Source organism: Mauremys reevesii, linkage group 16, assembly GCF_016161935.1.
Source record: "Mauremys reevesii isolate NIE-2019 linkage group 16, ASM1616193v1, whole genome shotgun sequence".
Taxonomy (NCBI): domain Eukaryota; kingdom Metazoa; phylum Chordata; order Testudines; family Geoemydidae; genus Mauremys; species Mauremys reevesii.
The window spans coordinates 37,291,655-37,363,743 of NC_052638.1; the positions used below are offsets into that span (position 1 = coordinate 37,291,655).

General features: G+C 43.7%; 1 protein-coding gene and 1 long non-coding RNA gene across 2 annotated transcripts in view; both read right to left on the bottom strand.

Annotated features, from left to right (window-relative positions):
• FOXF1 (forkhead box F1) overlaps positions 1-1,469 on the bottom strand; it is a 5,837-nt gene extending 4,368 nt beyond the window's left edge. The window contains exon 1 of the mRNA XM_039502489.1: positions 419-1,469. Coding sequence (XP_039358423.1) covers positions 419-1,469 — 1,051 coding nt within the window. The remainder of the gene's footprint in view (positions 1-418) is intronic.
• Positions 1,470-32,020: 30,551 nt separating this feature from the next.
• Positions 32,021-40,161, bottom strand: LOC120384158. The gene is made up of 3 exons (XR_005588647.1): positions 39,945-40,161; positions 32,815-32,924; positions 32,021-32,155 (listed from the first exon to the last, which is right to left on the bottom strand). It is a non-coding gene; the product is annotated as an uncharacterized LOC120384158 (long non-coding RNA).
• Positions 40,162-72,089: the final 31,928 nt, after the last annotated feature.

The window sequence follows — 72,089 nt, forward strand, 5'->3', positions numbered from 1 at the left end:
CACACACGTATTTAGCTGCCTAATTTCACATTTAGACATGACAGATTTAAAAGCTTTTCCTAAAGGCCGCGAAAATGGTGTCCCAAAACTTACACAACAGCCGTGGGAGAAAAGAGGTAGCAGCCGGGGCCCCACGCCTCTATAGGCGTGTGTATATGTTTACGTGTGCGCGCGGGCATGTCCATGCGTGTGAGTGTGTGTGTGTGTCATGCCTGAGCATACAAACACTTGCAGGAAGTGTCCGTAGGGTCACTTGCGTGGCTCGATGGCCTGGCTCGCGTGAGATCACTGGCATGGCTGTTGCAGCTACGTTGCATGCATGCTCCAGGGCCTGCTCCCCGGCAGTGCACCTGGGAAGGCCCCCGCTTTCCCCAGGCCGCCGGGCAGCGCCCCCCCCCCCCAGCACCGCCCCTGTTACCTTGCAGCTCTGCGGCGTTGTGGCTGTTCTGGTGCAGGTAGGACTGGTCCAGGGAGTGCGTGGAGAGGCCGGAGGAGAGCGGGTTGGCCGCGGGGTTGCAGGGGGACAGGGACTGCTGCTTGATGTAGGGCGCCCCGCTGTTCAAGGCGGCCGAGGCCGGCGGGGCCCAGGGCGAGGCCGAGCTGGAGTAGGCCGAGTGCGGCTCCATCACCCCGCCGCTGGCCAGCAGCGGGGAGGCCGGCACGGAGCTCTCGTGGTGCGCGTAGTCGCCCCCGGAGGAGCCGGTGCAGCTGCCCATGTAGGAGTGCCCGCCGTTGGCAGGCAGGTGGGGCACGGCGTGTCCCCCCAGCCCCATGCTGTCCACGTTGCCGGGCAAGTGCCCGTTCATCATGCCCAGGCCCCCGTCCAGGCCCAGGCTGCTGGGGCCGCAGGAGAGGCCCCCGGCCGAGCCCTGGAAGCTGTAGCTCTCCGGGGAGAGGTGGTTGAAGGCCAGGCTGTTCATCATGCTGTACATGGGCTTGAGGGCTTGGCATTTCCGCCTGAACCCGCGGGGCCGCCGGCGGAACGAGCCTTCCTCGAACATGAACTCGCTGGCCGGGTCGATGGTCCAGTAGTGGCCCTTGCCCGGGCGGCCCAGCCCCTTGGGCAGCTTGATGAAGCACTCGTTGAGCGAGAGGTTGTGGCGCACCGAGTTCTTCCAGCCCTGGTAGGAGCCGCGGAAGAAGGGGAAGCGGCTCTGCAGGAACTGGTAGATCTCGCTCAGCGTCAGGCGCTTGGACGGCGAGCTCTGGATGGCCATGACGATCAGGGCGATGTAGGAGTAAGGCGGCTTCTCCGGCCGCCGGATCCCGGCGTTGCTCTTCTTGGCTTTGCCGCCGCCGCCGCCCGCGGGGGTGCTGCTGGCGGCGGAGGAGGCGGACTCCATGGCCGAGCCCGGCTGCTGCTGCTGCTGCTGCTGCTTCTCCAGCGCGGAGGACATGAGGCTGCAGCCGCCGTGCGCCGCGGGAGGAGGGGGCTGAGAGGAAGGAGCCTGCTGCACCTCTGCAGTCATCGACAGCGGCGTCCCCAAACCAGCTCCGGCCCCCCTCTGCTCAGCCCACCTCCCCCCTGCCCCGGCCGCGCTGCTGGGGGTTATTTCCCCCCCCCTAGGTGCAGGGGGGCTTTCCACCAGGAGCCTGCACCCCCTGGGAATAAACAAACGCCAGTGACCCCTCCACCCTGCCCCTAAATCCGAGCCCCGCGGCCAGGCTGAGCCAGAGGCGAAGGGACGGGCCCGCTGTCCGGGCTCGGGTGCGGAGCAGAGAAGCCCCCTGGAATTGTTTTGGGTTTTTTTTCCTTTTCCCCTACGTTGTTTTGCAAGAGACTGCTCTCCCCCAACGCCGCCTCCTGGCTCTCAGCTCGGCTGCTGCTGCTGCTGCTGCTGGGACTTGCTTTTCATCTCAGTCGGGCTGGTTCTGCCCCCAGCCGAGCCGATCGCCTTTAACTTTATCTCGTGTCAGCGGCGTCTGTCGGGTCTTGACAGTCAGACGTAAGAAGCAAGAGGAGTTCCCCGCCCCAACCAACTCCCCCACCTCCCCTTCGCTCAAGCTCAGTTCTGGTGGGCACTTAAAGGGACCTTTACACTCTGGCCAACTGCTTTGCAACTGACTCACAGGCGGCTCCTTCTCGTATTGGGCGTTAATCCCGTCTCAATACGCCCCCCCACCCAGGCGGTCTGTGGGGGTGATTTGGGGGAGGGGGGCCGGGAGAGAGGGAGTTTTATTGTCTTTATTTTGCCTCGCAGGTAGCAATATTTTTAAGTCACTAACATTTTCCTCTGGACTCCTCTGATTGTCAGCCCCATCTTCCAAAAGCCCAGTTGAGGACGGTGAAGCCAAAGTTGCCCTGTACAAGGCAGTTTTCTGAGATCTTTGCTCTTACCCTCTCTAGTCTTAAATCATACCAGAGATCGAACCGGAGCGGGGCAGGGGACCTGGAGGGGGGGAGATTCAACGCGCCTGCAGGATTTAAAAGAGACAAAAATCTAAGTAGCAGCAGGTTTAAGTTCCCGGGCTACTCGCGTATAGCCCGAGAAAAACAGCTGTTTGCTGGCTCCGAAAGCCAGGGGGGCTGTTTGTACACAACTATGAGAACGGGGAAAAGCGGCTCGCCCTGGAGTGCGAATCTAATTTGAAATGTAGCAGGAGTGAAGCTCGCCCACTTAAAAACCCAGTTTCTTATTTCTTTTGAAGATAGACAGGAACATGGGCAGGATGTTTATACGGCGAAATGTAAACATCGTCTCAGGGGTTCTTTAATAAAAAGAAATCAGAAAGAAAAGTCCCTGGTAGTTCGCACAGGGCCCCGTGCTGCGCCATATAAAATAGCGCCCGTCGCCTGATTTGCTGCCGGGTTAGACTTTTGTTGTTGTTTGTTGTTGTTGTGATATAAATATGTGTTGATTTTTTCAGCTATGCCCAGACTTTGATCCTCAGAAGTAATGGATCTCTCTCTCTCTCTCTCTCTCTCTCTCTCTCTCTCACACACACACACACACACACACACACACCACATGGGGGGGCGGGGAGGAAAAGGAGGGCAAAGCCTTCCTCAGACCCCCACCCCCCAAAAAGTCTGACCATCTTTTCATCAGTAAAGCTGTCACTCACTAATCAAGGTAAGTCACTTTAAACTTTTGTCACCTTCTTACCAGGCGCGCGTGGTAACTTTTGCACAATTAAGCTGTGAGAGGGGCTTGTGCGAGGGGGCGGGGGTGGGGGGCCTTCACAGTTCACCGCTAGAAACTGAGCAGATGTGCTGGCTGTTGCCGTTTTCTTTCTTGTCAAGATGGAGGGGGGGAAGCAAAGGCCAGATAGTACGAAAAAAATCCAACTGAGTTTGTGCTGCTGCTGCCTGTTCTCGGCTCTGCAAAGTATCTTAACCGAGTGAAAGGCTGAAAACCCCTCCGCCTTCTCTCCTTCCTCCTTTAATTCCCCCTTCTGCTCAGATTCGCTTTTAAGGGTTTTATGATAATTTAATACCTTTTAAAAGGAAGATAGATACTGATCGGGTTTCCAAAATCCCTGTTAACGTTATTTGCAGCCAGTCGTTACTAGCCTCTAGGGCGCCTGACACATCTGTGATACCACCAACAGGGATTTCACATCAGGATTTTTTTTTCTTCTTCTTCTTTTCCCCTTGCAACACTCAGAAGCAATCGCCAGCCTTTGCAAGGGGTAGCAGGACGTGTGTTTCCACGGGAAACAAGCGCATTTCGGGACTTTTGCAGCTCAGTTCAGATCTGTCAGTGTGCCTCGGTATATAGTTGTGTGTAACTGACCCTTAAACCGTGCTAATACAGAAAAGTGAAGCATCGATGACACGGTATGCACTGCTTTGCTTTGCTGGTTGGGATTTCACAGCCGGTAAAATGCCCTAAGCTGCAAGCGAGAAAGAAAGCTATCTAGTAAATAGCCTGGATTCAGGGCCTGGGTTGCAGGATAATCCATATATAACTGCAATGTGTCAAGGGGCTCTCTGTTTCTATATGGCCTTCTCCCCTGGCTATAGAAATACGGTGAAATGTTCCCATAAATTGATATAATACGGAGAAGGGACCATCCCCCAGTGCAGAAAATCTCGTCCCACATCTCCATCTCAAAGCAGGAAGACACATGGTTTAAAACACCATTCTGTGCCAGAAAAAACTTAGAGCAAAGGGGGATAACAAATAGTGTGTCGTGTGTTGTTGCTCAGTTTTTTAACTCAGCTCTTCTTCAGTAAGTGAGCATATGCTTTCTCTGTTTACAGATCCCAAATTTATAATGCAGCATAACCTTCTTAAATCAGCCTTTAATTTTCTTATGAGCATGTCTAACCTATTTTTCTCCTTTGCCGTCATTGTGTTATAGCTCAAATTATTATTTGTCTCGATTTCTTTAAAGTATGAAATCGCATTGTAGGTACCTCTCTTCCTCCCTCCCTCCCCCCACTTTGCTTGAAAGAAATATAAAGAATGAACTTGGAAATTAAACAATTCAGAACCCAGATTATATATGTCAATTCCAGAATTCTAAACAAGGGATGCAACGTATTAAGATCTTGTGCAATTGTTTCTGGGGTGCTGCTAAGGACACATTACAAATAAAATTCTGGCTTTACTGCTTGCACTGCAGTTCAAGTCAAAATGTTGGTGGTAATTTACATGAGGAAGTATCTCCACTATTGTATCAGAAAAAAACAATCAGCTGGAGCAAACATGACGCTTGTTTCAGTGATCTTAACGAAACCATTTTCTTTAAAATAAAACAATCTTTTGCTTAATTGTTTTCTTTGTTTTCCCCAGTGACTTTTGGGAGTGTGAAGATTTTTTTCCGCCGTATTTATCTGGTAAACTTAAATATATATATATAATCTACTCCGTATTTCATAGGCCTAGCTGTGGGAAAGGAAGAAATATTACATCGTTTTATGTAGTAAACTAACCCGTGTATTTAGTAAATAGCACAGGGATTTTATTTTACAATAAATTAACCCTCAGCGTCACTCTTATTATAGACTGAGAGGACTATGTTGTTCGGTAACTTGTTATCTTCAGTGGTTTGTTGGTTATAAAACGTCAAAATTATTCAAAATATGGTCAAGACCGGATTCTTGAAGGGCAAATAGGATATGTCTTAAATTCCTGCTCTAGAAAAATGTCATGCTGGTGATTCATGTAGATAGATATTTTCCTGTATAAAACAAATAAAATAAAATATGACCCCCCCCATCTGTGACTAAACTAGATGGGGGAAATATAATTTGGAGCATTTATTGTCTTTTAAAAATATGTTGCCACTCTGATGCAGATTTCACATCAGACGGTTGGACTAAAAATCAGCCCAGTGGGCCTGTAATGTTTCTTTAAAAAAAAACAAAAACCTTTGTTTTCAAATTAATTTCCAAAGACATTTCTTTTTCCTTTTTTTAAAATCTGCAGTGCTTTGTGTAAAAATAGACAAATCTGAGCTTTCTTCCTTTTCCTGCACTGAAGGTATTTTTACTAGCTAATTGCTTAAGTGAACTAGACTCTGCAACAAGCCAGCCTGTAATCCGAGTATGGAAATGTATATAGGTAGTATTGTTGTAAGAAGACTGTGCAGTTGGGTGCTGCTTTGCTAAGAGGCCCATGTGTTTATCCGAGCGCAGACCACCCATGGAGAGGGCAGAGACACGCGTGCGTCCTCCTCCTCACTGCCCCTGCTTTTCATTAACACCAGGGACTTCAGTTGGAGAAGCCCGCCCCCCTACTTCGCTTTCTGGAGGCGATCGCTCGCCCAAACTCCTTGCTTTAGCCCAGTGCAAACGGATGCCTAAACGTTTACATAAGGTAGGAGGGGAGGGAGCGATGGGGCTGATTCAACCAGCGGGTTACAGACGGAGGGAGGAGGGCTGGCATTTTGTTAACTTGTAAATATTCCAGCCTAGAAGGTGTTGACAGGAGGGGGCACTATTTGGGGGGCGCTTCGGGCAGCTCCTTGGCATCTCCTCTCTATAATAAACTGTCCAGAAGAGGCTCCTCCAGGGGGAAAAGCCCGGGAGACGCTTGCTCCCCATCCCACCTTTAAGAGCCCAGGGGCACGTGTGCAAAGCAGATTAACCAGCGAGGGTCTGGGCAAGGCTAGGGGGGAATGCAGCGCCCTCAGGGCAGGTCTAGCAGCCGCGATCTGGTGCTATTATTAACGGTCGGACCCGGAGCGGGTTTCGGTCTCACGCACCATCCGCGTTGTAGCGTCTCCGGGTAGGGGAAAAAAAAAACCTCTCTAAAAGCACCGTAAGTGAGTTCATGCAGGAAATATGTGGCGGAAAAGACAAGCTTTCCCGGAGCGCCGCTGATTTCCCTGGAGACCAGCAAGGCAAGAAAGCCAGCTTTAGCAACCCAGGGTTGGCCACAAGAGGTTAACGGCAGAGGGTAGCAGGCCATTGGGCGGAACAGGATTCAGATGCAGGTCCATGCCGTGAGAGCGCAGCCAGGATAGAACTAGCCACACAATGCAGCATCCCCACACCCAGGCATACATAAGCCATTCCCTGGTCCCTTTCTGCTTGGGGAAAGTCACCCAAAAAACAGGGCCTACTTTCATCCCCCCCATAACTCTTTTTGGTTTCAAATCAGCCCTGATCGGAACCTCTGACTCCATAATTGATCCTTTTATTCATTTATCTAGAATGTGTGGTTCCTATCACGCAGCATATACAGGTCTCCGCACACGGGGGTATACATCTGCGCCCTGACATATGTTATGAATGTATAAATATGGTTTTCATGAACAAAAGTAGACGGCCTCAGTAGAATATTATCCTATATCTACACACACACATCGATGGGATCTTGCAAGCGTAGGTTCGAGTTGGGGCTGAGTGAAACCCATAAGGGTTTAGGGGAGAGTGAAGATTGACCCCGAGTTTTGGGGCGACTTTGCACAAATTACCGCCGCTCAATTGTCGAATCCAGCTGCTGTTGGTTCTACTGGAGCATAAATGCAGCACTTAAGGCCTCCTGGCAGCTGTATGTTAGGGAGAAGTTCAAGCCTTGGTCAGAAAAAAGGATTGTGCTTTTCAGCTGCCTGGGCCCGAGGTTGCCCCAAAGCACAGTTTCCATGACGTTCTTCAATGAAATATTTGACAACATCACAGCGCAGGAATTTACAGCCCTCTGTAGCGCAAGATTTTGGGGGAGTTTGCTGGCAGGACCAGCCCCTCAAACAGAAACCAGTTCGCGAGATATTAACCTTCAAACGTTACTATTTAGCTCCAAGACACAATCGCTTCCCACAGAGGAGACCTTTAAAATGTCTCCGTGTATTTATAACTTCGCTTACGGGTGGGTAGCTAGAATGCTTTCCTTTGAGCCTTTTCTCGCTGGCTGGAACTCAGCTCTGCGTAGCCTACCACGGCATAAATAGAGAGGGGAGGGAGGGAGAGAGATTCAGAGGGCGAACTCCGCAGCCTGCCAAGATGTTACTGAATTGCTAAGCTGCGAAGTGGCTAAGGTTGCTTCGCTATATATGGGCCAAAAGAAAAAAAAAAGCCTCAGCTTGTTGCAAAGCCCAGAGCCAATCTCCGCACCCAGCGGGAAATCTTAGCAGGATTTCACCTTTAGGTGACATTCTCTCGGGCAATTCTGCCCTCACTGAAATTCAGTGCGGTCGGGATCGGGCCCTGCCTTGTGGCAGAAGCTGGTGCTTTCTGATAAAACGTGTTCGTCTCCCCTAGCCTCCACATACTGTACTTTCGGTAGATCTGGCCTAACCACCGTTAGATTCAAAAGAAGCTTTGTCCCGCACTCCCAGCCTGGGGCAGACTTCCGGAGTGAAAGGAGCTTTCTAGCTTCGATGTGAGTGTATCAGGTAGTTGGGTGCAAGAGAAAACACAGAAGAGCTGTAAATACTCTAATCTAGAGAAAGGGAGATTAGACTGAACCCCAACGTCTGATTCCTGCTACAGCCGCGGACAGGGCGCTCTTATGGGCAGGTATTTGGAGGGAAGCTATTTGAGGGCGGATCTTGCAATCCTTTCTCAGGCAAAGTTCCCAGTGAGCCTGCAGGATCGGGTCTGTCTCGACTCTAGTCTGTTATCTCACTGGTCCCCAGCTTGTTTTGTTTTAGAACCTCCCCTCCCGCGATCATTTTTTGTTCGGGCTGGGCTTTCCCTTGGTTAACTCAGGGGGCAGGATCTTGCCTCTTTCACCTCTTGCAAGGTGACGCTGCTCTGGGTCATGCGTTGCGTTCCTCAGCAAATCCGCTCTTGAACCAACCCAAGAATCCCTTCAAGACAATCCTTATTTCCCATGATTTTTGACGCTATTTTTCAGAATAAGCTGCTGCATGGAAAGTGCAGTGTTATTTAAAGAGAGGGGAATACGCTGACAAAAATAGGGTTAAAGGATCCTTTGGGGAAAATAAATATTTATATAGATCAACGTAGCACACCAAAAGATGCCTTTCTAACCCCAACGAGCGTTATTAACCACACAATAGTCTTGCTGTAACTTGTTGTCCAGAGAAACGTTTAGGTCCCCACGAATGGTTCAGATAAGTAATCTCTTTTACTTTCCTATGTGCACCGAAGGAAAATAATTCGGAAGGAGCTAAATTGGTTTGCTGAATGAAGATAAAACAGCAACAGAGTCATTAGAAGGACAGTTATTCTTGTAGCATGAACAACTTTAATCCTTTGAGAGCAAGGTTTTATAAACTGCATCTTCCCGCCCCCGAATTATGCTTGAATTTATTTTCCATTTTTGCCTTTATAATGAACATGCATTTGAAATGCCCTAATCCAAATTTCAGGTGGTTGGAATGGCGCAAAAGTAAATGACAAAATGCATCAAAGACAGAGGATTTTGATTTTATGTGACTTGTGGAAATAGCTGTATTTGTTGTTTGTGGACAAGGGAAATTGTGTTAATTGTTGTGGTGTTGCAAGAAACTTTTGTTTCCCCCTTTGCAAAGCTTACACCATGTTGTGGGTTTTAAAAGTCCTGCTCTATAGTTAGAGTTTGGGACCGAAAAGGAAATACTGTTTTGTATTTATTCACAGTTAAGCGAAGGGAGGAAAAGCTTTCCTAATATGCAGAGTGAAAAGAATTAATACAGTATATTTCCATTCTATATCAGGGACAAGTGAGCGTGTTGATTTTTCTACTAAAGAAATAGCACAATGGGATGCAAAAAATATAAAATAACCAAATAGGTTACAGAAGTTCCCAGGAGTTAATTTACATGTGCTCTAATTGCTCTCTTTGACAATAAGAGTCTTCCTAAAGTGTTAATACCTAGCTGATTAATATCCAAATTAGTTCTCTCAATAAGTGACGTCTTGTTGTCCAGAAGCACAATGTGTCGGTGCAATCATACGGAAATATCAACATGACTGAAAAGTTAAAGAAGATAAGGAGTTACATGAGCCGAAAACTAGATCCGAGTTTCTGATAGCTGAGGCGTTGGTCCCAAGGAGAAATATAAATCACCAGATCAGCTTATGAGATCAACCGTGTGCTGATTGTCCATACCTAGAGAACATACCCGAATGCCCATGTTTAGAACAGGGCGGCACCATTACATACAAGACCATAGGGACTTCATTAACCGTTTCTCCGGCAGAGGTGGGGTGCGTATGGACTATTTGGCAGGCACAATCCGTGCATTACTGTGAAACCTTATCCCGCCTGCAATCCTTTCGTTAGAGCCCTCTAGCAGGCTTTTGAGCCAAGCGCCCTCCTCTTATGTGGAGTCAGAGAGGTCAGTGGTAGAGACCAGAGCTACGTTAGAAGCAGGATGTTGGGTTCATATGTCCCATGAATGTCGATGAATCTCCCCCGAAGCCTGGCATCCTGGGGGAGAGATGTTCCAGGCGAACGAATTGGGGTCCCTGGACTTTTAGAAGGAAGCTGTGGGGACTCTTCCGGGGACTACATTACAGCAAACTTTGAAGTCTCTCAGTGGATGGGGAAGTCCAGTCTGGTCCCTCCAACAACAGCCAAAAACCTTTCCACGCATTGTGTCCAATCAAAACTCTCCAGTTACCTGGAGCACTGCAGAAAGCCCCTTTCATAGATTCATAGACTCTAGGACTGGAAGGGACCTCGAGAGGTCATCGAGTCCAGTCCCTTTCACCCCAGACTCACAGGCTGGCAGAAACTATTTCTAGCCAAGAGGTTTGTTAATACCAAAGTGTCAGTGGTGTCCCTTGGCTGACAACATTTCCGTGCGGAATGGAATGAGACAAACTCCCCTGAAATCTTATTTTAAACCCTTTCCATACTAGAATTCAAAGCCTTCAGACAAATATTCCATCCTCCCCTTCCCCTTCCGGCGGTTACTAACTAGAGTGTAATGTAGAAAGAGTTTAGTATCCTTAACCCAAGGATGTGCGTGGAATGATCGTTCTTCAGTACGATACAATCACCTCTCTTGACTAGCTAAGGATAGTAGCGTGTATTGAACTGCAATAAATTAATCACGCGCAAATACAAACATTTTTAGACTAATCCCAAGAGATAACCGAAGAGTCCTGACATATTTCATCCACCACGAAACCAAAGAATACCTTTAGATAGGAAGCCTTTGTATGAACTATAGGTAGCAGTCATCGATAGATGATTATGGCATTTCAAAAAAAAGCCACTCCCAAAACGCACATGTAAATAAATGCATGCTGTAGATCTGCTGTGTATGGTGAGCTTTTGTGCTCACGTATCAATGGAGTAAAAGCAGGAGATTTTCGATAAAACGATCAGTCAAAATACATTTCAGTGCAAACTCTACCCTCAATGTCCTTTTCTATAAGCCAGGCTAATACAGATGCACATTGTTTATAACTGCCTTAAGGACAGATCTCCATCTGAAATCCCCACTATACACAATTATCATCAAGCAAGGCATCCGGGTGAGTTAGCCACCTGCTAAGAGAAGGCTCCTATAAATTAATCCATGATTTAACTTTCAGAGAACTAACGGACTCTCTACACCCTCCCCCCGCACACACACACGCCTTGTGGGTGCTAAATACAGCTCCAGGCAGCTCTCTAGCAAACTGTCCACAGTTCTCCAGCTCTCTAGGCAAAAAGATAACCGGTTAGATAGCGACATTCATGCATCTTTATTGTCTGGTGGCAATAAGGAGGTTCTGCAATTCTTTTGCAGTCTGATTCGTAAAGGCTTAAGACTCAGTTTTCCAACTGACCCAGCCTCGGTAGCGTCACACTAACTGCGGGGAAAGCGTGTGTAAATACTCATCATATAAGGAACGTTTATCATCAAGTGCTGTGCTTAAAACAATGCCTCTTTGACGTGGTGTCATTGCCAGTGATCAGAATGTGAAGAAATAAATAGAACAATAGAAAATGAAGATTCTAGACAAGGATGGCAGGCCCTGTGTTGCAAATCCCCGCACAGCGGGAATAGCCTGTACTCCCTCTGCTATTCCTTTCGGTGAGGAGTTGCAGGGCTGGGCGCTGAGACGGGTATCCACATACGTATGAGTGGCAATCCAAAGGCCAGATTCTGCTCCCTTTGGTGCCAACCGGATTAGGAGGCGGGGTAAAGGTTAGCCCCCTGAGTAAGAGAGTCAATGACATCAGTGGTGTGGGCTGGATCCCCTCACACTTCGTTTCTCCTTCAAAGCATGTTCTTTCCCCTGGCCTTACTGTGTCCCTTGGCGAAAGGACACCAGAACAACACCTTGTTTTTAAAGAGTCCTTTCAACAGGCCAGAGGGTCAGGGGTAAAGCACATTAAATAAACCTCTCCCTGGATCCCATCCTGAACACCGCTATGATGCTCACACTTTCTCCATTTGCAAAATGGGAATAGCAAACCCGCTAGTTAGTTAGCTGTGCAGAGCTGGGGTAATTTAAAGAACTAGGGATTATTCACTATTCTTTTGCTACAATAAAGTTGGGTATGTTTGGAAGGATCAGTAAATGGTCACGTTGTCAAGACTCCATTTAACCCCGCCCCTTTTCATAATTGTAATCAGAAATGCAGGCAGAAATACTTTTCCATATTAGAATTAGCTTCCACCTGATGTTGATCCTGCAAAGCTCAGCTAGGCAGAATTTCTGTTGAGTTTAGTGAAAGTTCTGCTTCCCCTTGGGATGCAGGATTGGGCCCCTCTCTAAAGCCCCCATTCAAATCCATGGCAAAACTCCCATTGATTTCAGTCGAGCCAGGATGTCACCCAGTGCATGTATTTTGGGCGTAGGTCCATACACAGAGCTGGATAATATTACTCCGCACCCACCGATAGTTAGTTTCACCGATTATAGATTATGCCGCCAATTAACATTTGGTGATTTTTACCTTCTTGTTTCCATAATAAATCTCAAATTTAAACTATATACAGAAATGAAGGCAAAGGAGGAAAGCTCTGGACGCCTGTCTGCGGTGTAAACGATGCAAAACGAATATTGGCATATCCTGCCTACGCAGGAAAATACAATTTTCTCTTCTCACCCTCCTTTGAGGCTAAGCGATTGTTCTTGGTGGAATCTATCCCAGCGCCTTAACGCAGAAATTATCTTCAGACTGGCTTTTTTTTTTTAAGGTCAAGAATTGATTCCCATTTGTCGTTCATCTTTGAATCTGAATAGGCGAAAGCCTGCTGCTTTAAACGATATGGTGGCGGTTTTCATCACAGTTTCAGCGTTTAATTATAATAGTTTTAGCTTTTAATTATAATTATAATTAATGTTATGGAGTCCCCACTTTGCGAACAGACACAAGTATATTATAAGCACATACCCCCCAGTCTGTATCGAACTAGAGGGGCAGTGCTTGCTAGAAATACAACAGTTTGGACAATCATATCGCCCATTTCCTATACAAATAATCATTGAAACGGTTAATCTCCTTTTAAGAATCTGTTTCAGGCTAAGTATATATGCATTGTTTTTAATTAACACAAAAGCACACTCTAAGAAATTACTCCGGAAAAAAAATCCTCAAAGGATTTGATTAGGGTTAATTCAAATGGAAACATGCAATATAGAAAAGCAGATACAGGAGTCTCTGCAAAAGACTGGTATTTGTTTCTGGAGTGACTTGTGCTCTGCAATAAAGCAGTTGTTTTCTCCATGAGTCCATGTAATTATAGGGTCTGATAGATTAAGTTTTCCCATTCTACGTTTATATTTCGTGTGTCCCTCCGTCCGCGTCAGGGAAACTTTGTAGAAATTTATTGAAAATGCAAAATACCAACCCTTAAATTCTATTGCTTTCTCCTTAGTCGCACGTTAATTTTTAAAATATCTCACTGGTTGGTGGGGAAAACACTCAGGTCCTGACAGCTAATCCCCCCATCAACTGCATCTCCAGTCCTTAAAATATGCCTCCAAAATATCAGTTTGCAGCTAATCCAATTAAAATCGATAAATCAAAGAGAGATCGAGGCAGAAGTTTAGTCTTATTGTTTTGTCTGTCTCAGAAAGCACTGCCTTAAACAACGGAATTCGGATTTATATCTTAAAGGAATAAGAACACTGAATGAATGATACATTAACCGTGTTTTACACTGAGGTTATTTTTCTGACATTCTGGGTATTCTACGGTTATAAACAAAAATCGCTGAACATTTCCCCCCTGGAGAGTGATACTATTTGACTGTTACAAATAATTAATTCAAAGCATCGTCGACGATCAGGAAATGTATCCTTTGAGCGGAGAGGTCCTGGATGAAATTGTTGTCCTAAAATATCTGCTGGGAGTTGGTTTAAAATGATGTTAGGAATCTCCGCACAGAGGTTTAGGAATGTAGCTCTCAATTGTCGCATTCGTTTCCAGACACAGTTGTTAAAGCGACTACATTTCGGGGTGCAGGGAGGTGATATCACCTCGATTCACCGGGTTTAAAATCACCCAGAGCAGCGAGAGAGCTTTTTCTCCGCCGAGTCTCAAACGACTTCTTTTCTATCCCATAGCCTGCAGCTTGTATTTCGAGCCAGCCTGGAGGGCGAGATCCCTCCTCTTTACCTAGCTACTCCCAACCGCCTCAATCCTTCTGAAACTCCCAACGCCAGGCTGGGAGATAAGGCAGAAAGCGATTGCAAGGCGGCCTGGGTTCCTCGGCTCTGCAGAACAGAGCTCCCCCGCCCCTCAAGCCACCAGAAATGGATGTAAATCAGAATCAGCACCGGGGGTTGCTATTTGCCTCTTCGCTTGGGAATCTTGTTTAAGGCCACAACGTTATGTTACGCGGTGGAGGAACCAGCGCACTGGATTGAGACGCGCGAGTCAGAGCAGAACTGAGCCCTGTTCCGCGCGGCTGAAAGGGCTGATTCCGAGCAGCCCTGAGCGAGAAATATTTGCTCAGAACTGCCCCACAGTGAGAGCAGAAATGACAAGGAGGCAAATTGCAGCAGACACTTCTGTCTGTATTTATTGCAAAACGCTAAGCACTTAAACCGCACACAAGCCCTTGTCTATATAGCTATGGCATCTGGGGAGAGGCTGTGTCATATTCACAGAGGCATTAAACTCCCCTGGTGGATATTAAAGCAGTATCAAGCGCTTTGATTAAAACAAATATACGCGTGTTGTGAAATTAGCGCAGGGATGTCAGAAAGGAGGGTTATAACACAGCCGGGGAAGCGTTTCGGACTGCAGAGCTGTAAGAGAAGCCATGTGTCTGATCTGCACAGATTTCACTTAATTGAAAGAAGCCATTTCTCTGGAATGTTCTCCAAGGTCACCCTGCAACTGTAAAGTGTTTGATTCAACTGTTTGAAGAAAACAACAGTATTGCCAAGTTCAGATGAATAATAGCGCGTGCAGGTAGATAGATTAGACACGCACGGGCACAGGTAAATTTCCCTCCGAAACTGTCCAGGGGGAAGGAGAAAGGAGACAGAGAGCGAGCAAAAAAAAGCCCCCACATGTAAAGCAACCAAATAAATACCGATCACCTCACTTCAGAAGGAGCAGTTTCAGTTGTTCCTTCTCTGTTTCTCTCCCCAGAGCCAGTAGTCACAGCAACGTACCTAACCCAAAGGAACTGTCACCCAGAGCTTGAATTCTGCATACAGTGTTGAATCCAGAACCTTAGATACTCTCTGAAGTTGAGGGACAAGAATGGAGAGAGACTGAGAACAAGGACTTTTTTTTAGTTAACCTACCAAAGTTTTGTTGTCTAGGGATAGTTTGGCTGTGTGAGAACGTCAATTGAAGTAAAAAACACCAAAATAGACTTTTGGAGGTGGGGGATCAGTTGTGGGGGTATATCTAGCTATATCGTGTATGTATTTTAGTATATATAGACATAAAATTAATGTCTATATATATTTTTAAATACTTACTTGTAAACCTATATAAGTAAGAAGTATTGAGAAAGAGAGACGTGTACACATATTCATTCACACACTGAAGGCAAGCTAATATGCTCGCTGAAAGCAATGGGATGGCCTCTACATTCACTTTACTGGCTTAGTAGGTGGCCGTGTATATTTTTGTTGAGTAGTGTTTATGTTAATAAAAAAGGATGAGATTACAAACAGACCACTGAATGCCCTGAATTTTGCTGCTGGATTGGTAAATTGTATAAGTAAATCAGTTTCTGTGAGCAAATATGATTGTTGTCGTTTTCGCAGAAACACATTTGCATTATTTGGGGAGATTTGCTGTGTGTGGTTATTGCTGCTTTTGTCTTGCTCCAAGCTGTACAATATGTTTCCCATCAGCTCCTAAGAAAAAGCCAGTCGAGACAAGGACAGACTAGCTTTGCTGCTGGGACTGGATTTGGAGAATAACTGAAAGTGCACACAAAAGATGTATGAAGAGCACTCAGGTTTGCAGCGTGTTTGGTACAGTATCAAAAGGCCCGATGCTGCTTCGTCCCGTGGAGTAGGCAAGGCAGGATCGGGCATTTAAACACTCAAGAGGCTCCCCCTACAGAGGTCAGAGTTCCCAGGTTCCCATGATCACGGCTAACACATATTGGCACGTGGTCTTTCATGATCACGCCTGAAATAGTAATAACCGTAGAAGCCATGGGGTTGGTAAATACAAGAGCTTTCCAGGACTATTTCAAGCAGACCCCCCCAAAGATCATCATCTGCTCCAAAATCAGGGGCCTCGCATGCCCGTGATTTCCCCAACATCGATGGCCAAATCGTTTGCCCACTCCCTTTAAATCACAATGCTAGGCAAAGGGCCCGATTCTGAGGTCCTTAGCCAGACACAGCTCCCACTGACCTCAGCAGGGGTTTTTACCCTAACTGCAGGATCAGGCTCTTGAGTCTAGTGGACCTTTCAATCAATCACCATCCCTAAACATTTGGGACCGCACCGAATTCGAATGTTTCTTTGGGATATTGGCACATGCGCCCGTACCAATGCATTTGATGGAATCTCTTGCGCGCAGATTACTTTTAATAAATAGGATTTTTACAAACTTCCCCTGTCCTCATCTTCAGGTAGAAAATTAATTCAATGCCCACAAATTACGTCAGCCTTTTCCATATAGGTACGTGTCTCCTTCGCTGGTTTCCTACTTTCAGTTTTGTGCGTAAAAAAGTTCTCGACAAGAGGACGTTGTTAAAGCAGGGCTGGGTCAGGGCAGTTTTAGATTCATGTGCTTTATTACTGTTGTGCTTCCTCATGGACTAAACTACAAAAGAAAAACGAAGTGTAAACAAGTCCCGTTGGAAGAGGATATTACCCAAAGTTCAGGAATGAGCGTGAAACGTTCGCAGGCCAGAATGTAACAGAACAAGAAAAAACAAAAGCCTCTAAACAATAACCTCCGCATGCAAGAAACAAGATGGCTTTGCCGAGTGAAAGCTGCCTGTGGAACTCCTGCACTGGGTTTGGTGGCAAAGATGAACGCAATGCCCCGCCGCCCCCCGGTAGTGAACTTGTTCAAAGCCCAGGGAGTTAGATCCCATCATGACAACTGCGTTTTGAGCGGTTATCTTGTCTTCCTTAAGATTTTACCCTAGAAGGGGTTTCGAACTTCACTTGGTGCTAACAGTGCTCCTCGCTGGATGCTTCATCTGTGTGATCTCTACCTGGTCCAGCCCGTTCTTTCAGGCGTATCGAGCTAAGATTTAGTGCCTGAACAATACGTTATAAATATAGAGACTATGCCTGACGTGTTAAGATTTTTTTCTTTTTAAGGATAGAGAAGCCAATACAAGATCGCCTGTTTTGAAAGATGCAGAAATCAGCCAAAAAGACACATGGGCCTAATTTCCGCCAAACCCGAATCACCTCGCCCACATTTTCAAAAGTGACTTTATCTGACTTCCTTTTAGTTTTGTTTTTTAAAAAAAACGGAGAAGTCTTTTCTCGTGAAACCTGCAATTTCTCCACTTACATAGGAGTAATAATTCCTCCAAGTGAATCAAGAATGTATCAGTTAAACCCAAACCCACCATTCCGTCGGCATGTAGAAAGAAAGGGTCGGAGAACGAATTCTCCTTTGAACTTGCAGTGTTTCAATCCTCTTCTGGTTTTCCTGGACGGTTTTATTTCAAAGTGTGTTTAACCGTGGGCACAGTACAATTGGGCTGGGAGGTTTCCTGTTAATAATAAAAGCGCTAAGCAGGCATATTGGGATCTAATAAGTGAACCTCCCCCCCAACACCTCCTTCCTAGCACCAGTATCTAACCATACTGCATTCTAGTTCCAGCTTCCAGCAGCACTAGGGATGCTGTATACCCGCCGTGCAATGTGAGGCAAAAGCAGATGAAAGTGATGTCACATTAATGTCAGCCAACAACTCTAGCCCACACAGCCTTGATTGCTCTGATTAATCTTGCCAATTTGTCTGTCAGCACTTGGCTAATCCGTAAATAGCCTTCAACAGGTGCTTTATGCTTCTGCCACATCCTTGTTTCTCCCCTCCCCAGTCAGCTCGCTTAGATGGGGACAGTGACTTTCTCCTCTTGAACTGTGTAGGTTTTTGTTTTTTTTTTAAAGAAAACTTCCAAGCTATTGTTTAGTCTGTGCAGGGGATGCTTTGGTTCTCCTGAAAGGAAGTCATGGCTCAGGGAGGAAATGTGTGAGAAACAATGGGGGGGATTACCTGGCTGCAATTTACAGGCTGCTTTCACAAATTTGGCAATACACAGCTACATCACAGCCTCCTCTTTTGCAAGGATCCCTCTCTCTTTTTGTGTAAGGGATCGATGCCTATATACTGTCTAGCTGAGCTACAGCCCGTAGTAAACAAGGCTTTAACTGGTGACTCCTACCTGGTCAATGTCCTAAGAGTGCTCTGGGTTCCGTCTTACATGGATTTCCAGTTTGCTGATGCTCAAATTCCAAACACCAGGGGCTGATTCCACAGGCTGTTGTCATTTGTTTTGACAGCGCTTGGCCAATACTCACAACTGAAGCAGTTTCTGCCCCGAAGATCATACAGCCTCAAGTTATGTCCCCTTTGCCCTCCGTGGCCCTTTGTGGATTTCACAGACAAGATCAAGTAAAAGATCCCAACCAAAGCTTGAGCTAGAGAGAACACATTGTACCCGACGCAATTTTATCCTACAATTAAACTGGAGGTCAAATATTTTCTTCGCTACGCTATCAGAAATTCCACCGTCTTATTATAGTGTATCTTTAGCCATAAAATACTGGTTGTATGGAAACAGAGGATTACAATTATTGTGTTCGTAGGATGCAATCTTGCCAGCTCTGGGATTTAGCACAGTCATCTCAAACACTGGTTTTTACTTTTGGGCAGCCCTATTAACTACGAAAGCTGACTCCAGAGCGCTTTACTCTTCCTACAAAGCGATTGTTTTATTTCACCTTGGCAAACTTTGCTTACGTTAAACGGTTCACTTGTACTTTTTAAACACTTTACCTCGTAGCAATTGCAATTTATCTGGAGAATGCCTCGGTTTGTGAGGATTCATTTGACGCGCTTGGCTTTAGCATCCAGGACAGCTGCTCGTTTTTAAAAGAGGAGGTTGGCGCTGCATTTTTCGGATCCTTTGCTCAGCGACAAGGGAACAGCGTCTTTTAAACTGGTTTCTCTGCAGGATCGCTAAGAGCCCGGGAAGTCACGGGGGAAGGTTTCCAGGCAGGTTTTCTAGGGTTTTGGATCATTCACTCTTAGAGCTTTGGATCAGACCCTAAAAGCCCCAATACACGCACACAATACAATACAATTCCTAGCTGCAAGTTCACGTCTTCACCTGAATGTCCTGTGGGTAGACGGAGCGACTATTTTCAAGCAATTATTTGATAAAATAAGACGATTAATCCACCTGTTCTGGATTCGACCTGCAGTCTGAGGACATGTCAGGAAACGACTCACAGCCCTGCGCGGTGCAAATATTTGGACGAAAGACAGGTAGGAAGGATTGTCCAAATGTTTACCAAAGGCTGTTGATAGGCTCGGGATTTATAACCATGTATAATCTCTGCTTCCCCCCACCCCCCACAACTTCCCTAGCAGGTGCGTCTAGTTTGAATGTGACACATGCTGGGGGTGTGTGGTGGGAACGGGGGAGAGAGGAGAAAAGGTTACTACGCAAGTCTAGGCATCCTGATGCGCTGTAGTCCTGAGCTTGTGCCCACTGAAGTCAATGGACAATCTCCTGTTCACTCCAATAGCTACTGGATGAGGGCCAAAGTTAATTTCAATGAGTCAAGGTCCCTGTTCATAATTAAAACAATTACTGGCATTTTTTAAACCCAAGGAATGCATCTGTTTTTCTCAGCAGTTATGACAAAGATTGCAAAACTGGGTGCGCTTTTAGTCTGGAGAAAAAGACTGGGAGGGAGGGGACCTGGTACCAGCCTTCAAATATATTAAGGGCTGTAATAAAAAGAGGACAGTGATCAGTTGTTTCCATGCTCCCTGAAGGTAGGACAAGAAGGAACTGGATTAATCTGCAGCAAGGAAGATTTAGGTTAGATATCAGGAAAAAAAACTTCCTACCTATCAGGATAGATAAATGCTGGAATATGCCTTCCAAGGGAGGTTGTGGAATCCCCATCATTAGAGGTTTTGAAGAACAGGTTGGACAGACACCCATCAGGGATGGTCTAGAATTACTTGGTCCTGCCTCAGTGCAGGGGGCTGGACTAGATGACTTTGAGGAACTTTCCAGCCCAACATTTCTACAAATTGTAACAAAATAATTGCTCTGGATTACTTGGGCCTATCAAAATATTTATCGCAACACTAACTGCAATACTGTAATATAATTCTCTCTAAATAATGACTTTTACTTTCCAAATGATATGTTAGGATTCTAAATAGACCAGTCGGACAATAGATTGTAGGGAAAAATCAAGGCGAAGAGAAACTAAGGCCCAGGTCCACAAAAGGCTGTAGACTCATAACTTGCCACTGAAATCAATGGATGCTACTTGCCTAAATACCTTTGAGGATCCAGGCCCAGGTGATTTGACCAATCATGCAGCAGGTCATTGGCAGAGATGGGAATAGAAATTAGCTCTCCTGACTCCCTGTTCAATACCCGCTCCTCTAAACCATGCTGCCTGGAGAGCAATTATTTTGTCAGCATAAATGTAATTGTGTTTACTGAGAGAATCATTATGATTACTACTGTCATTATCACAGCCACATAGGAATTGTCATACTGGATCAGCCCAGCCCATCTACTCCAGGATCCTCTCTAACAGCAGCCAGTCCCAATGCTTCAGAGGGAGGTGCAAGAAATCTACCAATAAGCACTCCTATCAATCACTTGCAGAAAATCACTAGCATGCAAAATGAGAAAAATCAGCATAACATTAAGTCACTCCAGTCTGGCAATTTCCCCAGCCTCATCCCCCTGGTTTTGGGTTTTAAGGTTTTACTCTGTGCTAGAAACACTAACATGACTTTAGCATGCAGCAGACTAGAGAGGATTTCAGTGGACGTGCTTTTTTTAGTAACAAACAGCAATCCTATCTGCTGTAGAAAAGCCTTTAATTCATTACAGCCTTGTACTACCACAATTTGCTGACTGCTCAGATGGGTGGATACAATGGCTCCATTGTTGTGTCTGAGGGAGATCCCATAATTGCACACTGTTGATTAAATGGTATGTTTTCTATTTTGTTATCTGATTTATTTAAATGATTTTTCTAAGATAGGTTGGGGGGGGGGGAGGCTTGCCCTCACTGTGTTGACAAAATGAAGGAAAATGGCTGGATTATTTATTTATTATGGGAACTGTGTATTTTTTCTCCAGATCAAGGATTGGAGAATAAAACATAGAAGGTATTCAGAACTCTGTCAATTCAGTTTTCGTGCTCAGTGAAGTTTTAATGTATACTCAATAAATTAAATCCTAGTTTAAATGCAAGTCTCAATGCAACCTCAAATATGGAATCGTGCCTCTATAATAATTCAAACTAATCTGGATTTTTCTTTCTCTCAAACTATTAATTAGCACTCACCTAAACAATGTTCTTAAAGAGCTTCCCAGATTATGCTGCTGAGCCATAGACCGACTCCAAGATATATAGCTGTGATGATGCCACAGAGTAACAGTCTGACCTGCTTGTGTAAATGGACATATAAAATGACCCGTAGATCCTAGCCCTCATTGAAGTCCGTGGAGGGGTATGGATCCGCATTCACGTCGCACTCCCTGTTAGTCCCCAGCCTGGGGCCAGGGAAGCTCATGATCCACCAACGGACCAAATTCAGTGGTGAATCCTGGTTACGTGCCCCCTCAGGCATGCTGCACATCTTTCTAAGAAGACTGAAGTCAGTGGGAACTTTACTCTGGATTTCAGTGGGAGCAAGTGCGGGGTCTTCTATGGCGAATCACAAAGGTTAACTGTGGCTCTATCTTTCTGGCAAGTGCGGCTGGGTTTCTGTAAACATCTGTCTTCATTATGAGAAATGTGGTTGAGTTGTGCCTGCTCCTCAGCTTTCTTCACAACACAACCATGTATCAGCCACATTTGTGCAGCGAATATTGGTCTCTACAACATGGTTAGGGTGAGGTAAGCGGCCTTGCATCAACCTAGTTGTGGAAACATCGTCATTTAAATTTGGCTCCCACCGACATAAGTGCCTCTCTATGCAGAGTTAATAACATCCCCTCCCTGAGCAGCGTGGAGTCACGGTCAATGTAGTGAGGTCACTGCAGTGCCAGTGCAGATGCTGTGTCGACGGTTACTGACTTTCAGGAGCCATTGCACAACGCCCTACACTGACAATACAATTGATACAAGCACTTCTGGTGAGGACGCGCACCGCCGGCACAAGGAGCCACCTGCACACACACAAGTGGTTTGATAATGGTGGCTGTATGCCAGCGTCAGATAGGTCAACATAATTTTGTAGTGTAGATGTGGCCACATATCTACAACATTTCTTAGCTTTAGGCCTCTGTTATGTTCCAGAGATCTGTACATCAGAGGGGACACGGCAGGCGGGAAGAGGGCCGGAGACCCTCCTTGCATGGATCACCTCTTCCTTCACTGGATGGGTGATCAGATGTGTAGGCTGTGGTAGCGGGATACGGCCAGCACGGTAAGTGCAGCCTAGGGCTGTCACTCACAGTATGACTCTGTGGGTCATGAGGAAGGACTAGGCTGGGTAAGGAGTGGGCAGGACAGGGTAGTGGGAAGACACATCATCTCCTCACCCAATGGCCCAGCTGAATTCTCCATGGAGAGAGAGTAGAGGCCCCCAGCTATCTTACCTTTTCTGCACCACAGCCATCTGGGGTAGGAACACAAGCCATGCTTACTGCAAGCCATGACACTAATGAGATACAAAGTGAGAAGTACTGTTTCGATGCCTATAGGGGCACAGGATCTCTGTCTTACTTAGCCAAGTAATCTTACCGAGGTCAATGAGACTATTGCAAAACCAGCAGGATTTGGCCCAAGGTTAACTAAAGTAGAAACAAACGAGCTAAGGCTTTTAAATTCACTGAGTTTGGGTTGGAGACTGCAAGTGATAGTTTGTGGTCCAGAGCAAAGTGGTGGTTATATATATTTATTTTTTAAAGGGAACCATTGACAGATGGAAAGGTTTTTATTCCACAGAATTTTACTGACTGATCTTCCAGGGAACATGTAGAATTTTATGGCCAAATTCTGCACTTGGTTTCCCTGGCGTAAATCCAGGCCTGGGACTGTATTATCTTATCCGGTGATGCTGTGAAGGAAATGATCTGAGTGTCCCTGTCCTGTTCCCAGCCCACCCACCCTACTTTGTTGCCCCAGGACTGAACCCTGAACCTGCAGAGAAACTTGCATAAGGCCTGAGGATGATTGTGGGGAGGGGGAGGCAGAAGTCCCGTGGAGACAGCTGTGGCTGCTTCTACACAGGGATTTCAGGGAAGCAATCTGGGTATTACAATTGCCAGGGGAGCTCTGTATACTAATAATATTGAAGTCTTTTAATATGGGAGGAGAAGTCTCTTTCTTGGAAGGAAAGGAAGTTGAGTACAGAGTGGGCATAGACATAAAGCTGTACAATGCGCTCTCCCCGAATATAAGATCATGGTGCATTTCTTGGTGTCACTTGTCTTACTGAGCTGGCTTGAGTTCTGTTAGAATGTGGATTGCTGAAAACTATTCCCCATGCAATGAACAGTTACAGTCCAATGCCTGAACCCATACAAACCATTTTCATTCTAGCATGGAAACTGGACGCACTGAGAGTCAGTCAAAAATAATTTGATGTGAAGTTTCTCGGAGAAATGTTTGTTTTAACTGGCACGGAAGGGCCAAATAACATGCCTTGTTCAAGAAATATCGGCATCAGAGGTTAATGAACACGGTCTCAATGCTTGCATATAATGGGTTGCAGTGACAGACCCTGTATCTACACCTACATTACAGCTGTTTGGAAAATGTTTTTATTATTATTATTCCACGAGGAAAAATATGAATAATAGAAAAATATTTGTATCCAAATTCTCAGTGCAGAAAATTGACTTTTCATTGCACAACTGAACATATATATGTGATTTTTATTTTATTTATTTATTGAGGAAAGCTGACACTTCCTGTGAAAATATTCTTTTAATAAAAAAAAACATTTTCTGTCAAAAAAAATTTGAATAGAATTTTTTCACCACTTCTAGTCTACATAGTAGCTGGGGTGATGGGTTTAATCTCAGTCAAACCAGGGTGAATGAGACGGCAATGAGGAATAATTGGCAAAAGCAGGAACTCCTCACCATTAACGAGTACAACAGCAGTGAGGCTGATACAGTAGTGCTTTAATTACTGGAAGTCTCGGGAGACCCGGGCTCAATTCCTGGCTTTGCCACAGATTCCCCGGGGTGACCTCAGGCAAATCACTTAGCCTCTCTGTGCCTCAGTTCCCCATGTGTAAAATCGGATAATAGCATTTTCCTACCTCACACAAATACATTACAAATTGTGAGCTGCTCACTGATGGAGACCATAGATAGAAGGAAGGGATATTTGCAGCATGTGCTACACAAGTTGTAATAGCCTCTGGTGCAGCCTCCCAGCACTTATGTGGCTGATAAATTCTGTTCTCATTGACCTCGCCAGCAGCACTGGGCATAGGTGCTGGAACTAGGGGTGCTGCCACACCCCCTGGCTTGAAGAGGTTTCCATTATCTGCAGCATTTACAGTTTGGTTCAATGGCTCTCAGCCCCCCCCCCCCATAAAAATTGTTCCAGCACCCCTGGCACTGGGACAATATTTTCTGGGGTAACAATTTATTGTTCTTGAACAATTTCTTCACTGTATTATGAATATAGTCCATATAGTCAAGCTACAAAGAATCACTCACTAGGGTCCATCTTTGATTACCCCATGGCACTAATTATCTGCAGTGCATTGTCATTGTGCATTTTACAAGTAAGTGTACTTTAATAGCAAGACTGTAGAACTGGGAGTCAGGCAGTCTCATTTCCATTCTTCGCTCTGGCTCTGGGACAAAACATTTCACGGTCCCTGTGAGTCCATGAAATTTCCTCATCTGTAAAGTGAAGTATTAATATCTACCTTGCCAGTGTGTTGAAAGGCTTAATGAATGAATGTTTGAAAAGCATGTTGAAATTTTTGGTACCTCACTGTAGAGTATTGTAAACTGGTTGGAGCAGGGGCTGTCATTGACTAGGTTTTTATGTTCCCTGCACCATTAGGTCTCAAAAACACAGCCACAATATAAACAATATGTACTAATCAGGATGGTGAGGTCTAAATTTAGGCTCATGCTAAAGATGCTGAATCGTAGTTCTTAAGATGTTGTTGTAGTTAGTATAAAATGTAAGAAAAAAGAGCAGAGATGAAGACCTACAGAAGCATCTGCTATAGGCACCCTGAATTATTATTACCACCTCAGTATATTTGTCAAGTCTTTTCCCCCGCCCCCACCTAGTTTTCTTTTATTTTCACAGAGCTTAAAGACCAGATCTTGCACTTGCAAAAGACAATACAAAACGTCTCTTGTCTTCAGTGAGTGCAGCTTTAGGTCATATTGTGGATAAGGGGGAATACTGCAAAAAACTTTTACAAAATTTTGAACAAAACCCACAGGTTAATTCCAGCGGCCTTTGTGATCGGCAGTGTTGCCTGCTAGACAGAGCACTAGACTGGGACTCAGACTTGAATTCTATTCATGTCTCTGCCACTGCTCTGCCGGATGACCTGGGGCAAGACACTTCCCTGCTCTGTGCCTCAGTTTCCCATCCCTAAAATGGGGATAAATGATGCAGACCTCCTTTGAGGTCTTCTGATAATAATACCTAGCTTTTATATAGTGCTTTTTATTTATTCTCTTCCCATGAACAATTGTACCAGTGGAATTCTATTTGCAAGAATGAGCCTTTCCTGCTGAAGATGACGTGTTGCCCTTGTACAGGTCTTCTTCACTAAGTGCATCAAGACCCTGATCGAATGCCCAACTGAAGTCACTAGGAATCTTTCCTTTGATTTCAATGAACATTAGATTAGGCCCTATGGTCAATTCCCTCCTCCTTACCCCTAGTTTGTGAGTTCTAAAATAAGCCACCTACATCCAGATTTAGGCATCTGAAAATCAGGCCATCATTTAGAGGTGCTGGGCGCCCACTAAGGCTAATGAAATGAATGGGACACAATGCCTATATATGGATTTAGGTGTAAAATTTTCAAAGGCACTTTAAGTGACTTAGGAACCTGCTCCATTTTTAGAAGTGAAAGTCAATGGGCCAGACTTTGAAGGGCATTCCCATTGCACTTCTGAAAATCCCACCAGTTGCCTATATATGTCTTTAGGTGCCTAAATACCTTTAAAATTCTGGCCCTCCATCACTTTTGAAAATGGGGCAGGCTTCTAAGTCATTTGAAAATGTTACTTTTGGTGTCTTAACTTAGGCACCCAAGTTTGAAAACTTTAGCTTAAGACAATGTCTTGCCTTACGTAGCTTAAGAAATATTCAACGCGCTAATATGGGTTGCATGGAGCCATGCTTATGTCATTACTTTAAGTTCATTTAGCTATGGTTCTTGTTAGCTACTTGATTATTGCATGAGGTAATATAGTTGCACAGGGTTTGCCTTGATTTAGTTAATCATTTCAGTGTTGCATAATATAAAAAAAGGATAAAACAAATTGTCTCCATAAAAACAGAAAGCCAGCAATGGTTTCATGTCACATTTTAGCAAAAACATCTGTAATTGTCCCCACTCACTGAATGTGAAGCATTAATGGTCATCCTCCACTAAACTCAGTTTCAGCTCTGCTGTGCATTAGGGAAGGAAAAGTTAACACACAATCCCAGACGGAAAGACATTGAAACAAGCTGCCCTTTCCTCTTCTTGTACTTTCGTAATTCTGCCACAAACAGTTTTTTCCCCCCTCTTCTTTACAGGTTTTCGGCCAGCCATCCTGACCTACTCTGAGGAATTTTCATGCATGGGGCTTTGAATTTGCAAGCGTGCTGTGTATATCATCTTTCTCTGAAGATCTTCTACAGTATAGTAAGAGAGAGAGAATGACCGGATGATACGCTGCCCAAAGAATATCCAAAATGCACAACTTTGAGCTTCAGCTAATGGTGGTTATCAAACGGTAGTTGAACTACATAGATAGGGTTCACCTATTTTCTCTGTGTAACTGTGGGGCTCAAGTGTCAGTTTTATTTACCATTGCATGACTCCAGTGGCTCTCCTGGTTTCAGTAGTTTATACTGGGCTTGAGCTACTCGTAGGGATACCAATATCAGCACCTCAGTGGTGCACATTTAGGGTGGATCTGTGGGGATTCTGGAATACTAACTAGGCCTCGTTTGATTGCTGGGCAGACCAACCCAGCCTCTTTAATGCATTCTCATCAACAAGGACAGATCACAAATAATGGGTCATCCCCTCACTAGTGGGAGTGGGATGGTTGCCCCTTAATCCACGACACTTCTGTTGGAATATCTGTACAACAAAATGTTGTACGTTTCTCTTCCTAACTCCTAGTGTATATTGATTGTATCAGGCTGATAATAAGATGAGCCTCACTAATTGGAATGCTAAACTGCAACCATTTTTCTTCTCAGAGATCTGTGAGTATGGCGGGCCTGGTGTCATGTATATGCACTGACATCCTCCCTGTTCTTAGCTGTCTGGAAAAGCTGCTAGATTGAATTTTTGCAAAACAATATGCAGGAGTGATAAAGCAACAATTCAATATTTATTTCTGCTAGGCTCCTAATAGACCCCCTGTACATACTCCGGCGTTTTGTCTTTATTACACTTTCTTTGTTAGTTTAATCTTGTTGTAGTGAATGCTTCACTACTTTTTCCTTTCAGTGAATGTGGAAATAATAATAATAATAAATGATCAAATTCCATGTCTTGGAGATTTTTCAAATTTGTCGCCATGACCATTAACAGGTTAGGTCAGAATTAGCATAATCAGTTTAGAAATGAGAAAACTGACATTAAAGGCCACATTTAAAACAAAAAATGGCCTCGAGTTGTACACCTGAAATGTTGCACTCATGGTGAATGGGGAGGGAGAGACTGAGAGACGGTCTCATGCATGTATATAATTATGCTTTTCATTTACATAGTTTCTTTCATTCAAGCATCTCAAGGCCTTTTATGAACATCAATTACAGGTATGTAAATGTCATTAGCTCTTTATATAGATGGATAAACTAAGGGGCAGATGTATTAAATAACTTCCCCCTGGCTAAAAAAAAAGTCAGTGGCAGAGTTGGGCATAGACCCAAGGAATAAGACTGGGGTTCTAATTTGAAGATCATCACCTTTGAAGATATACATACCCCTTGGGTATACCTTCCATGTCAAGGCTGAAAAGTAGCGCCACATATTAGAGATTTGGAAGATGGGTGATGACTTTTGGAAGATTTTTGGCCCTAGGTGCACTGATAGTCTACAGATCTTCAGGACTTTTACTCAGCAGAGGTTGATCTGACTTCAGGTTGGTTTAAGTTACCAGAGTTACCCACCCGATTAAAGTACAGTTCATAATATGGTCTGTGGCTAGCTCTTTCTTTGATAATTCCTTTTTTTCCCATTTGTTTATCTCAAGGAACTGTGCTTTGTTTCAGGCCCAAACCCAAAAGTCTTTCCACTCTGTTCTCTCTTTGACTTGTTGCAGATGTATTGAAATAAATCTTTAGAAAGAACAAACCTTCATTTCCTCTCTCCACCTGATGCAGTCACAAATCCCAGGAAAGAAAAATAAATCACAATCTTAGATCACAAAGTCTTGGATGATACCATGTCTACTTCTGCAGTCCACCATTCAAATGAAAATGTGCCCATCGCTTCATAAACAAGAGCATCAGCCTAAAATATCAAACACACCAAGCCAAAACAAAGCAAAAACACATTCCCCTTGAGCCAGAAGGGACTTCTAGAAGGCTAGCTAGTCAATTCTTCTGGACCTTTTCCAATAAAAATTGGGGGCCCTGTGTGGTCTGATAGTGGGACACAGACCTTATAAGCACTAGCTCCCTGTTCTGAACCTGGCCCAAATCAGCAGTGACCAAAAGTCCCTGAATATATGAATATTGTTGGTGGCCTGTATGAAATGAGTTGAGTGGATGTGTCTCATTCCGGTTCCCAGTGGAAAGAAATCGACACCACAAGAGTGACTATGGCAATTGTCAGCCTTGTTGTCAGTCCCAGTAGAGAGACCAATGACTGAAGGAGTATGAAGATGGAGTTATCCTGGCATTCATATGGGCTCTTCTAGCCAGGGCTGCCCAGAGGGGGGAGCAAGTGGGGCAATTTGCCCCAGGCCCCGGGCCCCAAAGGGGCCCCACGAGAGTTTTTCAGGGGCCCTGGAGCGGGGTCCTTCACTTGCTTCGGGGGCCCTGGAAAACTCTTGCAGGGCCCAGGCCCCTGGAGCTTCTTCCACTCCAGGTTTTCAGTGGCAATTTGGCGGTGGCGGGTCCTTCTATCCCAGGACCTGCTGCCGAAGTGCCGGGTCTTCGGTGGCAATTCGGCAGCGGGGGTCCCCCACCGCCAAAGACCCCAGGCCCCCTGAATCCTCTGGGTGCCCCTGCTTCTAGCATAGAGCGGTGGGCACACAGGCAAGGGAAGTTTGCATAGAATCATAGAAGTGTAGGGCTGGAAGGGACCTGGAGCAATTATCAAGTCCAGCCCCCCATCATGAAGCAAGACCAAGGTGACCTAGACCATCCCAACAGGTGTTTGTCCAGCCTGTTCCTAAAATACCCCCAATAATGGGGATTCCACAACCTGTCTGGGAAGCCTATTCCAGAGCTTAACTACCATTATAATATCTAACCTAAATCTTCCTTGCTGTAGATTAAGCCCATAACTTCTTGTTCTACCTTCAGTGGACATGGAGAAAAATGGATCACAGTCCTCTTTATAACATATTTCATCCATAACATATTTGAAGAGTTATCAGGCTCCTCCCCAGTCTCTCTCAAGACTAAAAGATGCCCAGGTTTTTCCATCTTTCCTCATAGGGCAGGGTTTCTCAAACTGGGGTCACCACTTGTGTAGGGAAAGCCCCTACACGGGCCGGGCCAGTTTGTTTACCTGCCCCATCCACAGGTCCGGCCAATCGCAGCTCCCCCTAGCCGCAGTTCACTACTCCAGGCCAATGGGAGCTGCTGGAAGCGGCGCGGGCCGAGGGACTTACTGGCCGCCACTTCCAGCAGCTCCCATTGGCCTGCAGCGGTGAGCCATGGCCAGTGGGAGCTGTGATTGGCCGGACCTGCGGACGGGGCAGGTTAACAAAGTGGCCTGGCCCACCAGGGACTTTCCCTACACAAGTGGCAACCCCAGTTTGAGAAACACTGCCCTACGGGAATTACCCAAAGAGAAATACAGACTTGTAAACTGCATTTATTTCAAAGACATGTTAGGTCCAGCCTCTTGTGCCAGATCTTCACTCTTGAGGGATGAGCTGAATGTCTTGTTACAAGTGACATTGACACGTGCTAAGCAATTATGACAGTTACGATTGAGCAAAGTGTAACTAGATGCTCTGAAAACGGGAAGAAATTAACTCCAACCGCAGACCATCAGTCAGACGATTATTTAATAATACTTCCCAAATGTGCAAAGTACTTAGTTTTAGAATAACAGGAAAGAAGAATAACTTTACACTGAGTGTTATGATATTGCTCATGAAGCACGCATGAGAAACATGAATGACTGGGGTCATGCTAACGGTGGTACTAAGCAATCACCCCTCTTTTCTCAGTTTGCTGCCTTGGAAGGTTTTGGAGGGGGAGAGCAAGTGTACTCTCCCCTACCTGGAGGCTGACAATGAATCCTATTGGTATTAACTCTGCTTAAATACATGGGTCCTAGCTCTTTGCTATGAAATGCTATTATTCCTGAACTTTAACTCCAGTATTGGATGGAAGGCAGCTAATGGTAAGAAGCAGGCCTGAGGTCCAACAAACTGGAGAGTTGCTGCAATTTCCAACATGCCAAGGAAACCACTAAGAAATTGCTGTTTTCCTTCTCCTACAGGAGCAGGCAGGCTTGTTGACTCACTAGTAGCTACAGAAGGCCTGGCTAGAAAGAGATCATTGTGATCCCTGTCTGTTTCTTTCTTTGCTACAAAAGGGTCCATTCATCTGGGCTAATTTTGAAGGGAGGGCAAGGGATATCACTAGCATGAACTGGATCTGAGCACTTCAACCACAATTTGGAAGGCCAGGCTTCAAGGCCTGTTCAACCTGTGGAAATATTTTTCTTTTGAGTGGAATCGTTCATTTGATGCTGAACAGGGGTATCTTTTCCAACAGCTGCCTGCTCAAAAATAGTTAAAGAGGCAGAAGAGCATACTTGCAGCAAAAGCAATGGATTAATTAATAGGAATGAAACTAATATTATCCTCCGGGTACATGGGATTTATTTGTGTTTTTGGACTAGCCCAATGAAAATGCCCACAACCCCCCTTCTGTCCAAAAATGCTGAAACTTTATTTCAAAGCCTTCATGAAAACGGATTTTTGAAACGCAGACGTGATTCCTGATACACTTAACCACTAGTCTTCATGGAGCACAACTGGGGCTGTCTGTGTGTGGGAAGATCTACAATGTAATTGCTTTCGGCAGAATATCACCGCACTGTGCAATTAAAATATAAGAGGCTGCCAGTTTCAAATTTTTTAATTGATTTCATCTGCATCTAGGGGATTAAGTCCCTTTGAGCTGCTTACTGATGCTTCTATTTTCGGTGCACAAAATGGTTCCCAATTCCAGGCAAGAGGGAGAAGAAAAAAAAAAATCTGAGTTTTGCAACTGCCTGTCCTTCTAACAGCATCCAAGAATGCATCTGGAGGTTAGCGCAAAGGCTTTGGGCAAACTGAACGTGCATGTTGCTGAGCTGGTGAAGTCCCTTGTGAAAGCAGCTCACAACTGCCATTTCAGAGAGGGAGCTGAGGGCTGAAAGAAAGGAAGGAAAAAAATGAAGAAAAAAAAAAGTGGGGAGAGGGAAAGACCCGCAGAAAAATTTGACACCTCCTAAATCAGAGTGACAAATTCAGCACAGTGTTTACACACGGTGGTAAAACTAAATTGTCTGAGACTGATTGTGCCCACATGTCACTTGTTATCCAGCCTGGATTTCCTTGAATATCAGAAACTTAATACAAGGAAACACATGACAATTAAAATCAATATAATCATCAAAAGGACAGAATCAGCAACAAGACTTTTTAAAAAAAAAAGTTTTAATAAGTGAAAACAGTGGTAGAGAAGGGAAGTGTCGGTTGGTTGCTTGGTAGACATTCCTCCACCCGACCCACACGCAGAAGGCAGAAAGAGTAAGTTTCAAGGCAGGAGCTGAATAGGAATCACAGAGGAGAATCTGAATAAGGACAAGTACAAAATCGCTTAGTATATCCTCAATCTTTTACAAAAAGACTATGAAGACTTTATACTTGTCTATACACCCTCCATCCCGTTCACATGGATTTGTAGTAGGGAGAGAATCTGGTCCAGAGGGTAGCATGCTGGACTGGGACTTAGGAGACCTGCCACTAGTCCCTGTCGGTGACCTTAGGGTGGTCACTTATCTCTCTCTTGTCTAGTTTATAAGCTTTTGAGGGAAGGGACTATTTTTCACTATGTGTTTGTACAATGCTGAACTCAATAGTCCTGGGATCTCAGCTGGGCCCTGTAGGTGAATACAACAATTGTATTTGTAGCTAAATATCATCCCTATTTTACAGAGAGAGACGCTGAGGCACATAGAGAAGTGTTACGGCTGAGACTAAAACCAAGATCTCCTGCTCCTCAGGCCCCTGGGGATGTACCCACAGAACTATCCTTCCTTCCCATTCTTTCAGAAAGTGCTGGATGGTTCTTAAAACGTATGAAAAGTTTAAAGAACTTGTAAAGATGCTAATGTGCTGAGTCAATCACATAAACCGGCACAGAGCCTGTGATAAGGTCTGGCCCAGATCCTCAAGGTTATGTCAGTGCCTAACTTCCATTGATGTCAATGGGAATTAGGTGCTTAAATACCTCTGAGATCTGAGCCTCTGTTCCTGATCATAAGAGGCACTGGCAACCTGCAAGTCCATTTGATTTCAATGACTGCTGGAGAGATCCAGCGCTGCTCAGGATCAAGCCTTCTGTGAAGAACAAATGACACTTATCTGAAATGAAGGGTTGGTCTCATTCCTTTGGGACTAGGTCTCCACCACAGCTGTGTGGGATGGATTGCTCCCTGCAGTGGCACCAAACCAAATCTCTAAACCGGCAATTTTCAATGGAATTCATCTGTCCAAAAAAGCTTTTTAATGCTTAGGTCATCCTTTGCCCAGGGCTATTGTGGCATTATTTATTACGAGTTACTTTATGTCCTGCTGCAGAGAGATTCCCGTCCCTTTTTTAAAGAGCCTGAGCCCGATGATATAATGGAACATTGTGGAAGAACACAAATCTGGAATAGTTAGGCATGGTAATGCACGCAACCAGGTACAATTATCCCAAATGAAGTGAAGGCATATGCGGTCATTTCATCCAACTGCTCTACCTGAAACTACAGTTTGGGCTGGATTGGCTGAAATCCTGGCCACTTGAAGCTGCAGCTAAAGTCAGAACCTCTGAAGAATATCAGGGCTTTAGTGTCTTGTGGGGGGACAATTTTTAGCAAGAGATGACTGTAAGTTACGAGTGTATTAATTCCATGCAATGGCCCTCCAGGAAACAGATCCACTTTGTAGGCACTTACAAAACTCTCAACTTCTAGGGTAAAATCTTGGTCACAGTGAAGTCACACACCCACTCATTTTCTTTTTATTGTGAATATGAAACAAACGTGAGTTGTGACTTTTTCAGTTACAAGAACGCCGATATAAATGATTCTTAACTCTGTGGGAGTGGAAGTTCTGGACACTATCTAAACTATTTATAGCAAAAATAAGGAGAAAAACAGTTGCTAAGTTTCCATAGTAGGAGGAAAAAACCTTCAAACTGAACCCTTCTGAAAAGAATTCCTAAGTATCTTGTGTCACGGATGTCACACTACACGCTGGACAAGGATTCTAGAGTTGCTAAGGGTCTGACACTTCTCCCAGTGACACATTTGGCAGTTTTGCAGTTAACTTCATTGAGACCTCCGACGAAGTGGGCATTCACCCACGAAAGCTCATGCTGCAAAACGTCTGTTAGTTTATAAGGTGCCACAGGATTCTTTGCTGCTTTTACAGAACCAGACTAACACGGCTACCTCTCTGATTCATTGAGAGTAGAATCCAGCCCTAAGTTATTGATAATGCCCTTTGGGCCACATCCATCCTTGGTGTAACTCCACTGGAGTTTGGCATATTGGGCCAGATCTGTGGCTGGTGTAAACTGGCACACTTCCTTTCACTTTGTTGGAGCGATAATTGATTTACACTAGCTGGGAATGTGTCCTGTATTCTTTAAGTGAGTCTAAGCTCAGTTACTTCTCAGCATCTGCAATCTTAATACGACAGAGTATTCTCTGTATGTCTCAAAAGAGGATTGCACAGAGACCCTAGAAGTTAAAGGTATGCCTGGCATACAGAATTTTGATCAAAATGAGAAAAGTAATAAGACAAATATGATAGCATCACTGTTATGATCGTAATGAGAGACAAATGCTATTTTGATCGTTTTCTTTGAAAGAAATACACAAAACCCAACCAATGTAAAGATCTTCTAGTCTTTGTAATCAGTGCAGCCACTAATGAAGGCAAAACTACTGTCATGTGGCAGAATACAAAAGTAGGTTTCCCATTGAAAAAAAATTTTTTTTTGAAAAAAAAGTTAGTGCGTAACAATACTGGGACTCAGTATAAAGGCATATATTCCCCCCATCTGAGATAATAAGTAAGTTAAACTTAGGTCCTTTATAATGCATGAAGATGGGAGGAGTAGGTTTATGAATACTTGCATTAGAAGATAATATACATTTCCCTTTAAGTCTGAATGCACCTTCAAGAAGTACCAGTGCAATATCGGCCTGCAAACAAGCAACTCTAAAATAATGGACGTTAGGGATGAAAAAAGTCTATTAGATTATCCAGTCCACCTCCTGGCCAACTATTATTGAATATTGTTTGCATAACAATAGCACTGACAGGCTTTCGTTGGAATCAGAGCCTCATTGTGCTAGGTGCAGTACAAAAACTTAGTAAGAGACAATCGCTGCCCTGAACAGCTCACAATTTAAACAGACAACACAGAAAGCATGGAAGACAAGAACACAATATACAAAACACATATGAAGCTGGATTAAGGTATATGCACAATGGGACAGTGTCTAAGGCCCCAGTTCCTGGAAAGTACATCAGAAACTCAACTCTTAAGTAATTTTTTAGCCCTCTCGGTTGCAAAGAAAAGCTTGAAAATATGAATCAGGAGTAATTTATGCAAGACTTTCTTCCTGAGTCTGCTAGAACAATAGTTTGAGAGCTATAAACTGTGCTGGTAATCTCAATAGGTAGGCTTGGAAGAATTAGATTTTTAATTGGTAAATGTTGATGTCACCAAACTCCCACAAACTGACAAAAAATATTTCCATTGATGATAATAAAGATTTACAGATAGGCCAAGTAAGAAAAACGCTGCTTCAGAACTTATTCATTATAGTCTAAAGCCAGTGATTTAGACTTTTAAATTAGGCTTGTTACAAACGGACTAGGAATTAACAGTAAAAACAGCTATGGTTGGTTGATTTAAAGACATTGACTTTGTATATCTGGACATGTGATCTTGAGAGTGTGTGTCTGAATAGTTTATGAAGGTTTAACTTTTTTGAATCGCCATGTGTACTGCCATTAAATAATTGTCTGACCCTTTCTCCCATAATTTCCTGCAGCTGTGAACATTGAAATGGATAAATGTATAAAATAATGCTTAAAAATAAACATTGCTATTACCCATCAAAATCATAACAAATAAAAATGGAATTCTACCATGCCTATCCACAAGGGTATTATCTCTCAGACCCACAGCTCTGAGGGCCCCTGTCAGCAGCACACTCAGAAGAGGGCTCTGGGTATGGCAAGAGGAGAAGACTGATGGACCCATCTGAGTTGATGTGCCCCAGCTGCTGCGGAAAATACTGGGGGTGAGATCACACTGCCTCCTCTGCCTCTCCCTGGGGAAAAAGAACACTGCCCCTTAAACTCCCCACAGGAGATAGGCCATGCTGTCACCTCTGGGTGGGGCCTGAGAGAAGGGCTAGCCCCATGCATCTCTGGGAAGGGAGAGGAGCTGCTTGATACCATTCTGAATGGGAGAAGAGGCCAAGGGACAGGAGCAGAGTCCTGGGGTGTTGTGCTGTGTGTTGGTGTGCAGCACACCTAGAGCTCCAGATTGACTTATTCCAGCCCTATGAGAACAATGATCAGAGCAAAGGGATCAGATCCCCAACGCCATAAGTAAATTAACCAAAGCAAGTACATGTTCCCCAAAACACAACTTATTTTTGTAAAAGCTAATTCTTACTTTTTAAAAGTTTAAAATATTTGATCTGAAATTTAGAATAAGCTTTGTAGAAAGGAAGATATTTCAAGGTAGTTTGTTCCCTCCACAATTAACATTTGAAAACCAAATGAGACCTTGATGGCACACTAAGGGTATATCTATGCTGCAAATGAAGGTGTGATTGGAGCACAGATAGGTATACCCATGCTAGCTTTAATTATGGGCTAGCATCCTGAGTACAAGCCCACTGGCTGCATGCTGAAGTCTGTGCTGGCACATCTACACTTCCATGTTAGCTATATGTAGCTACCCCACAGCATTACTCCTGGGGGGAATTTTGCCCCATCGCACAATGAAGAATTTTGCAGAAATGAACAATTTCCTTTCCCCACCCCACAGAAATGGGCTGCAGTGCTGTTGGCCACCACTAGGGGCTGTTGGACCGGACAGAGCCCAGCTCACAAACAGAAGACAGAGCAGGGGGAGGAGAAGTGAACTGGAAGGTTCCCAGCAGTTGCAGTTCCCATCACCCCCCTGAAGGAAGGAGGTGGTGTGCAGGAAACTCCATGCAAGCCCAGGACCCAGCATCAGACTGTTTCTCCCTCTGGATCCCTGGGTTCTAGGAGGGTAGGGATTGTAAGTGTCTGGGCCAGGGGGAAGCCTGCAGCTGGGCTCTGGGGAGAAGGGATGTGAGTGTGTCTGGGCTGCAGGACAGGGGGCATGGCTGGGCTCTGGAGGGGAGGCACTGAGAGTTTCTGGTTCCCCAGATGGGCTCTGGGGGGGATCAGAGAAACAGGAACTAGGCTGTCATAGGGGTTTCTTTAACTCTCTACTCCTGGGAGAATTTGTGTGTGTGTGTGTGTATTATTACAGACATACTTGCTGACAGTACTTTGAATAAATTTCCAAAATAATTGAAACTGGCATGATTATATAGTGTTAATTTGACAAAATATGCAGAATTTTAAAATATTGTGCACAGCATTTTTAATTTTTTGGTGCAGAATTCCCCCAGGAGTAAGGCATACCCTGAATGATTTAGTAGTGTCTTCATGGAATAATAAGACTTCCAAAGGGTAAATCTGTTCCTTCCATAGTGAAATATGGAAATATATTGTGGTTGTGCAAGGCTCAATGAAGCTGGAACAGAAATAGATGTAATATAGGATAAGAATAATAATTATAACACTTGTAGATCTAGGACTAGGTGGATTTTCACACTGTCAAGTTCTTGAATTCTTTGTCACTTTGCTACAATGTTTCTATACAAAGTCAACTATATATTTTCCCATTGGTATGAATGAGATGGTCCCTACCCCAAAGAGTGTACAATCCAAGTATAAGACAAGAGACAACAGACGGATACAGACAGGCGTATGGGGAATACAAGCAAACTATGAGACATGATAGGCAGTGGTCTAATTTGCATGATGGTGTGTTTTGATTAACGCTATGAACTCTGGTCCACTGCAAACTGGAGTGAGGCCACCTACTCATCTCAGAGCCACCAAACAGCTATTAACTGGCCACCATGTTTGGTCAGTACTAACCTGAGCTGAGTTATTCCAACTGATGGGCTACAGGTGAAAAACTGTTTCCTCTGATTCATCCAATTCATCAGCCTCTTGAGTTACTGCAAGAGTTTCTGGAAGTTAACCAGCTTCTGGGTTGTTTATGCCTTTACCAGCCCTGATAGAGGCACAAGGTTACATATATATGATTTGCTATTGAAAAGCCAGCCTATGCAGCCACCCTATAAGGGCCAGTGCCAAAGTCCATTGAAATCAGTGGACAGTCTCCCACTAACTTCAATGGACATTGGATCAAGTCCCAAATGTACAAGCTCTCTCTAGTCAATGGGTTTGCTCTCTAGCGCCCCCTGCCCAGCCATTGGGAGCACACTAATAAGTGGTGCTGCTAAAAAAAACAAAAAACAAAGAAACCTTCCCTGCCTCACTACCACCTACATCTGCTCTACATTTGCATTTCAGAAATTAGAGAACTTAGTTATGTGGAATTACATAGCAACTGGGCTAGGACTTGTGTATGGAACTGATTGGGCATTCAACCTAAATAAGAAGAGTTTAAAAATCTTTCCAGGAAATTGAGTGGAACACCCTAGCTGACATTTGGTATTAAATATTATATATTTGTATAGTTGTTCTCTCTAGTCCTGTGGCATTTAACATCTGGGAGCAAGATTTATAAATGTAGAAACTGAATACCTGCTTGGAATTATGCTCATCAGAGCTGAGAAATTAAAATATTACGGGGTACACGCCAAGCCAGCCCATTTTTAAAGGTAGGGCTATTAAAATATGATTTGCTGAGCCATATCTGGTCTCAGAAATGTCATACACCATTAAAATTGAAAAGCCTTTGATGCCGATACTATTGGCAAAGCCTCCTGCTTGATCAGCAGCAATATATTGAGGAATGCCAATTGCAAATACATCCCCAAGCACCAGGAACCTATCCTTCCCCCCCCTCCAATCTCTTGATGGTACAATTTTTTGTTGTCCGGTTCTGGGATGAACAAATTTAACAGGAAGCACCGCTTCTTGTAATAGTGGTTGCAGTCGCCTTCTCAGTACTGAACATATAGAAACTTCTGCCTTAACAGAGGCAGCAAATATATACATGAGAGCAAAATGCTTGTCTTTAGTTTCCAGGGGTTTTTTTGGGGGGGGGGAAGAGGGGGCATGCGTCTGATTAATGTAATTCCAAACAAATCTGCCTGACAAAAGCCTACACCTCAAATTGTAATCCCGGGTACTTTTCCTTCTCCCACGGATTGCTTTTGACCATACCTCTGGCCCTATGGAATCAATTCCAGAAATATACCACATTGGCCAGAGAGATCTGCAGCAAATGCAAGGCGTATGCTGTGGAAATGATCAATAAAATAGAGATCACGGAAAGCTGTTCCCTGAAAATGAGACGTGTCACGTTTCTAAACTCGCCGTGAACTTCATGGGTGGTCGTAGTTGCCTTCTCCGCCCCCCTTCTACAGGCTACAAAGTCTGGGCATTGGGCTCACGGTAGATTACAGAGATGATTTTTAAAAAAGCTGCGATTCTTTTTACATATCCGATTGTCTCTCCTAATGAGGCGGGTTGCGCTAATCAGCTCGGGATAGCAGAGCGTTAATTACTGCAAACCTTCCTGTGATGGAACCCCTGCGCGGGCAAATGACTTCATCAGCCTCGAGCGAGTTAGGGCCCTGGGTGCGTTAATTATTAGCTGGTGTCTGTAGGAAGCCGCAAACTAAACTGGGTGCCCTTGTAGTCTTTGCAGCCCTTTGCATGAAGTTTAGAAATCACTGTAGGACGAGAAAGCTGCTCCACACGCTCCCCAAAGAGGGGGGGGCGCATTTAGTGCATGCCACCAAGATTTTGCTTATGGGTGACTAGAGCCCACTGCAAATGAAGGCTACAGCTCAGCTGAGGCTTGCTAGGGGTCACCGAAAAAGCTTTGGAAGCCACCTCAAAAGCCAAAGTTAAAAAGCAACCCTGGATTGGGGGGCGGGGGCATCACCCCACCCCACCACCTGGAACTGACATTAGTCCCAAATCACCGTCCGCTTAGTTTAAGTGGAAAGCACAATGAGATAGATGCAACCAGTCTGGAAACCGAGGCAGCTCGCTCGGCTGCCCAGGAGTAAGAAAGACCTGATCCGCCTCCTAATTTACAGGACAGATTTCGGAGAGGTGAGGAGAGTGGGTGCTTCGATAAGGCTGCTCCGCGGGTGCGTAGTGGGCTGGGGAGATCCAGCAGCGCTCCCTGCTCCTCGGGGACTGCCCGGGGAACCTAACCCCAGAGCTCGCCGCGGTCTCCCTCCAGTCAGACACGTAGCAAGGCAGAGACCCAGCAGCGTTCTCAGCTGGCTACCACCAAGGGCTGGGAGAATTCCTCCTCGAACAATATTGGCCTTTATTGCCATCCTGCCAATACCAATTAAGTCGCTTTATAAACTTACCGAAGTACCAGCAAGGCGCAAGGCAAACAAAGCGTGGTTTTAGCCATGCGCTTTAGCCTGCCGTATTGGGAGCCGAGAGAGAATTCAAAATGGGATCAAAGCGAATGTTCTTTACAAAGTATATAAAGCAGAGGCTGGGGAAAGCGGGGTACAGTGCTGGGATTAGCCACAAATACAACGTTAGTGTTTGAAAGTCATAGGATGCACAGCGCATGTAATCGGCAATAACCCACGTGTAGATGAATAGATCTAACAAGACAGTTTAGATGTTAGACGCCGAACACGAGGGTGCATCACTCATGAACAGCTGCAGAGGGATTCGGTTTTTTTAAACTTTCTGGAGTGGTCACCCACCACCTTTTAATAAAGCTACAGGGTGACTTGGGGGTGGGGGGTAGGGTGACCAGATGTCCCGTTTTAAAGGGACAGTCCCGTTTTTTAGGACTTTTTCTTATATCGAGGCCTATTACCTCCCCGCCTCCCCCGTCCTGTTTTTTCACAGTTACTATCTGGTCACCCTAGTGGGGGGCGCACTGTTTCTGGGACCTCTCCAAGGGTTACAGGCCCCCCCTTACTCGAGCGAAGGGGCTGGTTTTCTAAGGGCTTTGTCAGGCGACTACTTCATGTTTTCACACGCATCCCCAAGGTGTTGACCTGTTCTGAAAGGTTAATTAGTAATTTATTGCCCTGTCATCACGTTGAGGCTACTAATGGCTTCAATTTACCCCCAGGTTTTTTTCCCGAGCCCAGTGAGTTGGACGATTGAGTGGAGCAGTCGGTTTCCTCTGATGGACTGTCTCCTGGAAGCAACGAGAACACACGGGTTTTAGGGACCCCACATGAATCCGCCCCTTGCTCATTCCAGCAGAATCTGACCAAGAATTAAACTTAATTTAAACTTCGACTTAACGTCGAACCAGTTCAGATCAGAGGCGCATCCACAGAAATGTACCTCCGATAACCCGAAATAACGGACGGCTACAATCTCCAGTGGCTTCAGTCATCTAGAAACTGCCATGCAGCATTGCACGCGTGTTATTTGTGTTTAATAATCATGTGATTGGCTCTCATTTGAGTCGGAAATAATCAGATCGGGGAAAAGCCTGGATTTCATCCGCAGCTTGCTCGCAGAAACTGATCTAGGAGCAGGACAGAAAGCAAGTTAACAGGCAACATAAATAATCCTGTGCCTAGATGTGGCTCTTGGCAGGATTTGGTTTGGTTGCTTGACAACGTGCCATCTGTATAACGATAGAGCCATTAAAATGCATCTCTGCCTATTCACCTTTTCAGTCAATTGCAAATAGGGCTCAGTGAAGAAAGTTACTCGTAAAGGATTTTGCGTCGCAAACCGCCCAATCCTGGGAAGCATGATCGTGTGGTGAAAGCACAGGACTGGGATTAGGGAAATCAGAGTTATTTTTCCCTGTCGCAGACTTGCTTTGTGAACTAACCTTTCCGTGCCTCAGTTTCCCTACCTATAAAACGGGGAGTTAAGGGAGCTATTTTGAGCTAAATTCATTCAGGTTGGTTAAGCACCTTTGAGATCCTCTGAGGCTCTACAGTTTTATTCGCATTACTTGCAACAGTGGACCCACTAGCAAACCTATATACTTGCAAAGAAAAACCCAAACCCTCCAATGAAGGTAGCAATGCCAGGTTTGTGGCCTGAGGAACAGGTGGAGGCTCTCAGAAGCAGGCCGATTTAAATAGACTGGGAGATGCTCATGACCCAAAGTTCTTATTTTATTTTTATATAGTAACAAGGAAACAGGTTTATGGGGCCCTAAATTACAGTTCCCATTAGACTTCAAGGGGAGTTTTGCCTGAGTAGGGATCTGGCCAATTACCTAGTTCATGTAGGGCCTTATCCAACTCCCAGTGAAGACAATGGACACGCTCCCATGGACTTCAATGGAAGTTGGACCAGGCCCATACATAGGCCCCCTTCAACATCAACTCCACAATTTTGGACTTTTCAGGACTCCGAGGACATGGTTTCTCAGCCTGGGGTGGTGACCATCTTGGTTTTCTTTATAGCTAGATAGGAGGGGGATTCTGAAATTATAGGAGGAGTTCCCAGAACTTTTTTTCCTGATCTATCATGGGGTCTGGGCATGGATAATGTTGAGAACTTCTGATTGATAGTAAGGGCTTCTGATATTTGGTTTTAAACCCCATCAAAATGAAATTGGTGTTTATCCAATAAACAACGGGAGTGGTTACTTGTACCCAAGGGCTTGTCTACACGGCGCGCTAATGCAGACTCCAGGCTGTGATTTGTAAAGCGCTTTAAGGTGTTGTGCCTTATCTGAGCCCTGGAAACCCTTCTGGTGTGCAGTACAGCTTCCCTAGTGTGCTCTACCACAGTGGTGTTTGAAACAGTGCTATGTACCATTCCCGTGTGCACTTCCACAGAGAGCCTACTCATTATAGTATATGAAAAGAGAGATCCTCCAACCCCCTCCCCTCCCGTTTTTGGACATCTACATAAAGCTTAAAAATTGCTAAAAATAAACCTTCCAAAATAAGTGAATCCCATCCACCACTACCCCAAAAAACCTCCTAGAAGCCCTATTTACAGTTAAGAACAATTCAGCTTTGCAAGATAAAGACTGGCACAGCTCTGATCTCCAAACAAAATCTTAACTCTACCATCTTTTTAAAATGGTGTTGACTCAGCTAGGAACGCCTATACAATATTTCTCCTCCTAGGTTAGCAACCATACAACCAATCAGGCAGTGCTGGCTCTGAACATGAACATATTCTGATCTCCCAACCTATTTTCTTCTCTTGTCATGTAATTGAGGGAAATAACAAAAAGGCCCCATGGAAACACCTGACTTGGAAAAGTTTTCAGTATCTGATAAGATTTGAAAGATAGAATATGAGATGATTGGTGACAACCTCCTCCCACCCGCACAGAGATTATTATTTTGCTTCTGATTAAAAAAAACACAAACAGATTTTTCAATATCCCATCTCTAGACTTTCTGAATGGCACCACCACTGGTACAAGGCCTGATCCAGAGCCTGTTAAGTCATGGAATTTGGTTCCTTCTCCCTTAAACAGTGTCTTTTTTGAGGGAACATAGCTTAAAAAACAGTTGTACATCAATATCTGGAAAATAACCACGTTTCCTGTGTTTATACAGTCTGTTAGGTAAACTGGGGGAGGGAGAAGGAATGGAAATGGATGACTAGGTCTGGCAGATTCAGCTTTTCAAGTCTACAAGTTTTATCCAGGTCAGGAAAAGGAGAGAAGGAAGAAAGAAAAATTGTTCATTACCTCTCCCTCTAGATTGAGGTGTATTAGACCATTGTAGTGTGTGTGTTCATGTCTGTCTTAGAAATATCTCCTCCCACTTCGCCCCCTTCTTCTCCTCACATATGGGCAATTTTAGTTCATATTCTGCTGACACTAACACCGTAAAGCAACAGAATCCATGGGTGAACTTTTCTATTATGGCTTTTTACATATGTAGGAAAAAATGAAAATACTAGAGGCCAAGGGAATTAAAGAGATAAAGACATCTAGGTACATCAGGTTTTTTTCCTTCTAAAAATCAGCTATCAATGCAGTCTAGTCAATTTCTCACTCATTTTTTCCTTGTATTGATTTGGGGGGTGGGAGAAGGAAGCCCCCCACCATTCCCCCAAAAATCCACAAACAGCCTGTCATAATCCACCCCCCCCCCAGCTCTCCTTGCACCAGCCTGGTAACAGCTGCAACAGAAGTGTGTGAGAGCGTGTGTGTGTGAGCACACTATCTCCTGGGTGGTATCTATTACTGGCAGAATAATCAGTTGGAAAGGCTTTCCAGGTCTGAGGTTAGGAGAAATCAGGGGGCGGTCCATGGCGGTTGTGGGAAATGAGGATGTTGTTGTGCATTGGGAAAGGTGACCTTTCAGGGAGCTGGTAGGCGTACAAGCACACGATCAGATGGGCTCTTGGCTGGGATGCAAATATCTAACGTCAATGACAAGAGATCCAGGGCCGATCCTTCAGTTGTCTTCAAGGGATGCAGGTTGTCTGTCCCTTAGTACACTCAGGCAGTTGTGCATCTCCCAGAGACAATTTTCTGAAACACTCCTGATACACCGTAGGTATTGTTTCAGCTACCTTGAGCCTCAAGCTCTTGCAAATGAATCTCCCTCTGCAGCCTTAATAAGCAACTATAAGGGAACTGTTGATACTGTTCAAGAAATGGGAGCATTAGACTCCATTCTCCTCTGATTTTAAACAATTTACACTCAATTATTATTATTAAGCTGCATTTAGCAAAGTCCAGGTTTGACATTTACCCATCCTGCATTTAGGAGCTGGTAGTTAAAAAATCCTTAAAGATTTAACAGGTTTTTAGGGAAGCACACAAACAATTCAGAAAATCAGTTTCCTGTGTGTCCTGATTGTGGGTTATGTTGGGAGGAATTATTTATTAGAGAAGCCTGTGAATAATCTCCAGTAACATACACACAGAATACTCCCTTCACACCACCCTTGGCAAATAAGGCTAAGCAGCAAAAACCTATACGCAGGCCTGGCTGTGAGTGGAGTGTACATAGCAGATAAGACCTAAGCTGACAAGATGCATGAGTGACCCATGAGCTGTCAGCTTTAATTTGCTTGGGCAGAGGAGAGCCATTAATAATTCTTTAATGAAGGATGAAAAGTGCATATCTTGGAACTGAAAACAAGGGATAAAATTGTTACCCAGAAAGGAAAGAGGTCATTGTTTTTTATTTTGTTATTTTTAATAAAAAAAATCTATATTTAGCTTAATTTTTCAGACACAGCACATGGATTCCTGTACTAACATCTGCTGTTCCCCTCCTCTGTTCAATTTATTGCAGTTAACTTTAGCGCTAAGGACAGTTTATGGAAAAAAACACCTGCTTTCCCTGCTCCCCGAGCAATGATGGAATTTGCTCTGACTCGGGATTCTTAATAGCTCAGTTTAAACCAGCAAATGATTCATAACGCGGCTTTTGCACACATGCATTCCGTTAGGGGCCTTGTCAGTTGCTATGCCCCATTGCTAGGACTGAGGCACACACTTTGAAGGGAGCCCATTTATACACTTCACTTAGTTTACAACATGCCAGCTTGAAATGCTAGGAGTGGGGCTTAGGCAAAGTTGAGTTAAGGGGCGGGGCAGGTGGGGGAAGGCAGGACACATGCAAGCTCTGTGAGAGGGAGACTAATGGAAAAGGTTAGTATCTTGCACTGAGTGTAGCATCACTTAATATATGTCTTGCTATCCTATTAATAACAGCTCACCTGTTGCCCACCCTTGTTGTATCTAGGCTAGGCCCTGCTATAATCTCTCCCCATCCCCCACGTGCATCTCAGCCCTGTACTTTTTTTAAAGCAATACAGCATCTTGGCCCTTTGACATGGATTCCTGGCTCTGCTTCTGTCATTATAAAAGATTGTCTTTCCATGATCAAGCTTCCACTCATGGCTGTTTGTCAAGAAAGTTTAAAAAAAAATCAAAATGGAAATTGTTGGCAATGAACAGTAGATAAAACCTGGACAGGATTCCAAGCTCATATTTGAAAACTGATAGCCAGCACGCAAGGACCCCACACATTGCAAACAGCTCTTTGTAGACATCACCCGGCTCACCCCTGAAGTTAAAATAGAGGTTTTACTCCCTCTTTTAGCAGCCTTAAGATCATCTTTCTCTTCTCCCCCACCCCAAATTACATCCGAGGAAAGAATATTTGTTGGCCCCTATGCTCTTTTTTTTTTTAAAAAAAGAGGGAATGGGAGAGAGTATGACTAATCCTGCAACCTTTCCTTTTAGTGTTTAATAGAACCTAAGTCTGTTTACAATAAAATGGAGTGATATTTTTCATCCTTCCAAATGGAACAAGGGTTATATAAACAAAGTAACCTCAGACACAGCAAACACCTGTTGAAGGAAACTGGCTTTTAAAGAAAAAAAAATCAAGACCTTTTTGTTGACTCATGGTCAAGTTCAAGTTGAAGTAGATGGCACAGCTTGATTAGGGGAGATGCTGATAGGTAAAGCATTAGCAAAACACCTATTTTTGCCTGATTGACTGATGATCAGGCCAATGAGCTGCCTATCCTCAACTATACAGCCATTATATAATGCCTGCATCTGTAATTTTCACTCCATGCATCTGAAGAAGTGGGTTTTTTTAACCCACGAAAGCTTATGCCCAAATAAATCTGTTAGTCTTTAAGGTGCCACCGAACTCCTTGTTGTTTTTATCCTCAACTAATAGCACAGGAATTCTATTCTATACCAATTTGCCCTACTGAATCCGACCAGCTGTCCTACTACTCCAGTATTCTGGCTCCAAGAGTGGTCAATGCCAGATGCCTCAGAGGAAGGTACCAGACACCCTGGAGTGGGCAATTATGTAATAACCTATCATAGAGGTATTTCTTCCTGGAGTTTGGATTATGCCCTGAAACATGAGGGTTTATATTCCTTCCAAACTTTTGTGGTTTGGATTTGTTTTTATAAAATAATCTCATGTTCTCATTATCCATAGAAATGTACAATCCATTTTTGAATCTCTTAAGCTGTTTGGCCTCCATGATATCTTGTTCCACAGACTGATTATGCACTTGCTTAATAAAATTAAGAAGATACATTTGATTAATTATTAATGTCTTGGCTTTTAGAAGTGCAGGGAACCCACAGATCCCTTTATATTTCACTAGGAGCCTTTTGCACACTTAGCATTTTTGAGAATCAGAGCTTTCAAAAAAAAATAAAGATGCTTTCAGGTGTAAACAGCAACAGAAAGAGGATCCAATATGCAAAGCCAAGTGCAGGATACAAAGGATCGGAGGAGGTTTAAGTTAAGGTACCAGGACTCCATTGTGCGACATGCTGTACAAACACAATACGAAAAGATTGCCGGCCCCGCCAAAATAGCTTACAAGCTAGACCCAATCATTCTTATCAATCCATGTCCACAGGGACCTTTGGGACAAACATCTGCCTGTTGACTGCATGGAAGGGGAAATTCAGCCATCTCTTCATCACCACCCCCTTTTTTCTGAGACCCCATGGGATACAAGATCCATGTGTTGGCAGTGAAATGAATATTAACCCTCCTGCTTGCAGGAAAGCTTGCAATTCTATTACCTTTCCTGCAGAGCCCCATTCATGAGAGTGGGCAGTCCAGGGACATTCACAGACCAGGGAGACAGAAGGAGTTTTTAGGAAGTTCCCAGAGTCAGTGCAGAGATAGAAGGTTTCCACACAGGGGGCTTTTAGAAGATCCTCCACATCTTCTTGGGAATCTGCCGGGTGTAGCCCAGCCATATAACAGCAGAACTGAACAGAAGTGCATTACATATAGTTCTGTATTAAAACTCACTGTCTGCAGAAGCCTGATTCTTGCCAGTGCTATTAGTTTTTAACTTGGTAGCGCCAAAATCACTCAGCAGTAGGGCTAGCTGGGTGGAGGGCAATGCATTCTCCAGGGGATGAAAGATTGCTGGGTCGGGGTTTTCCAGGAATAATCACCCCAGCTGAGGATCTGGCCCTATATTTTTACAGCTCATATTTCTGTTTATTGTGGGCCTCCTTTACCAAGAACGAGAGAGACTCTGGTAAGGTACAAGATACTTATTTATATGATGCCCGAGAAGAAAAATACATTATCCCAGCTGACACATTGACATCACAGGGCCTGTGCAAACTGGAAGCACTGCTGATAGCACACAAAGGAAAACCTTGTCTTCTGATGCATGTGTAATTTTAATTCTTTTAAAAGGCTTGTTACAAATATTTTTTCACCTGTAATTAGAGAGGCCAGTTTGCTTTGGCTAACTGTCCTGGGTTCTGTAAGGCTGTTTTGACAGGTTGTGCGTAATGTCATGTTCCCTATTTTAACCCATGTTCCAAGTTTGGAAATCCAAAGGCGGGGGTGAGGGGTGGGGGAGAATCTGCTCTGGAGAAAGATGTTCTTTTTTAGTTGTAACTTCATTGCACTCCCATCTTTGCGACTTGGCCCTAGAGGAGATTTATGGGCAGATTTTCATAACTCTTTGGCCTAAACTGGGCGCACGTGTTGCTGAAAAAACTTTGAAAAATCAGTCCTCTAAAGCCCTCATGCAGCAGGATCTCGACATATAGAAACACCTACATAAAATCAGTGTCAACATTAAGTACTGTGGTCAGATATCGTACCTCAGGCTACCAATTGCCTATAACAAATTCCACATTATGCTACAATGGCAGCTGTACACATTTTCTACCTACAATACGTTGTAGACACAGTCATATGAAAGACACCTGGGGTTTCGCTCTGTAAATATAACCATTTACAAGGATAACATTGGTAATATGCTCAGCCTATGTAAATCATAGAAATGAGAGATGGAAAAGATCGATTAGATCCAACGCCTGCCAATGGAAGACTGCCACCTCTCTGCAAACAGAGACTGACTCTGATGGGGATTCTGATTGGCTGCTGACTCCTGGGGATACAGGATTTGCAAAGCAGTGTCCTCTTGCCAAGCCTCATCCAGAACACGTTTGCCTTTTCATGGCGATACCAGCCTGAAATCCTCAAAAGTGATAACACACAGGGGCATTCCCAGCTGCAGTTTGGAACATTGTAGGTAGGAAACTGTCAATTTCAACTATGAATTCATAGGCCTTTAAAATCCCCGAGGTTGGAGGTACAGCATCTATCTGAATTCGTCTGCTCTCCGATCAACAAGTTATTTGCATGTCATTTTCCCGGTTGGTGTCCAATATCCTTCTTGTGTAGTACATTTAAGTCCATAGCTGCTCCATTTCTGTACCTTTATCTGTCCCAGGTCATTGTGTCTGTCTGTCTTTCTGAAGGGGTAATGCTGCTAGACTCTTCTCCTTTTCTTGAAATCTAACATTTCGCCTTTAAATCCTTGGCCACTCATCGTTTGGAAACATTTTCAACTACTTCATAGAGTTCCAGTAATTGTTAGGTGCCACCTCTCCATAGGGACTCATCTTCCTATCCAGCGCCATACATATCCACTACAAATACACCCCCACAGCTTAGTACTCCATCATTTGTCTCATAACAGAAGTATAGAGAGGCCCGAACCAAAAATCGCCAGATCTGAGCCCAGATTCACATCCAGGTGTGGATGCCAGTTCTCAGCTCAAACCTCTCTAGTATGGGCCAAATCTAAATACCAGGTGCCTGATTCTCGGCACTACTCAGCCAGCTTTGTGCTATTCTTGCACAGCAAAAGCAGCTGAAAAGTCAGTTTTCCCACCTCCCTCAAGGATTCTCCTATTTCAGTGGCAGGGTGTCAGCAGAGCAGTTCTTTGCTACAAGAGAAATGTGGCATGACCAGGCCTCACTGCACCCCAGGAATCCCTGCCTGCTGGAATAGTTCCTTGGAGTCGTGGACAGTAATATAGTTTGGATCTGGATGTCAAAACACCAAGTTCAGTGATGTTTGGATCAATCCATTACGGAGATACATGACCACTCACTCTGGTTTTACAAAAGTGTAAATTCCACGGACAAAAAGGGAGTTTTTACCGATTGACACCGGTACAAGTGAGAACAGAATCAAGCCCATGAATTTGGATCTGGATAAGGGAGGTCAGATCCAAGTTGTTGGATTGGCCCTCCCTGTAACTAAGATCTAACACTGTTAGTATTAACATTTGGCATCTCCTTCCCTTTCATGACCCACCCAAGCATCCCTGGTTCGGCTCAGAAGCATTCCATACCTGACATCTCTCAGTTCTGCACACACACAATGAAGATTGTCTTCTGAGTTCTTTGGCGGCTTCTTGTCTACATGTTGGCACAGAAGTCTAATCTCCACCAGCTGTTTCCAGTTCTAACACATCCTCAGATTTTTAGACTCTCCAGATAACATGGGAGTTTTTTCACTACGTTGGAGCCTTATGTTTTAATATGTGCATTGTATTATTGCAAATATCCTTAAATACCCCTTTTTCAAGTCAGTAGGAACCAAGCATGCCCAGGACCTCAAAGGCCTGATCCTGGAGAATATAAACATTCATGTGCAATATTCCAGAGCTTTGAAAAGAATGCAAAGTTGGCTAAACATACTAATTTGCTACTAATTAGAGCCTACTGTAAGTGTTTAAATCAACTTTTTCAGTTTGATGCAAATCAGTCCCAGATTTGTATGAACCCCAGAGGGAAGTACTAACTTTTAATTGTTTAGAACCATATAGGATCATTAAATTTTTTGTCAAATGAATAAGGTAACATTCTTCCATGCTGCCTGCTGCAAGTGAGCAGCGGGTAGTGTGTGTTCACTGCTCTTCAGTTGGGCTTGATACAGTTAGCTGTGTTTCATTGACTTCAGTGGGGCTACTCATTGTAGTAAACTCTACACCCCTGGAGTGTTTCCACAATTGTGTCCCCAAAATGGTCAGCTCAAGCATTAAGGGCTGATGGCCCAGTTCTGTAAATCATTACACAAGTGGTCCTGTTGAACGATTTACAGAATCATATCATATAAATCTTCCTGGTTCCATTGAAGTCAGCTAGTCAGATCCTCAGACTCTGTACGCTGTCGTAGCTCCATTGAAGTTAATAGAGCTCCATTGATGTATACCAGCTGAAGATCCAGCCAAACAGTTCTCGGTCATTGAAGTCAATGGGAATAATGACTTTAGGCTGACCTCAAAACAGTTAAGGAACAAGCTGTTTTCTTGTCATTTGTAACTTCAGTAAGAGTGTTCGTGGCGGTGAGGACTACTCCCAGCAGTAAGTGTTTGCAGGCTCAGGTCCTAGAAGTTTTGAGTGGCTGACGATAATGTTATTATAACTGTTAATTATTTTTTTCCAGTAATTTTTAACATTTCATAATTCCACAGCTTGTCTGAGCAGCTGGATCCCTCTCTAATTAGAAACCAGCTGTAATGGAAAAAAAATCAGGCATTTCCTGGAATTTAAATGATCAGTTTTCTACCAATCAGAATCAAGAACCTAGTCCCACAGCTTCATAAAATATACTGGAGAAAGTCACAGAAATGTGCTGGACAACTATGAAAAGAAAGGTTTTCTGAGAACTTTGCTCTCCAGCACTCAAATGCAAGGTTTCCTAGGCATTCATATGCATAGTTAACACAGTACATTTCCTGTCTTTTAATATGAATAATTACCCTCTATCATTCACTGACTAATTTCAACTCAACATTTTTGAAGGTAGCATCTTTTAAGTACTTTGAGTGAGGCATAAATGGCAGTTAGATAATAGCACCTAGCTCTTATCTAGTGCTTTTTTTCATCAATAGTCTCACAGCACCCTACAAAGGAAGTCAATGTCATTATCTCCATTTTACAGATGGAGAAACTGAGGCATGGGGAAGGAAGTGACTTGCCCAAGGTCAACCAGCAGTCCAGTGGCTAGGCCAAGTATAGAACACAGATCTCCTGAGTCCCCATCCTGGGCTCCATCCAGTAGGCCTTAATACCCAAGTCCCCTTTGTGCCTTTGGGAACCACCCCCTCCATTCATAATTAATATGTACTTGACACAAATGAATCCTTTCCTAATCAATTACTACAAGATGTGTTATAAACATATTGCAATTTATAAAAAGCGGCTATAATATTTTAGGGAATAAAGAACTCCAGTGTCCAGACACCATTGGTAAAGAAGGTTTAAATTCTCATCCTATGCCATCCATGCAAAGGCAAAATAATAAATAGGCTTTGGGCCACACCAAAATGCTTTGGAGGGTGATAGAGTGACCTGGAAACTTAGAGGAGAACCTTACTGAGTTTCCTCCTAATTATCATCTTGGGCTCAAATTGGGGCAACACAGAGTGGTATGACAGGTTTCAGAGTAGCAGCCGTGTTAGTCTGTATCCACAAAAAGAACAGGGGTACTTGTGGCACCTTAGAGACTAACAAATTTATTTGAGTATAAGTTTTCGTGGGCTACAGCCCACTTCATCGGACGCATAGAATGGAACATATATTGAGGAGATATATATACATACAGAGAACATGAAAAGGTTGGAGTAGCCCAACCAACTCTAAGAGGCTAATTAATTAAGATGAACTGTTGTCAGCAGAAGAAAAAAAAACTTTTGTAGTGATAATCAAGAAAGCCCATTTAAGACAGTTTGACAAGAAGGTGTGAGGATACTTAACATGGGGGAAATAGATTCAATGTGTGTAATGGCTCAGCCATTCCCAGTCTCTATTTAAGCCTAAATTGATAGTATCTAGTTTGCATATAAATTCAAGTTCAGCAGTTTCTCGTTGGGGTCTGATATAACACCATGTCTTCTGAGATGCTATCATTTGCTCCAGAATCCAAACTTACTTTAAAAAATAAAATAGGAAGTCAGTGTCTAGCCCTTATGGTTGTAGGGGGGAAAAAACCTTCAAAATGTGAACCAACTGTAAGTAGTGCAGTGAAGTCTGCAGAGAGACTGAAACAACGACTCAAAGAAGTTTGCTCTACTGCAGGGGTAGGCAACTTATGGCATGCGTGCTAAAAGGTGGCACGTGAGCTGATTTTCAGTGGCACTCACACTGTCCGGGTCCTGGCCACCAACAGGGCCGGTGCAACCATTTAGGCAACCTAGGCGGTCGCCTAGGGCACTGGCTTTTGGGGGGCACCATTTTCTTTGGCAGTGACCGCGGAGGCTGGATTTTCGGCTGCCCCAGTTGCCGCCAGCATTTAGGTGGAAGGAGCTGGGGCAGGGGAGCGCAGGGAGGGCCGCCTGCAGCAAGTAAGGGGGGGGGCAGCACGCAGGGGAACTCCCTGCCCCAGCTCACCCCTGCCCCGCCTCCTCCCCAAGCACGCCGTGGCCTCTTCACTTCTCCTGCCTCCCAGGCTTGTGGCACTTAAGCTGATTGGTGCGAGGGAGAAGTGAAGCAGCCACGGCGTGCTCAGGGTGCTCGTGCTTGTGTGCGGAGCAGGGGTGAGCTGGGGTTGGGGGGGTGCCTCAGGGCAGAGGGTGGGGAGCTGCCGCAAGGGGGGCGCCTCAGGGCGGGCGCAAGGTGGAAGTTTCGCACCCTAGGCAACACATCCTTGCACTGGCCCTGGCCACCGGTCCCGGGGGATCCACTGCTGATCCCTGCTCTACTGAGTGGGGAAGTTCAAAGTGTTAATTCAAACGGTAGTTTAAATTCCACATTGTTAACTATTTCATGGTCCAAGCATGTAAGATAGGCAAGGGACAATTGTATTCTGAAGATCAGCACAACCTGTTATGAGCAACAGCTCACTTTAGATACAGCTACACTGCACTAAACCACACCCCCTCACACACAACACCGAGTTTCATAGTCTGGGTCTATTGACTTGGGCCCCCAGAGCTATACATTGTAGTGAAGATGCTCGGGTTCAGGCTGGAGCCTGGATTCTGAAACCCCGTAAGGGGAAGGGTCTCAGATCTAGCCCAAACCTGAATGTCCGCACTGCAATTTTTAGCCCCTGCAGCTTGACCTAGCTGACCCAGGCCAGCCGTGGGTCTTTTATTGCAATATAGATGTAACCTTTGGTACCATGGGTAGTTAGCACTTGGGAGAGAGTACCACTACTTATTTCTTACTCGGGTCAAGCAGGTGCTAAACGCAAGGAACCTAGCAGACTCCAGAAGATCATCTGAGCCCCACTGAGAGGAAGCCAGCCCAAGGATCTAAGTCAATTATTATTTTTATTATTATTACATGTATTGCAGTAGCAGGTAAGGGCACCAATCAGGGATCAAGGCCCAGTTTTGCTAGACCCTATATCAACACATAACAGAGCCCCAAAGACCTTATCATGTAAATGGAAGACTTCTACTGATAGTGATTTTAAGAAAGAAAGAAAGAAAGAATATAATGGATTCTGGTGAGCATGTGCAGAAACTTTTCATGTGGTTTAAAAAAAACAGACTTGTCAAGTAATTTAAATAGAAAGGTTATTCCTAATATTTATTTCAAGATTTGTAAATTTGGACATCTCTCACCCATGAACCCACAGCAAATGAACCTTGTGTAAAAGCCCCAAGGGTAAACAGAATTCTTTTTAGCAAAGCACAAATTCATTTTAAAAATCACAAGTAGCCCATTTTAATCTAGGGGTAGAGGAAGCAACTTTTCAGAAGGATGTCTTTGAATCCTTTTCACTCCATCTGCTAGCTAGCAGTTTTATATGGTGCACAGGAGAACATATTTCAACTAGTTAAATTTTACGTAGCAGAACGTATTGGAACATATTTATCACAGTCTACCATTCTGAGCTAAATCCAAAACCAGTTATTAGCTCTTAAAGGGCACACACAGATTTTGAATAAAAAAGGAAGGTTAAACAGAGATGTCTGTTTTTCATAATTGCACAGTGCTCCCAAGACAGCGGTTCAGCCATCTTGAAAATCAATGTTTTGATGACCTTTGAACCCTCTTTTCCTGTTGAGTGTCTCTCCTACAGGTTGCTCCCCAGGATGAAAACAATAAAAGCAAATATATAACAGTAAAGGCCTGAGGTTAATGTCTTTAACAAGATAATGTTACTTAAGGGAACTGTAAACCAAATCATTCCTAAATTCCATTTGTTCTTTGCAATCCAGGGTACATTATGAAACCATATGTGTGTGTGTGAAGCCTGAATTTTTTACAGTGATAAGACTGAGTTTGCACATTGCATATTCTGATATTCACGTATCAGAGTGTTAGTCTGATATTGTCATTATTCATGATTGTTAATAGTTATACTGAATGGTTCGCTCTGGCCACTGTCAGTAACATATGTGATCACATAATAACTCAGTGGGAGTACCTTTTAACAGCATTACCACTGCATGCATTACAGTAAAATAAAGTTACAGTAACGAATTCTGCCAAGTAGAGTTTTTTTTTTACAGTTAGTATCAAAAATATAATTAATTCCAACCAAAACCGGTATAGAACAACTTAATATTTCCTATATGTTCACTGTAAAAGAACTTCATAAAATAATTTCAAGCTATTATTCCTTAAACATATATGAACTTGAGAAAAAAAACCTGAGGAGACAAACATTCTTCTGGGGTAACTGCATCCATTTACACTTGCAGAGAATTTGACTGAATAAATTTACAGATAACTCTCTGCACCCATGTTACTTTTAGGTGGCCCCAATTCTGCTGACAGGTATTCCACTGAAATTCAATTAGCTTCAGGTTTGCTTTGGTGTAAAGGAGAGCAGGAATTGATCCCATGTGTGTGTTTTTCTTGATCTCTACATAATTGCTAGGCATGAATGGCTCCAGACTGAAGAGAAAGATTAGTTTATATGAACTACAGTTATATAAAATTTGGAAGCAACACAGAAACATAATTGTACAGAAAAATGTTTTGGGGGTTGTCCAAAAAAGTCTAAGGGTGCAATTCTCCATGGAGACCCAACATGATGGGGCTCAACTCCATTAAAAAAAAATCAATTGGCAACAATCATACTGCAGATAAAACTCAGACTATGATAATGTCCCTAAGCAATGACTCCAATGTCATTTCTATATGGTATCACCTCTCAAGTCCATATAGACACTAAAGCTAAGCATATTCAAAACTCCCTGGGGGATTTTAATGAGAATTGTCTTCTAATACCTTAGGTGGCTTTGAAAATGTCAGCCAAAGCCGTCCAGATCATCTTATTTCCATATCATGCATCTCTACACCCATCTTCTGCTCTCTTAGATTCACAGAACCCTTGCATACTAGGTGGAGAAGAATATTAGACCTGAGGTCTGTCATGATGATTAAGGAGTAGGAGGTTGTTAATCGGCAACCTGTGCTAAATGATAAATATGGGAAATGGAAGGCTTTCAGATACTACTTCTTGCAACACCTTGTGAAACAATTCCTTATTACAATCAATGCTGGAGTAGGATTTCAATCGCTACTGCAATGAGAGACCAGATCTAGCCACCATCCTGCGAGCCAGGCTGCCTCTTTAAAAGTTATCAGTAGTCCTACTTTTACAGTAGCCCCTAGAGGGTCTTTAGGCTAAAGACACATTGTGAGAGACAGTCTCTTCCTCAAAGTACTTACACTCTAGACTAAGGGTAAGAGTGAAAACAAAGGCAAAGCAACTTGACCATGGTCACACAGCAGATCAATGACCAAGACAGATATAGAACCCAGGAGTCCTCTTGTGGCCTAATCTGGAGCCCTACCTACACGCCACAGCGCCTCTCATGTAGTTCAAAAGATTCAGCAGTTGTGGGAGCTCAACCGTTTTAGACCTTTTATGTTATACAAACTTTATAGTGCACAAAATATCTCCTCCAATTATATCCTCCTTCTGGTAGTTTTCACAGCTAATCTCTTTTTTCCTCTTGCTATCTCAACATGTCTTATAAGGTATGGCAGTACAGTCAAGCTGTCTGGAAGAAGGTTCATCGCCAAATGGCAGGAAATCACTATCCCTACAAGTTCAAGAATGTTTTTGACATGAACCATCTGTAGAATGCCATCAAGCACCGTATCCTCTTTGTCATGGGGTGATACACCTCCCTTCCTAAATAATAAAGCATTGGGGCTCTGATATTGTGTGGATTTTACTGCTGCTCTGTGAAATGGCTCTAATAAATGGAAACACTTCTCCTTTCTTTGTGCATTGATTAAACATTTCACACCAAGGTGTATTCTCAGATAGATAACGGGTATTTTACATTCTCTCTTGGTATTAACCGGAAGCTCACCCAAAAGGTCCAGTAATGACTGGTGCAGGTATAATGCATTTTGAAGATATTTGGTATTGCTCATTGTCAAGATAGTGCCTTTGTTTTCTTCCCTTAATAAATATCCACTACAAGGTTCATTATGGAAAGGCTAAATTAAGGTCCAACCAGTAAGTTTTGGCCATCATCTAAAATTACTGGACTGCACTTCCAGCCTCAGAGAGAAGACTATTATTTTCTCCCATGAGTGGAATACCTGTGCAGAGGTCCCAGGAGTTATCTAAGAGTTCAAGACACTCCCATATGTTCAGAACATGTGATATCTCCAACAACCCCTTCTGGATGGAGCTATATGAGCCTCTAACTTCTCTTTCATTATTCTGTATAGGTGATGAGGGACGATCGAGTCACTGAATTCCAAGGCCCAAGAAGGGAAGACTGTCAACTCTAGCTAACTGCCAACTTTCTTGTTTGCATTTTTTCCTATGACCCAGGAAGTGATCATAACTACCTGCAATTCCAGTCCTCCTGCGCGAGTAGCACATGACATTCAATAGGACCAATGTCACAGAGATGTTTTCTGTGGTTCTCTCATGCCACTTGAAGCTGCAGAAGTAGTTAGGTCAATCCCTTAGGTATTAAGATGGTCTAAGGTGAATTTTGTATGGAATATTTCTGAAGAGAGCTACTAAAGAACATTGGTAGGAAAAAGCCTCTCTCCATTCTCTCACTTAATCTTCCAATGTTATTGGCATCTATCAAAACACCTCCCATCCACCACATGTATTTTTTTTAGAATATAACATTGTTGAGTACTTCACATGTTCAAAGTGCTTTACAAATATTACTGATTCATCTTTACTTCCTTCTTTCACTAGGATGTTGCAGGTATTATTACCTTCATTTTACAGATGGGGAAGTGGAGGTGAAGCCACTTGCCCAAAGCCAGCACGTCTTTGGAAGAGTCAGGGCTAAAACCAAGGTATTGCAACTCTGAATTCTGAGCTTAAGCTACTAGCACAGAGTTCCTTTCACCCAGTTATCCATGCCACCTACCCACCACAGAACAAAAAACTTAGGAGGGAAGAGGATGAAAAGGAAGAACCACCCCATAAATACTGAACACTGATTGGACCAAGAAGGTGAAAGACTTGAAGACAACCTCCTGGGACAAACTATTAACCTACTATGAAATGTGCATGCGCATAAGCCAGTGTGACAATACATATTAGAGTTTTCCCCACACATCTCCCAAAGAGGAATGCACTGTAATAAAATAAAACTTCTCAGGTAAAATACCATTCAGGATATAAAAATGTAATGTTCAATTAAATTCACACACACACACACACACACACGGAAAGACCTTGTATCCCTTATTGATCCATACCATGCATGTAGTTCTTTAAATTAAGAATTGTTTGGTAGGTGATTAAAAAAAAATGTATATATCTCGATTTTTCAGTGAGTCTTGATCATCCTCGATTTCAGACATAGCATCCCTAGTAAACTCAGGATCTCCACAGGTTGAAGAATATGTATTTTAAAAGAAAAAAATATTCTATAATAATAAATACATTCTGAAACAACATGATCTGCAATTAACACCTTATAACTGTACGACCCACAGACAGATTATTTTTAGGTTTCTGTACATAAAAAAAACTTTAAAATCTAATCTTGGCTATATTTTTCCCTCCTGTGCCTGAGGGATAAAAGATAATTTATAACAGGAAACCTTTGAATTCTGAGCTTTTATGTTTTCATGGTGTCCCAATTTGAACTTACAAAAATAAGTGCACACATTTTTGACAAAAAAAAAGTAGTCTGAAACCCCAAACCTGCAAATACTTACTCAGTGGAACTATTCATGGTAGTAAAGTTAAACGTGTGAGTGCAGGTTTTCAGGATCAGGGCCCTGGTGTTGGATCTTCAAAAGCACTCAGAATTGGTCTCGCTCAGCTTCCATTGAAGCCAGTGGTACACACTGGCTTGACTGGGAGTCAAATTAGGTCAATGCTGTGTGCTTTTGAAAATCCCACCCTAAAGAATTAAGGCCTGAGATCTACATTTCCATTGAACGGTTTCAGAGTAGCAGCTGTGTTAGTCTGTATCCACAAAAAGAACAGCAAAGAATCCTGTGGCACCTTATAGACTAACAGATGTTTTGCAGCATGAGCTAGCCATTCACAGTCTTTGTTTAGTCCTAAACTGATGGTGTTAAATTTGCAAATGAATTGTGATGGTGTGGCTGATCTGGTTAGGTCCTGTGATGGTGTTGCTGGTGTAGATATGTGGGCAGAGTTGGCAGCAGTTGCTGGTGAAAGAACAGAGTACTTGTGGCGCCTTAGAGACTAACAAATTTATTTCAGCATGAGCTTTCATGAGCTACAGCTCACTTCTTCGGATGCATAGAATGGAACACACAGACAGGAGATATTTATACATACAGAGAACATGAAAAGGTGGAAGTATGCATACCAACAGCAAGAGTCTAATCAACTGAGATGAGCTATCATCAGCAGGAGAAAAAGAAAAAACTTCTGAAGTGATAATTAAGATGACCCATAGAAGGTGTGAGGAGAACTTAACATAGGGAAATAGATTCAATTAGTGTAATGACCCAACCATTCCCAGTCTCTGTTTAAGCCTGAGTTAATTATATCTAATTTGCATATTAATTCGAGTTCAGCAGTCTCTTTCTGGAGTCTGTTTTTGAAGTTTTTTTGTTGCAAAATTGCCACCTTCAAGTCTGTCACTGAGTGGTTAGAGAGGTTGAAGTGTTCTTCCACTGGTTTTTGAATGTTATGATTCCTGATGTCAGAGGGGCATTGCTGGCACATGATGGCATATATCACGTTGGTAGAGGTGCAGGTGAACGAGCCCCTGATGGCGTGGCTGATGTGATTAGGTCCTCTGATGGCGTCACTTGAATAGATATGTGGACAGAGCTGGCTATTCATATGCCAGCAATGCCCCTCTGCCATGTACATTGGCCAAACCGGACAGTCTCTACGCAAAAGAATAAATGGACACAAATCTGACATCAGGAATCATAACATTCAACTCCTGTTCTATTTCCATTGAAGACAATGAGATTATCTCCGTGTGTTTGAGAGCAGAATCTGGCCCTAACATATTAGGTAGTTAAACACATTGGGGGAGTTCAGTGCAGCTCCAGCTCACCAAGAATAATTTGACAGCTTTCCCAGCAAAATGAGCGAGCCTACTCTATTCCGTTCAGCTTCATACACTGTGCCCCTGATACTGGTTGCTAGGCAAGTCCTGTTGTGACTCTTCTTCATCACCCTTTTTAAAAAAAAAACCTTCAGCGCTCACTGATTTTCCATCATTCGTGGTGTCCCATCTCCTTTTGGCTTAATCCTTGGAGGGATTCTGGAGTTTAGCTGGGCTCAGCAAGGGCCCAGTCTGGCATGGTGCTGAGCCCCTGCTGATGCCCTTTTGCTAAAAAAAAGAAAAACACAATTTGAACCCAATAGAAAAGCCACCATATGGGAGCATTGTTCAACATACACCAAAACACACGTGAACTTCAGAGACCTACAGCTGGTGTTCTAGCTTGCTCTTGCGTTCCATTAATTGGCCTGGAGACAGCTGAATGGGGAGATGCTCGGGGGAAATAGGTTGGTTTTTAAACTTCTTGTGCTCAGGCCCAGTCCTCCAAACCTTCAGTAAAAAGGGTCACCCTTAGCTGAAGAAGAATTCCCATTCATTTCAAGACAGCAATCAACGTGGGGCCTCATCCAACTCAGTGGAAAAACTCCCACTGATTTGAACGACGGTTGGATCAGGCCCATAGCAGAGAGGGCTGCAAGATCAGATTTTGATCACTGCCCTTGTGAGCACTGGGGCACCTCAGTCCCTTCCTTTCTCTGCATGTGGCATGCAATCGTTACATCTTCACTGGGCTGTCATACTTGGGTTGTTGAGCTCAGTGGGTGGTGCCGGGTGGCCTTTGACATTCAGGATTTCAGAGCAGAAGATCTGCTGGACCCATGTGGCCCTAAACTCTATAACTCTATCTTCTTTCAGTGTTGAATTTAAAATCCCTCTTTGACTCTTCACCCGGAGCTCAGCTTTTACTGTAAGAACTTAATTATTTTTCTTGGAAATTTCTACTCTAATCCCTTCAAGGACCGCAAGCTTAGTGAGCCTTTTTAAAAAACAGAAGCAGGCCAAGAAGTTGCTCGGTGAGTGAGTTATTGCCAGCTCCCATCATTCTACCCCTTCGAACTTGCAGTTTCTTCCTGATGGTATTAAAGTACGTTGTCTGACATTTCATAGCCCAGGTTGGTGCAAAGGGGTAAGGAGAGGGATTCGTATCGGAGTTTAAGTGCTTTCAGATGTGGAAGCATGGGGCACGGGTCACTTGCTGGTTTAAACTAGTGAAAATGGCGGATTCTCTGTAACTTGAAGTCTTTAAATCATGGCTTGAGGACTTCAGTAACTCAGCTAGAGTTTAAAGGCCCGTGATGTGCAGGAGGTCAGAGTAGATGATCACAATGGTCCCTTCTGGCCTTAAAGTCTATGAGTCCCTTGCATCTCTGTAGGGACTGGTCCTGAGGGAGAGGTAAGCAGGCCACTGCCACCCATCTCAGTTTTCCACCAAGCGGCGCAACCCTGCCTGAGGAGGCTACTGAGGGGATGTAGTGTATCAGTATATCCCTGGCTTCCCTAGCCAAGATCCCTCCCATGTTAGTGCCACACACTTTTTTGGGTAACACTGACCCCTCTTTTCCCCTCTCTAACCCAGAGAAGGTGATGGCTTCTTTCCACCACCCTCCCTCACTGATGGATTTTCTGCTGTAAGGAGCTTCCACTAGGGTTTACAGCTCTGGGATGAGTCTGGTCCTTTGTTTCTTCTCTCCCTGCAGTAAGTCGGTGGAAATCCCATTGATAACTATGGGCAGTTACATAGTGTCATTCCATGCAAAACCAGCTGACCTAAAATATGTCTGATCTAGTGCTGACCATGCAACAACGTACTGCATGCACAGATAAGCAGTATAGTAAAACCAGGCAATGAATTGCACAGAAGATTAAGTCAGTACCAGTGGTGACTTTCTTTGTGTTGATAGTTCAAATCATGGATACCAGCTTGCCAAAGTAATGGGTATCTTCAGCATCTCCTCCCTCCATCCCCAGAGGTCTGGCTGAAGTGAGATTCCCCACTCCACCTCCTCCTTGACTCATTTTCTAGCAAGCAGTGGAGGCACTGCATGCTGTCGGTATGGTAGGAAACAAATTAATATTACTGAAGCCATCACTGGCTTCTGCAGCCTTTTATTCTCTGATTTCTGGGATGGCAGCATTTGTCTTAGCAATACTCTCCTCCCTCTCTTGTCTAAAGAAGCACCCCTCCTTCCACTTGTCTTGCTTTTCTACACAACTCAATTTTGGTTGCTCCCCCTCTCATTTTGGAGGATGGGCCCAATTCCAAAATAGGTCACTTCCCACAAGTAACAGGGTGTTCCCACAATTCCACGTGACATTGCTCCTTTTTCTCCAAATCTGTGCTGTCTGGACCCAGTATCCCTGGGCCTTTCTATTCCTGAAGAAAAGTGGTTTTCTAGCAACAAAAATCCAAACTCCAATGCTTACGACTTGCAAAGTGCATGAGCTGGCACCAAAGTTTTTTTTTCACTAGTTGTAAATGTAACCCACATACCGCCTAGGTGCAGTGCTCTGTCACCTCTAGTGGCACCGAGACCACTTAGAGATTAATGAGTCTACTACAGCCTTAGCTAAGGGCTGGGTGGTGTTTAGCTCATGCTGTAGAGGTTCATGTATTTAGCTCCAAAGGTCCCAGGTTCAATCCTGCCCACTAATGACCAGGGTCTGTCAGCATTACATAAATACCCCCAATAGAAACATTTTTCAACAGAGCATCTACTAAAGTTAACTATATTATTATTATTTACTGTTTATGTTATGGGAGCACTCATGGGGATCAGGCCTCTGTTGTGCTAGGTACTGGACAAGCACAGAAGTAGACATGGTCCATGCCATGAAGATCTTAGTGGTGTGCACCAAACATACTGGGCCAGATTCTGAAACTGGGTTACAGTCCCTTTGCTTCACTCAGGTGGCATAAAGGGTTTGTAATCCATCTGCAAATCCCACCAAAGAATTCCCCCAGCCAAGGGGGACTACTGTCTAGTGTATCTTCACGACAGCCAGGACCTGCACCCTTCATCCCAGCGCAGAGGACAGGCTGGGGAGAGGCGGAGAAGAACTCCTCCATGACAACCTCTACGGGCATAGGGTCCCTTAAGGATCCTGCATTAGTGTCACAAGTTAAAGTTGCCTGGAATCACCTCTACCTTGCATCAGAGAATCTTACAGAATCCAAAGCAGAGTTCTAGCTCAATAGAGAATCAAACCTGTGCTGTTTAATTGATTTTATGTCTTTTTCTTATTAAATATGATTGTTTTTCCGTTCTCTTTCCATTTAAACCTGGAAATGCTGCAAATCTTCTTCAACCATGCACTTCCCTTCTCCCCTCATTCACTTTTACCCTGCAGCATCAGTGAATGGGAACATTTTTCTTGCTTTCAGAGGCGTTGCAAATGGTTTCAAAGTAAATTCTTTGGACGCCCAACCAGACCCTGAGTTTCCCCTCATAGTGTATTGATGGTGAGGAACATAGCACGGAGCAAGCACCATGACTCCATCCCAGCTATGAAAAATAAATACATTTTCTTCCCCACAAGCTGTACTTCTGTGTGGAGCGATATGAACATTTCCCACCGCCCACAGGGACTGAGGTACGTAATTGAAATCTCAAGGAGAAAGTAAACAAACAAAAATTGGAGCCGGGGATTTTCACAGGTAGAAAGAACTAAAATAATTTTGGCTGCAAACCTACTTTGTTTTTAATATGGTTTTCACTAGCTCATTAACTACATAGCTGAGCACTGGGGGAAGGCCTCTGGAGAGACAGCACTGGAGACTGTTCAACTCCATTCATCTACACAACAGGTACGGCACTGGGGAAGCTTCTGTCCACCACCGACATCCCTCAGCCCTAACCATGCAGGGACCACTTCTAGATATGAGAGAAGAGCTTGGCTTCTATTGATTATTCAACACTTTGCCTTGCTGTTCAGAGTGCCAGAAAGACACTAATTAGTGCCAATTTTAGCCATAGGTTTTCTGATGTGGATTTCTATCCGTTAGGACCTGGACTGATATCACCAAAGCATTTCACGTAAGACACTGAACATCACTAAGATGACACAGCAATTAGACCTAATTTTCAAACTGGTTTTAACAGTGCAGTTTTGTGCCCACAATAATTACACTCACATTTTTGTGATGACAGTGAATTTGGGAGGCAAATACTAGCAGCTAGGTATCCAGAGACCTATTCGCACCTTCAAATCGGGTAATTAGAAATCTGCAGCACATTTTTTCAACCCAAGGGCAAGTCGTATGTGCACAAAATGACTTCTGAACTAGCCCCCAAGCAGAGAACGCGGATGAGAGAGGACGACTGACTGGCTTCCTCTGAGAAACCAGGTAGGAGGAGTTAGAAGTCAACTGAGCCTCACTCCCAGACGATGACTGAAATAAAGCAGGGGAACAAGCATGTTTTGGAAGTGGGCCTGGAGTTCCCACAATTATTGTTGGTTTTGTAACAAAAACCTCACCAACGTTTCCTTTGTTGTTTGTGTGCAGTCTCTCAGGCAAACTTCACATTTTTAAAGGAACTTAAATGGCATTGCAAAGGAAACCCTCATGCTGAGAACTGAGACCGGCAGGCTATCAGCATTACTGCTAAGGCTAATTCAGGCACTTCGAGTGCAGAAGGTGGGGACCCGCAAGGATTTTAAAAATTAATACTGGCCACTCCAGGCTGGTATTAAACTCCCAAGGATACAGCTTTTCTCTGACTTTGGATTGGTAAATGCTGCCACCACCCAAGAGCAGAACCCCTTTGAGAGCCCAAGAAGGTGCACTTGGGAATTTCTTCCTGTGGGGTACCCTCAAGCACCTTCACCCCCCCTCCGGGGAAGAGCTGAGAAAGAAGGGGCCGGGGGGGGGGGAAGGAAATTAGCTGTTTTTACCAGCTAACTAAAGGACATGTGCACAATCTCTTAAGGCACAGAAGTCCAATCCTGTTTTTAAAAAGGGTAAATTTTATTAGAAAGAAAGAACATTTGGAAACTCAGGCATTTGCTAGATTTTAAGAGAGTAACTACAAGGATTAAGCACCAAAAATAGCTTTCTTGAGGTCCCACTTAAAGGTTACAAGCAAAACAAAAGCACCTGGGGTTAGCACAGAGGAATCCACAAGAAATAAAGAAACAAAGGAGATAAACCTAATCGTGTCTTCCTAGATATTTCCTGATCTACTTACATATCTGGGGTTTCAAAGGAGTAGTTTCTAGGTATGATACCAAGGATTTTTCATACCTGGCCCCAAGCTTCTTACAGCATAGTTACTGCCCTGTTCGCCTCCCCGGGAGAACCACAGACAGACAAAAGGGGAGTCTTTCTTCACTTTGAAAAAGTTCTTGCCTTCCCATTGGCTCTTTTGGCCAGGTGCTCACTCACTTCCCTTTACCTATGTGTAGCAGTGACACTTTTTAACCCTTTACAGGTAGAGCAATTAGATAACAGCTACTAAGAGGGATTTTATAGCTACTGGCTGGCTGGGTGTTTCATTTATCACAATTGCACTAGTGAAACCCAGAAAAATCTTACAGATCACCTCCTTGTTTACTAAGCACTTTAGACAAAATGGAGACTAAAAAGCTTCTCTGTAAGCAGTGGCAGGAGAGTAGAGAACAAAAGGAAGGAAACGTCACTTGAGAAAATACTCAAACACATCAAGACTGGATGAAGAGACTTTACAATGACTTGAATATTACTCACTCCCAGCCCCATTCCCCCACACTGCCAAAAAAAAAAATCCTTTTGAATCTGCTAGTCTATTGTAACTACAAGCAAAAGGAGCAGTATTTATTCATTTGGATTCATACAAGCACCAACAAGGGCCACCCATTTATCTGCTCTGAAAACTACATCAATAAGTAGTACCCCAAAATTGCTGGTGGTAAATTTTCCATCAAAACTTTTCTTTCCCTTGTGGAAAATTGGATTTTTGATTAAATGACAATTTTTGTGGAAAGTAACTGTTTCCCTCAAAAATTTTAACAATTCTTTTATTGGAAAGCCAGAAAGAAAAAAAAAATCAGCCCCAACCCACTTTTTATTTCAGATTTCAGCTGATTTCTTCCCTCTTCCCCAAATATTTGGCAGTTTTCAGCTGCCATTTTATTATGACCATTAAAGTGTAAAATTTTCTGCAGAGGAAAAAAAATGCAACCAGTTCTAGCCCCAATATAACTAAAGTACAGAAGTACAATTCAATATAGCCCACCAGCAGCAAGCCAGGAAAGGTTAAAGCTCAGATCAGCAATAAGCAATAGTCGGTCAAAGTTATGCCACGGCCAAAACTAACCTGTGTGGCATATGGCAAAAAAACCCAGCTTTTGAGTGTTCATCCCATATCTTCACTGGCCTTCCTATCTTTGAGCCATACTCTACCCTTGCATGGCTCCCACTGACTGCTTTAGAAACCAAGCAGATCTAGGCTCAGAATGAGTCCTTTTCTACACCCTCTGACTCAATGGGAAAGTCTCTTGTGAGGTTTTAGCTGTGTACCTCCTGTTAAAGTCCCTGCCTTAGACCCATCTTGCTCAACACAGTGGTCAAGATGACCTTTAGTTTAGGAGTGGGAATCATTCCCATAAAAAAAATGGACCAGTCAGAAAAGATCACATGGCTGTTATAAAACACAGTATCACTGGAAACGTGGAAAACTGTACAGTGTTACGAATACATAGGGATGATTTTTGACCCCCACCAATCTTGTCCAGCTCTTATGATACTGACGTGATTTTTTTATTTTTTTATTTTTTTGTCTTGCACTGTATCTGACCTTGAAAGTACTCGATGCTATCTCAGAAAAGCCTGCAGTCCTGTAGCACTGTCATATTTTACCATGATGAGCACTTAAACAAATGTAAATAAAAACAGCTTTTCTCTCCAGACTCGTCCTAACAAGGTTTAGCTGGGCCTCCACATAATCCAAGGGATTTCTGAAGCTTTTAGTTTTAACTAAGTAATTTGTAAGGCTGCCTGAGATGCTGCCAAATGTGTGGTAACTTGATTTTGGTAAATTCCCAACCATCTAATTAAAAACATGGACTGGAATCATTCAGTTTAGATGGGTTTTTGTTTAAATCAAAAGAAATCTTTTTAAAATCACACATCTTGGAGATTCCAAAGAACCATTTTGAGCAAAGAGCATACACCAGAACTAAAAAATGGATTGTGATGGCATATAGTTGTCATGCATGCTTACAGAGTTCATAAATTTTGAGCTCGCAAAAACCGTGCTAAACACAAGAAAGCCAAATTGTTTGTCATCCTCTTTGCTAAGTTAGTGTCTCTGGAGGAAAGAGCAAACATATCACATCCTGGGGATTTCCAGTCCAAGTTCCTAACTAGGATTTTGGAACAACCAATAAAGAAACTGCCCCGAAAGAGTCCAGTTTTGATTTTGCAGTGAATATACATGGGCAGAACTTTGGGAGTTTAATGAGTGCCCTATGGCACATGGTTATTCATGCTGGGTGAAACTTACCCATGTGAATAGAGCCTGCAAAAGTCCCTGTGTGGATCTTGTGAACAGGAATGAACTTCACCCGGAGAGCAGAGAAGATCACTAAAATCCATTGTTATGTACCATTAGATAATGTCTTGATTAAAGGAGCTCCCAGAAATGGAGACACTATTAAGTGAAGATGTGGGAATAATCTTGCATTCAATATTCGGAGTAATTAACTGGAGGAAAGCAACTTTCTACCCACAGATATAATCCGTTTGCAACCAGCAGCATGCATACTAAATGGCTTTTCTTTCTCCTTTATCAAGATAGCCAAAAATCAAGATTTTGTGCCTTTATTGTGATTGTTCAGCACAATAACACACACAGAGTAGAGTTTTGTTTTAGTGGCATCTGGCTAGGCATGCGAAACTGATGTGGATCAAAGACTATATGGTAGAATTAAACAAATATAATCAGGGTAATATGATTCACTCTTGTCCTGCTGCACAGATGTTTAAACAGATGTCAGGTAAAAAAAAGTGATGGGGGTTAACACATTACTTTAAATTATTGCATTTAAGAGAAGGGAGTATCTTTGTTAAAAACATTGAAGGTGAAAGTAAGTATTTATGACTTCAGTTGCTGGGAATCTTATCTTCCATTTGCCTTTTAGTGGACAGCAATCACTAGTTCCCATAACAGGAACGCTGCAATTTCTACTGTGCTTATAATCCCTGCCCATCTTTCCACTCTGACTGAATCTCTTACATCTAAAGAAACATGAGTATGCTACTTAATGTTTAATATGGTAATTAAATTAGTAGAGCAGGTTAAAGACTCTGGCTCACCTATTGGCCTGCCATTATGGGAAAAGCTAATGAGGTATGTGGATTACATGATAAAAGTGCCTTTACTGTTATTCCCGTGGGCAGCCTGGTGCCATTGTGGATTATCAGGCCAATAATTATGTACTATGCATGCTTTCCTCGCTAGCTGTTCTAACATTTCCTGGGCCAGACCGACACTCTCGGAGCATACTTACGTGTCTAATCTGTGCATACAATAGTAGCAACTGTACGCAAATTGGGTAAGTACATGAATGATCACGACTGGACATTGGCCATGCACATTTACCTGAAGTATGTTTGCAGTTATCATAACTGCATGTAAATTAGGGGCCTGAGCCAAAGCCCACTGAAGTCAATGGGAGTCTTTCCACTCATTTCAATGGAACTTCAAGGGGCTTCATTGAATCAGCCTCTTAGCGTGAACATTTTGCATAGGTAACTGCTTATAATGGTTGAAAAGTTGGCTTCCCTTTGTTAGCCAAAAGCTACACTAGTCCCAGAAATAACAGCTATCCCTAAAAGAGTCCTTTTGGTGAGTGGCTGTATAATTAAGCAACAAAGAGCCCTGTGGCACCGTATAGACTAACAGATGTATTGATTACAGGCATCTGACGAAGTGAGGATTCACCCATGAAAGCTCATGCTCCAATACGTCTGTTAGTCTATAAGGTGCCACAGGATGCTTTGTTGCTTTTTACAGATCCAGACTAACACGGCGACTCCTCTGATACTTGTATAGTTAACACATCTAAAATGACGTATTCAGAAGGATGCCTCTTAGCCCTCAGTTCTGAAAGTGGGACATTTGAGAGAAAGGGTATGTATAATGCTTATCTTTTCCCTGTAATATTTGTGCCTTTACCCCCAAATAATAATCAACGCTATTAGGATTCTGTGCTATCTTTCTCCCACTAATTGTGAAAAAAGTGTAAGGTTTTTCCTATCCTGTATGTTTGTAGACCAGAGAGGAACACAGAGCCCTGAATGTCTTGGAGGGTAATTAGTTTATAATTAGTGATCTTGGGTGGCTTCCCCATAAACCTCTATGGAAATTATTCTTTTTCTAACCATATAGTATATGTCACTGGGGAAAGCTTTTGTATCCAGAACATTCAATTTTCCACCAATGCTGTTTGACATTGGCCCTGTGATGTGGCTTTGTTAACTTTGTCTGGCTATGTAAAGACAACCGCATAAGTTCATTCTTTGCAACAACAAGCACTTCCAGAGTGGGGCCAACAAATTCAAGCCATATTATCACAAAGCATCGATACTTTGAAACAGTTTCCTGCAGCTAAGCAGCGATGCAGTTGCTTTATTTGGAAACCATGAATATTGCTTTAAATTTGCAGAACTATTTTTCACTCGTTTTCTTTGCTAGACTGGAATTCCCACTAGAATACATTGTACACCCCTTTCCACCCTACCCAAAAATAAAATAAGGCCTACTTTGATGGAACGCTATCAAGTGGTAAATATGCTAGAGATGGGCCTGAAACGGAACCCCGACCCTGTTATCATAGGGGTGTGATTCTAGCTTTGGGTGGGGGAGGTTGCAGGTGCTGGTCTGGACAAGTGCTTATACAGACAGGCAATTGTGGTCCAATGGATAGAGCATCAGACTAAAACCTATGGGAGTTGGGTTGTATTCTGCACTGCCACAGTTCTACATGAGGCCAGACTGGATAATTATAGCGGTTTCTTCTGCCCTTAAAAACTGTGAACTGCCTGGGTGTTGGATCCAAATCCAAATTTTGCCACTCCGGCTCATTTCTACTAGATTTAGTCTGTTGATCTGAGCAGGCTTGGATAAAGATTTTACTGTGGATAGATTTCAAAGAAGGCCTCGTGGGCGAGATGTCATTTACTCACTGTAATTCAGGGCGGGGTTAAGCTATTGCAGAGATTGCTTGGAGCGCTGTACGACACTGCTTCCAATCAATTGCTGCTCTGCTTTTACACAGCAAGTACAGCACAGCTTTACTGGTGGATGTAGACCACACTGATTATTTTAATTTTCAAAAAAAAAAAAATGCTCAAGGCAACATTCTTGCATATGAAGTACTCTAGCCCTAAAGGTGCGATGAAAGAATAATCCTGCACATAACCCTTAGTTCTGCTGCCTAAAATAATACTTCAGGATGCTGGCAGGGGAATAGTGCACTTCCTGTGAGTGTTTCAATTCACATTCTCCCAAAAATAACACAGAGACTGTTAACACCTGCACTTTTCAACGTTTCCTTGCTAACAAGGAGATTAATGGGTTCCATTCAGAATGGACCTTTTTGACCTCATTTATGATGTTGGGAAACTCAGGAAATTGCTTGCTAATCCAAATCTTGATAATCCCAGTATCCTTTAAAAAAACCAAACCACCCCCCTCTCCTCCCAACAACATGGATCAGAACATAACAGAATCAGGAGTTCTGTTTTCCAAAGATTCAGAACAAATAATTTTTCACAAAGGGATATAAAAAAAACAGTGGATCTTGCATTAAAAATGAAGACCAGTGAAATGGTAATTCAGTAAATTATAGAACTAACTGCTTAGTCCCTGTAAATAGTATAATTTCATACAGGATACCAGCCGTGATTTCTAGGGAAGAAAGAAGGGTGAGCCCTCCCTTTGTATTCTTCATAAACAGTCTGCGGTTTCCCATTCATTTATTTCACATTGGTTATGGGACTTCTTTGGTTGTGAGGGTAAAAAGGACTGAGCCCCAATAACATACTTAAAGGGTTGTCTGTGTGTGTGAAAATTTGCACGCGCAAACACCTGTACAAATAGTTGCAGCTAATGAAACATACACCCAGTCTCCAAGTGGTATTTGCACATAAAACATCTATCGAGTGCACCCAGGTGTGAGACCATGGAAAAGCACAGGCAGGTGTCTGTGTGTCGCAAACTGCATGAGCACAACAAGAAGCTGGGATGAGTCTATACCACCTCCTCAGTGATAAGGGAGAGAAAACATCACAAAAATGAAGAATACTTATGAGCTAGAAGGGAGAGAGATGTAACAAGAAGCAATCAATCAGTTATACAGTGGCCATTTTAGGACTGCTTGCCAAATTTGAAGGGCTAGCCCCCAGAAAGGCATGCTGGGGCAGCTTCCCTTAAAGAAGCAACCCTGTGCCAGGAAGGTTTGTACAGACAAGGTGATCACAAAGGAAGGCAATGCTCCTATGTTTTATAGGCTGCTGCTGCCTTGCAAGTCCTCTTGGGGAGAAATATCAGTAATCACTTAAAATCAATGAAGCTACAGACGTTCAGCACATTTTTTAAAAACAAAACCCAGATCATTCTTACTTAGCTCTGACAGGCAGCATGGCATAGTGGATAGCGCACTAGACTGGGATTCAGGCAACCTGGTTTCTAGTCCTAGCTCTGCCACTGCTCTTCTGGATGACCTTGGTAAAGTCACACCCTGCACCTCAGTTTCCTCATCCATACAATGGGGACAATGATACTGACCTGCTTTGTAAGGTGCTTTGAGATCTAAAGATGAAAAGTGCTATGTAAGAACTAGGTATTATATGGATTTAGAAGTCCATCTTTAGTCACTTTTGAATTTTGGTCAATGCGTATATTCTAGATTTTAATCTTGTTTCCCAGCGGCATTGCCTTTTCAAGTCATGTCTTACTCAGCATCCCTTTTATGGGATAAACTCTTATGATTATATTTGCACCTTACAATCCCAATGGGGATCGGTCCCATTT